The 72089-nt window shown below is 40.5% G+C and overlaps 1 protein-coding gene and 1 long non-coding RNA gene across 2 annotated transcripts; both read left to right on the forward strand.

Moving 5' to 3' along the window:
- Positions 1 to 6911: 6911 nt before the first annotated feature.
- LOC127657335 (uncharacterized) lies at positions 6912 to 8931 on the forward strand. The gene is made up of 2 exons (XM_052146075.1): positions 6912 to 8197; positions 8365 to 8931. The coding sequence occupies exons 1-2, from the start codon at positions 7012 to 7014 to the stop codon at positions 8796 to 8798; spliced, it is 1620 nt and encodes a 539-aa protein (XP_052002035.1). The 5' UTR covers positions 6912 to 7011; the 3' UTR covers positions 8799 to 8931.
- A 4556-nt stretch (positions 8932 to 13487) lies between these two features.
- On the forward strand, positions 13488 to 15052 carry LOC127656541 (uncharacterized). The gene is made up of 3 exons (XR_007972176.1): positions 13488 to 13976; positions 14236 to 14422; positions 14585 to 15052. It is a non-coding gene; the product is annotated as an uncharacterized LOC127656541 (long non-coding RNA).
- Positions 15053 to 72089: the final 57037 nt, after the last annotated feature.

Raw genomic sequence — 72089 nt, forward strand, 5'->3', positions numbered from 1 at the left:
CTAATCGAAAACAATAGGGTCCTACGCACTTTGTGCTTGGGCCCTAATAATAATAATAATCCTAACTGAAAACAATAGGGTCCTACGCACTTTGTGCTTGGGCCCTAATAATCCTAACTGAAAACAATAGGGTCCTACGCACTTTGTGCTTGGGCCCTAATAATAATAATAATAATCCTAACTGAAAACAATAGGGTCCTACGCACTTTGTGCTTGGGCCCTAATAATAATAATAATAATAATAATAATAATCCTAATCTGAAAACAATAGGGTCCTACGCACTTTGTGCTTGGGCCCTAATAATAATAATAATAATAATCCTAACGAAAACAATAGGGTCCTACGCACTTTGTGCTTGGGCCCTAATAATCCTAACGAAAACAATAGGGCCTTGCCTTTTCAAGGCTTGGGCCCTAATAATTCTAACGAAAACAATAGGGCCTTGCCTTTTCAAGGCTTGGGCCCTAATAATTCTAACGAAAACAATAGGGCCTTGCCTTTTCAAGGCTTGGGCCCTAATAATAATAATAATAATAATAATAATAATAATAATAATAATCCTAACGAAAACAATAGGGTCCTACGCACTTTGTGCTTGGGCCCTAATTAGCTATGCAGCTAACGTTAAAGGGGTCATGACATGAGAAACCAAATTTGCCTTGATCTTTTGGTATATAAGAGGTCTTTGTATCATTAAAACGTCCTGCAAGTTTAATATTTTAAGACGTCCTCCCCATTCTAAACAAATCATTTATTTAATCAAGCTCAAAATACAGCTCGTTCTGGATTCATGGTTAGAAGTGACGTGACGGTTAGAAGTGACGTACCAGCGTTTGCATATGACCGCCTCCAGCACATGATAACTACGCTTTAAGCGCAAGACAACTACGCTCATTTCAGTATCGCCGTGCGCCTCACAAGTGTTCAGTCGATGGACAGCGAGCTCTGACAGAGACTACTTGTGCACAGGAAAATTACGATGCCACACAGATGTGCTGTTCCTGGCTGTGGTCAAACAAAACCTCTGAATAAGCTGCCGAAAGATCCAGACGCCAGGGAAAAATGGATGCAGTTTATTTTTTGCGGACGTCCCAGTCACGGCAGTGTTAACTTAAGCGTTTGTTCTGTACATTTTAAGGATGACTGTTTTGAGAACAAATCTCAATATGATGCTGGCTTTGCCAGAAAACCGTTAGCTCAAAGATAAGTCCGTGCCGACTATTCTGGGAACAACGACGACGCAAACTGTAAGTAATCTATTTTAAACTTTAAACTACTTTTTAAAGCGCAATTTCATTCATTATGAATAATCACAGTGTTTTTACTTAGTTTACTTGCATATTGTTCTGGCTGGGTGCATCAATAATTGATAAATAGGCACTGACGTTAGCCAATCATAACAGTGGGCGTTAACACTGAAGTCTTAAATGGAAAACGCCCCCAAAACAGACTGTTTGAATCAGAGGATGAGAAACAGGGTGGGAAAAGGTCATAAATCACTAGATTTTAAAAGTTTTTCTTAAAAAAAAATATATATTAATACTATAATTGCACCTAAGGGAACATAATAATACAATAAAAAAACCCATGTCATGACCCCTTTAACTTAGGAAAATAACCACAATGAATAACAGTATAACTCACTAAGTTAGCTTTTTTGGTCAAGTTGAATATCTAATTGCAGATCAACACCGGTTACATATGATGACTATAATGTGGGCTTGCATTAATTCTCTGTGTGTGATTTGTATTTTTGCAGTGCAGGCCTGAATACGGTCCAGCTCTCGAGCATAATTTCTAAAGTGATCATTTGGAATAGACGAGGAGCAGGGCATTGTAATCAGGCATACCGGGCATTTTTACGGTGGACCGATGCACTTTGAGGCCGATCAGGGTGGACTGGCCATCGGGAGAACCGAGCGGGCCGCTGTGTCGGCACGTTAAGCTAAAATGAGCCGCCGCGTTAGCGAACACTCTAACCCCCAAGCAACTTTTGGGCAAGTTGCTATGTAAAACCCTGGGCCGATTTCTATTCCCAGTCCAGCCCTGACAATGAGCACATGGATATTGTTGAAGTTAAACGAGGTAAGTTTGCAGTTTGGATTTCACTAAACATCCCACTGAATGTTAGATAAAACTGGAATTGGTTTGCAACAGGAGGAAAAGCTCTATGAGGAGACATTGTCAGCCTGGCTTCACTGAAAAGCTGTTTTAACAGAGTAAAAAATATTATACTATCTGTTTTTAATTGCAATGAAGATACTTTTGCAACATGCAGTATAACAATAGTCTTGTAAAATGACTGTGTTTCAGATAGTTATAACATTTAATATTAATAGAAAAGTTGACCCAAAAATGTAAATTCTGTCATCATATAATCAACCTCATGTCCTTCCAAATCCATGTGACTTTCTTTTGCAGAACCCCCAAAAATGTATTTTGTATTCCATATAAGGAAAGTAAATGGTGAGCAAAATAGCTTGTTTTGGTCACCAACGACTTTCATTATATGGACATTTTTTTTTTTTTTAAATGTCATCTTTTGTGTTCCACAGAAAAAGTCATACAGGTTAGCTGTGCGTGAGGTCTTAAGTTGGGGTAGAAAGTTCAAGGCTTCGTAACTACTAGTTAGTTTGCAACGAAGTCGGTGCTTAATTTGGTTGCACCACCTGTTCTTAAGGCAAGTCTTAACTAGTAAGTAAAGTGATGCATAGTCGTATAATATGACATTTACCTGCATTGATCCAATAAGCAGCCTTCATATTTGTACAGAGAAGTACTAAAAAGCCGTGAACTTCAACTTGATGTACAAACCTTTGCTCACGTAACTGTCACTGCAGACGTCACAAGAGCAGATCTCTTGAGACATATTTTGATAATTAAAATATTATTTTAATTATTTAACATTTTATACTTTTATGCTTTTATATTCTACTGTCATTCAAGTTTTTGAAGCCTGAAAAGGAAATCATACCCTTATTTTATTATACGATTGAAGCTAAATTTGTATAAATGAATTAGTGAGTTTGTATGGTAATTAATCTTCATGAAACACCTAAAACAGGCAATTAATTGCCATAATCTCAATTATTTGTTTGACAATTAATTGTCAGCCAAATCTCACAATCGTGACCCCTAATTTTCATTATTACCTTGTTTTGTTAAAAATGTGTATGAAATTTCAAAAAGTGACAGCAGCTTGTATCATTATTAAAAATGCGAATTCATGACATCATATAAATTGATAAAATGTGAAATTTGTACATTTTTAAAAAGCTAAAATGATATTAAAATCATAAAATATAAAATAAAATTGCAATATACTATATTGCGTGAATATACATATACAGTGGGTACGGAAAGTATTAACCTTGGCCAGATCTGTGACTTGCCACAACTCTGTCTCTGAGCTCTTCAGGCAGTTCCTTTGACCTCATGATTCTCATTTGCTCTGACATGCACTGTGAGCTGTAAGGTCTTATACAGACAGGTGTGTGGCTTTCCTAATCAAGTCCAATCAGTATAATCAAACACAGTTGGACTCAATTGAAGGTGTAGAACCATCTCAAGGATGATCAGAAGAAATGGACAGCACCTGAGTTAAATATATGAGTGTCACAGCAAAGGGTCTGAATACTTAGGACCATGTGATATTTCAGTTTTTCTTTTTTAATAAATGTGCAAAAATGTCAACAATTCTGTGTTTTTCTGTCAATATGGGGTGCTGTGTGTACAACAATGAGGAAAAAAAATGAACTTAAATGATTTTAGCAAATGGCTGCAATATAACAAAGAGTGAAAAATTTAAGGGGGTCTGAATACTTTCCGTACCCACTGTATATGAAGTGTCCACCCTCGGTTTGCTTAATATATAATTTTTTGTTATATTATGCTTGCATGTTGTCAAAACTCTGGTGAGTAAAAACAAAAATGTATTAACCAATGCAGCTTCTTTCTCCAACATGATCGTAGAGGGTTGAAAGGGTCTACTTAAATGTACTAAAACTGCAAAATGCTGCATTTTAAAAACTATTATTACATGCGGATTAATGCTGACAGCACAAAATTTACTGATAAAACTAGAATTGCCAATCAAAATTGAGTAATTACAATGATTCATATTTTGTGTGGCCAAATGAGAAATGGTTAGCTGGGATTGCAGCCTTCTTTTTTTGTCCTTTGCTGATCACATGCCTGTGTGTTGAAACTTGACAGCGGGCCACGCATCCTAAAAAAACTGCACTGTTTGAATGGTTTCATGTTGAGGAGATGCTTAAAAGTAAGTTTTTTTTCTCTCTTGTAAATGTCAACATCATTATGTATGTTGATATGATTTATGCCTGTCATGCAAAACATGAGCTTATTGATGTCATAAAAATATGCTTTTTTATTCCATCTGTTACTCCTTGTCAGAGTCTTCCGTAAATATTTAGTTTATACGTAGGGTTACGTTCTACCGAAGTTTAATGGTGCAATGCTCAAATATTTAGTAGTGCGTAAATTGTGACTTAGTGCCCATTTACGCCACAACTAGGCTGTTTAAATTTCCGTATAGCTGGTGATCCGGCCCCTGATCTTTATATCAAACTTTTATTTTTTCTTCTTTTTTGCAGTACAAGCTTGCCCAGAGTTTTCCTAAGCCATTTGGGTGTGATGCAGCACATGTTTCCTTTGCAATGAAGTGGAGCCTGATGTTTGTGCAGCTTTCTGCAATGCACTTTGAGTATGAAGATGTGATTGTTGTATGGTTCTAGGTTGAACATGTTTGCCTCAAGTTCCTTGAATGCAGAACCACCATGGAGATCCAGAACCTTTGTGGGGACAGAGATGAGCCTTGTGAGTGTGTGCTGTTGAAGAAATCTCTCAGCTGCCTTGCAGACATTCAAGACAATATCTGACGGTCTTATAAATCCACCTCAGGACTTCATGTCAATCAATGTCAATCAATGTGTTCATCTTGGGAAGAGCTCTTGACACTGAGTGCTGATAAACAGGTAGTGCATCATCTTCATAGTTGTTTTAACTGCAAAGCCTGCTATGTACCCCACCACAGCCTCTTTGAACCCATGTTCAAGCTGGGAAGACATACAGTGATGTTTTTCTCTGTGTCTTCTGTTTCAGGCTGAACATCACTGCCTGAAATTCCAGCATATCAGCAGATGTTGCCTACAGTGTCACTGTGCTATCCGGTGGAGAACTGTTGCCACTAGCTCTGTTGGCATGTCTTATATATATATATATTAGGGCTGTCGAGTTAACGTGTTAATAGTAGAGTTGGGGTACTCGAACTTGGACTCGGACTCGAGTCCGGACTCGAGTCCAATTTTTTATGAACTCGGACTTGTCACGCACTCGGATGAATTTGGACTCGGACTTGACATGGACTTGAACATTTTGGACTCGGAAAATATTCCGAGTACGCGTCGAGTCCGCGTCATGTGTAACAATAAAACCAGCATAAAATTTGTAATTGTCTTAAAATTATTATATGTCTCCACGCCTGTCATTTTACTGCACCACACCGGCAGGCAGCAGTAGCATCATCTTATGCTTGCAGACAAAACACACACACATCACACAGTGTGGATATCAATGCGTAGGACGATGTCTTCAAAGTCAGCAATAATTTGTTTTGCTTACGAAAATCATAGAGAATTTATTTGCAAGACATCCGGTAAAAAGAAGCACTCTGCGGATTGCAAATTTTGCAAAACAACTCTTTCTGATGTTTCTGGCACAACTTCAAATTTCTACCGACATGTTCAAAGAAAACATAAAGAAAGGTAAGTTGCTTATTATAACTTTATACCAACTTAAATCCAAATAACATTGTTAGGGCTGGGCGATATGACGATAAATATATATCAGCTGTGTGTGTGTGTGTGTGTGTGTGTGTGTGTGTGTGTGTGTGTGTGTGTGTGTGTGTGCGTGTGCGCGCCAACTTAAATCGTGCAAACAGAAATGAGGCCGCCTCAATGTGCATCATCAGTAATGGATTTAATGGTTTTACGCATGTACGGTCAAATAAATTCACACACATCATGTCAAAATGTAAGTCTGGCCAAGTATTCATGTAAACAGTCGGTTATGTACATTTTATGTACACAGCCGGTTATGTACATTGGTAAGACAGACGTCTTAAGTGAATGTAAACAGTTGGGAAAAATCAATTCAATCAATATCAATATCAGTCCAATATTAATCTGTTGCCGTAATTTTAATCAAACAAAATCACTCACTTACTCTACTGATGACTAACTTTATTAAATTTAATGAGAATCATTGTGCGTGTCATACAGTGAAGTCTGTTTTACATTTAATTGCTTTAGCCTATTTAATTTCTGTAGTATTTGTTCTTACTTGAATGCAGACCTACTTATAAAACATCATTTTCGTGAAATAAGATTTAGTATCGCCCACGCCTAAACATTAGCATGTGGAGATTCCGGTCTTTAATTTTACAAAATGTTAAATGTAATTTAATTCTTAATGTGGGAAATAACATAAACCCTGCTGATTGAGACGTGTTTTTTTGTACATTTTAGTAAAGAATAAGGAAATTAACATATCACCACAGAAATGCAGGGACTGTAAATATAGTCCTTTTAAATGTAAAATAATTTGCTCTTAATGCAATGTTATTTTCATTCAATTACTTAATGTGATCTGAATTGCAATAACTAGTTAAGTAGCTTAAACAAAACTTTGAATTTTGTGGTTGAAATTTGAATCAAAACTGTTTTTGAATTACCAAGAATTGCTCAAATTTTCTCTTTTTTTGTCCCAGAATAAGAGAGTACCAAAGACAGCAGCAACCAGCAGATGCAGCACAGCCCAGCATAGCAGGATTTGCAAGACCAGAATTGACCAAACAAGCAGTGCAACTTTATGATGCAAGTTCTCCAAGACAACAAGAAATTCATAATGCCATCATTAAGGATCTGCTCATTGGCTGCACTTTACCTCTGTCAATTGTTGAAAATCAGCATTTCAGGCATTTCTTGAAAGTAATGGACAACAGATACACTCCCATTGCAAGAAAAACAATCACTGAAAAACACATTCCTTTGTTGGTTGACCAGGTGAAGGATTCAATTAAAAGGAAGCTCCAGACCCAATCATCTGTGTCCATAACTGCTGACATATGGTCTGATCGAACCATGCGGTCCTTCTTCGGTGTTACAGCCCATGGATTAAACCAAGATGGAAATCAGCTGGAGTCCTTTCTTTTAGACTGTAGGAGGTTTTGTGGCAGACACAGTGGAGACAACATAGCCATGGCATTTGACGAGATCATTGATGAATATAACATTGAAAGTAAAGTCAGGTACATTATAACTGATAATGCAGCCAATATGAAGTGTGCATTCAAAGTCAAGCTACCACAAGAAGAGCAGCACAGTGATGACAGTGATGCAGAAGAGGAAAACTTAGATGATGAGAGTCTTTGGGAGGATGTGACCTGGGAAGACGAGACTGTCATGGTGAGAACAAGACAAAGGCTGTCATGTTTTGCACATTCTCTGCAATTAATTGTGCATGATGGAATGAAAGAAGCCAAGGCCTTTTCTTCAGCACTTGCCAAAATGTCAAAATTAACCTCATTACTTCATACAAGTACTACGTTTAAAGAGCGATTTGAGGCTACATTTGGGACAGATAGATCAATTCCTGCAGCTACATCCACACGCTGGAACAGTACATTCAAGCAGCTACAGGCCCTTACAGCACTTGACCATAGGGATCTCACTCAAATTTGCAGTTCAGACTTCCAACATGTTCTTTTTTCAATTCGTGAATGGAATCAACTGAAGGATTTAGGTTCTGTTCTCTATCCTTTTGCAGAAGCAACAGACCTTACAGAGGGTGAGAAAATGGTCACTATTAGTATGGTGGTCCCCACTGTACTTGATTTAAACACTCATCTGCTCCAAATATCAGAGTCAAGAAGTCATTGCCGGCCACTAGCCACAGCCCTTCGGCAATCACTTTTAAAGAGATTCTCTGGGATCTTTGTGAGAACCAAAATGGTTGAGCAAAATGGGAAAGAGGACCAGTTCAACAATAATGTATATTTCTTGGCTACAATGCTTGATCCTCAGTTTGGTCTTAACTGGGTTGATCTAGATGTAACCAACAGTGAGAGTCCAGATTCAGTGAAGAAATTCAGAGAGGATCTGAAAAGAACACTTATAGGTAATGCAGTTTATTTGCTTTAATAACCTAAAAATATATACTCTGTATACTGCAGACTGTGCAGAGCATAGAAATATGCAGTAGGCATACAATAATGGTCCTTAGGTCCCTAAATCCAAATAATGCATTTTAACGTGTGTTATTTGTGCATGTTTCATATTTTTCAGAAACTTTGACTGCAGAAGTTGAGGGCGAGGCCACAGCAGATGGAGACATGCTGCATTCTGGAGTTGATGCTGATGAAACCACAGATTCTCCTCCTGGCAAATGCCCACGACTTCTAGCTCGCTATCGAGCCCACAAGCACCTGAGCCACTCAGCTAAGGATACATGCAGCATTTCAGCTCAGATACACAAGTACTTTGATGCCATTCAAGACACAGACACAAATACAGCACTTGAATTTTGGTTGACAAACAGGGAGAGATTCCCACAGCTCTACTCTCTGGTTGTAAAAGTGCTGTCTATACCAGCATCCTCTGCACCAGTAGAGCGTGTCTTTAGCAAAGGTGGCCTCATCGTGAGACCACATCGTGCACGCTTAACACATAAAATGGTCACAGCGCTTGTATTTCTGAAAAGCAATATGGCCCTGGTTTAGTGCTTGACTGTGTGCACTATAGTACATTGCATGTTCATTGTTCATTACAACTCATTTTACAAGACCAGAGAGCGGTGTTCAGAAAGGAGTTTGTTGTTGATTAAGCACAGTAATAAAGCTTTTTTATTTGTTATTACAAGCTGATATATTTAAATTCTACTCTGAGTATTGCCTCAGCCTATTTAAATGTGGGGAGAGGCATTAAATGATTGAAATGTCAGCTTTAACTGGAGGACAATATAGTGTGATACAATAATAAAACAGGTTCATTTGTATTTTCATGCACTTGTAATATAATAAAAGTTCTACATATAGGCTACCTCTACTGTATATCTCTTCTTTTCTTTGAAAACATTTTTGATAGGAAACTAGCTCTGTTGACATAAAATAAAAATGTTTAATGGCAATAACAAGATGTAATAGTGGTATTTATTATTTCATTTTATATTGCCATTGGTTTAATGGGTTGAAAGGTTAAAATATTAATAGAATGTAAAAATTGACAATAACAATTTCTAATCTTTTTTCAATTTAATTTCTTTCTGGACTCGGGCGGACTCGACTCGGACTCGGCCTTTAAGAACTCGGACTTGAGTCCAACTCGGACACTTTTGGACTCTGACTCGGACTCGGACTTGATGTTTAAGGACTTGGTCTTGACTCGTACTCGACAAAGGTGGACTCGGACCCAACTCTAGTTAATAGCGCGATTAATTATACAAAAAATAACGTGTTAAATAAATTTACGCATTTAAATCGCAGGCTTGTGTAACCCAGGTTACTAGTCGTCCAAGTCGAAGCTAAAAAAGGAAGTTATAAAAAGAAAGTGTTATAGTATGCATAAATATGTAAATTGAATTTTATTTTATTAATATCTGTTGAGTTTGAGAATGTTGTTCTGAAGAGAGTTTAAGAAAATGTAATAAGTTAAGAAATAAATTTAATTTAGATGAATGATAATTTAGCTCCGCCCTGTATCTGCTGCATCGTTGCAGACAGCGGGAGATTTTGAGGAAGTTCCTCAGGTGAGAGCACGGTTGATGAAGCTGCTTCTGTTGAGCCGCCTAAAAAGCCCTAAAACAGAAAAAAAGATTAGAAATGACATAATAACTAAAAGTTGGATTTCAGAAATAATAGAGATTTGAAAATAGAAGTGTGGATGTAACGTCATTGAGCAGCAGCAATGAGTGAGTGCTCACTCGGATTCAACAACAGAAAAAAAAACTTCTTAAAACCGGAATTTTTGCTCTTCAAGAAACGTTCTTTCAATTAAATCAAGTTCTCTTGGTAAGTGAAACTAAAACTATCATCTATTGACATCGTGGTTAAATACTTGTTAATTGTTGCTATATGCAGTTATATGTAAAAGGTGTATAAAAGTCAATTTTGGGTTCAAAGAAAGAGAAGATATTATGTGAATGTTTCATAATGAAAGGAAAGAAGTCATATTTAAAAGTTGAAAGTTACTTTGAAGAGTTTTATAAGTGTTATTACAAGTATTTGCACGTGTATTTGAGTTATGAGCTATTCATGCTAAACATGCAGTGCACGTGCTGCCGGTGATGAGGCCCAATATATGTATGTGTATGTATATATATATATATATACACATACATATATATGTCATTTTATATGAACGGGATCTTGGCATGGTAATGTTAGATGAAAAAAATATGTGTGATGTTACTATATTAGCAAGTTGATTGTTGTAATGTATATAATGCATTAAGTATCTAATTGTGTTTTTGGCCTTGTCTTTTGCAAGGTTGTGTTTTTTTTTTTTTGTTTGTTTGTTTTTTTCCCCTTTCTTTCCTGTCTCTTTTCCAATCTATCTTCACCGGAGTTGGATGCTGATCACATTTTACGCAGTATTTGATGATTTCTAAAGAGGATTCTGAACTCAAATTGTTCCTGCCTCAGGCTAAAAGGTGTCAATGCGGTGCAGGAACTGGCGAGCCATAACCATATAAGGACTGAACCTTGGGTCAGGATTTGAAAATCATCGGAGTGGTAGGATTGTGCATTTTCGCATGAACTGTTTTGTTCAAGAACTTAAGTAGGTGAAAAGGAATTCCGGGGAAAGCAGTGTCATTACACTAACACTGAACTGATCTAATCTCAATTTATATTGAGACTGGTATTGAATGCCAATTTGATTTAATGTGATTCATCATTTTCAGAAATTTTATTGTATTTTGTTTTTGTTGTTGTTTATTTTTCTCCTTTGTTTTGAAAAGAGGACAAAGAATATTTGAAAAGTGTTATTTCAAAGGGTCAATCATTGAACAATTATAGTGAATAATTATCAAAAAGGGAAGAAATAAACTAATTAGGACCAAGATAATTTCTAAATTATCTAAATTAGAAAATAAAAGATAAATGTATTAGTATTTATTAATAAATAGGTGAAAAGAAATGTAAAAATAGCCAATAGTAATTAAAATAGGGAACCTCGTGGGTAAGAATACATTTCAGAGTCTAAATTGGGAGAAGTAATTTTTTTGTTTTGTGTATTGTGATGTTTTAACTGACTTGTTTTTTTAATACATCTTACCTTTTTTTTACTACAGCCAGTGTTGTTGTCGTTTCCTTCCCCCCTTGTTGTTGAGCCTGTCTCTTGAGCGAATTTAGTCTTCTGATGTCTGGTCCATATATGAAATTAGTGCATCCTCCTTGTGCTCATTTCCATTGGTCGTAGGGTGCGAGAGAGGATTGCACTCGCGTCACGGCGGGTTACACTTGTAGTACCACCTGTATACTCCGGAGGGCAGTAAGTGAAATTTCTGCTGTGTGAGTAACACAGTTTATAGAGTGAAGAAAACAACACATATGCGTTACTAAGGGTTCTCAATATGTGTTTAAAGATTGAGTATTAAACTATATTTAACTTGACACAGTGACCTAAACATTTTATTTTATGACTCCGGTGTGTTGCGTCATAAAAGCATGACTGACACAGGTCATATGGTAGGGTGACCACCTGTCCCGCATTTTTCGGGACAGTCCCAAAATTGGAAGTTTGTCCCGCATCCTGCAAGTCAATTTTGTCTGTATAATTTTGTATCTTTATTATTATTTCAGCATAATTTTTTTTCATCGTCCTTTAATTACAAAATCACTATAAAAAAAGTTAATAAGAAAACACTGAAAAGCACAGCGCAGACTCTTTTTTTCTTGCCAGAGCGGGAAAACACTGGAAAAAAAACTGCAACAGAAAAATGGGTCTATCCAGAACTCCTGAGAAGAAAAAGTGTCTTTGTTCCTATAATAAATAATTGGAAAAAATATATACATGGTTAAAACCAGTTACAGGTGACCCTAAAAAGGAGAGTGCAGGGTATGCCAACGAAGTTTCACGGACAGCTCTGCTGAAGCATTTCCGTGCCCCAAACATGATAGCTATGATATCTTTGGCTTTGAGCATTCCTGTCACCAACGCATTCGTGGAGATGGTGTTTTCACTGATGACCGCTGCGTGGACAGAGACAAGGAACTGAGCATCTGTGGACCTCATCAAAAAAGTGAACTCCCGGTGAAAGTGCACACCTACACCTGCCAGGAGTTCTACAGTCATAATGAATGAGAAGGCCCTACTCAGGGCAGCCAGATCAGACAAAAAAAATTAAATTCAAGATGCACTAATCCGGTAAGAACGCATTTAATCTTTCTAGTCTTTAATAATGGAATTGATGTGCTTATTTGGAAATGTGCTTTTTAACGATTAGATTATTATTTTTACTTCATTATATTTACATATATATTTACAAGCTATGATGACTTTCACTTGATATTTTAGTGCGGATGTATACCTAGCCGAATTGCACTGTAGGGGTCGAGAACGAGTCTTCGAATCTGTGTGTGTGTGTATGCCTACTGTGAAATTACCACATCAAACGTGCTAACATGGATGCAGCCAGGAAGCCGCCGGGTTTGCTTCAGGGAAAATTTATTTTTAAGAAGCTTCCCAATGGAAACCTCGACAAAACTAAGGTTGTTTGCACCTTCTGCGATGCGGAATTAGTTTACTGTAGGAGTTCTTCCAGTCTCAAGTACCACCTAAACGCAAAGCATCCCTTAGCTAATGCGGTTGATGCCGGGCCAAGCACTGATGTAGCGCCGGAGAAGAGTCGTCGTCAAACTACTTTGTTTGAGTGCAACCGAGGCAAGTCCGTCAGCACAGCTCTATCAGCCAAGCTAACTAATCTCCTCGCTCAGTGGATTGCCACCAGCTGCCGGCCCATCAGCGTGGTTGAAGATGATGGGCTCGAGCTTGTTCTCCAGGCGGCCACAGGTGACCCATCTTACAAACTACCTGCGAGGCGAACTATCATGAGGAGAATGCATGACCAGCACGCCACAGAGAAAGCCGCAAAAGATGAGAAGATGATAGAGGCGAGGTCTGTAGCACTGACTGGGGACCATTGGACATCTGTCAACAATGATAACTACCTCGGCGTTACGTACACATCATCGATGCCAGCTGGGAACTTCATTCCTTCACTTTAGGTAGGCTACGTTATGTAATTTTAAATTACATCATTTAATTTAATTACTTAGCCTATTAATTACCACGACATCACGAATTACCACCACATTATGTTTGCTTCTTGATGATTGCTAGTTGTTTACTAGTAGTGAACTTATTCTGATCTACTTTGTCTGTCCGTTAGGTGTGATCAAAACAGAGACGCGTCACTTTGCAGAAGCGTGTGCCAGGCAGATTCTCGACGTCGCTAATCAGTGGGGGATAGCTGATAAAATCAGCACTATTGGAACAGACAGCGCTCCTAATATGGTGGCAGCAGGGAGGGTACTGCCATTCGAGCATTTGCCCTGTGTTGCGCATGTTGTACAGAGAGCTATTGTAATGTCACTTCGGGAAGGTGGTTTTGATGGTGCACTGGCCAAGTGCCGTAAAGTGGTCTTACGTTTCAAACATAGTCCGGCCAACTCAGACGAGCTGAATGTCCAGCAAGCCTCCCTTGGACAAGTTCAGGAGCAACTCGTGCAAGATGTTCCAACACGGTGGAATTCCACCCTTGAGATGATCAAGCGCGTGATGCGCAACAAAGACGCACTGCACACAACGCTGTCTCAGCAGAAGCACAATCTGGCCCTCCCAACAAATGCTGAAAATGAGAAGTTGGCAAAGCTAGAGAAACTGCTGGAGCCATGCAGGTATGGTCTACAAAGATAGCGGGTTCATAAATTGGCATACAAGTTATTTTAAATGTCACTTTGTATTTAAGAAACACGTGGCCTTAAATGTAATGTGATTAAGAACTTAAAACGTGTAATCTGAGTTAAATTAATCAGTCATTAATTATTTATTGCTCTGTTTCTGTGTGTGTGTGTGTGTCTGTCTGTCTGTCTGTTTGTCTCTCTGTGTGTGTGTGTGTGTGTGTCTGTCTGTCTGTCTGTCTGTCTGTGTGTGTAGGTAAATCACTGAGCTCCTTGGTGGGGATAAATATGTATCCTGCTCTGTGGTTCTACCTGCCCTGTGCCACCTCCAGCACGCGATGAAGATCTCAGATGATGATCCTGCCTATATTGTGCGATTCAAGGCTGCCTTCACCAAGGACCTCAACCAGCGGAGTGAGAAAATAAACCTGGAATGGCTTAAGGTATGTCAGACTGACCAGAAGATAACTGCATTGTTTGACCATTATAGACTGTTAAGCCAGTAGATCGGTCAATGAATAGATGAGTCATGAAGAAATATGGAGGTTGGATTTGGAAAGTGAAATATTCATCAATCAATAATTATAATTTTTTATTCATCAAAGGTGGCGACTGCTCTAGATCCACGATTTAAGGAACTCAAGTGCTTGCCCAGAGCAGAGAGGTGTGTGGGCAAAGCTAAGTGAGTTGGTGAAGGGAGAAGAACCTGCTCTGCAGCCACTCGGGGAGGAGAACCCTGAGCCACCCAAGAAGAAAACAGCCCTGCTACTGATGGGATCAGACTCAGAATCAGATGAGGAGACACCAGAAAACAATACTGTGGAGAGGTACAAGGTAGAGCCCAGTGCCAGTCTAGATCAGTGCCCACTGAAGTGGTGGTCGGAGCACACTGCTGTCTATGGTAAGATGGCCCACATTGCTCGTAAATACTTGGGGACTCCTGCCACAACTGTCCCATGCGAGAGACTTTTTTCTTTAGCAGGCCATATTGTGCAGAAGAGGAGATCTCCTTTGTCATCAGAAAATGTGAACTGCCTGAGTGACTGGTGGAAGAAGGAGAAATAGAGCTTGGACTGATTGACACAAAGCTACTGACTGTAAAACAGTTCATCACGACCTCTTATATAGGCCTACAGTTCAAAATTCATGTTTAACTGAATAAACAGTTAGTAAACAAGTACATCTGATTGAGCATGATTTATTTTCATCACCAATTATCATAGTAGAACAGCTTTCTCAAGCAGTTTGTGATGCATTTTGGAAAGAGGAGACGAGCCCCTGGTCTAATGCACCACCTGGCTTGAGAAACCCGTTCTCAAGGACTTTTAGTGGGTAGCACACATATTCTGCTTGCCTCCGGCAAAATTCAAATGAGCCATTTTAATCTAGATTAATCTATGCCCACCTCTATAATTATATTATGTATATAATTTATATACACACACATTGTGCATCATACTGCATATGAACTTGTGTGTGTGTGTGTGTTGTGTGTATACTACATTTTTATATTTGATTCTTCTGGATTTATTCTTAACTCTTTCCCCGCCAGCGTTTTTAAAAAAAAGTTGCCAGCCAGCGCCAGGGTTTTTGACTATTTTCACTAAAATTTAATGGCCCGCAGAATATTTTCTTCCATGAATATATGAAGATGCTATATATCACAATAAAGATCTGAGCCTCTGCTTTTAGGCAAAAAAAAAAGGATTTTATTTTATCTTCATTTGTTCTTTTTTTATTGCGACTTGAACAGAGGTCGGTTTTGTCAAAAAACAACATTTCAGACAAAAAGCTGACGTAACGCGCCAGACGTTCAATTCGCGCGAACTTGACGCGCGAATGAGGCGTATTCGCGTCTACCGCGCCGCGTTCTACGCCTCATTCGCGCCGCAGGAATTTGTTACGCTCGTAACGCGTCTTTGCATTGACTTAACATTGAAATCACTCGCGCCTGACACGCTATTCGCGTCCGGTGTGAACGCAGCATAAGAGGTACTGTCTAGTTACAATATCAACACAAAGCTAGTCATTTTTATTAACAACTTTAAAACTTGTTCATGTGCATGCAGATTATATAGTAAATGTGAACTAATTTGGGGGGGGGGGGGGCTAAATTAGTTCACATTTACTATATAATTTAGTAAAAATGATGCAGATGTATAATTTGTCAACATTATGAACAATGAGCATCTACAGGTTTAAACTATGAAGGCAGAGAAACATTGCATCCTGTAACAATTGTAGTAGTTTCTGCCAATTTTGTGAAAAATCACTCAACATCTTTAGGATTTTGATTTCAGAAGAATAGACTTTATCATCACACAATAAAGCAGAGTTGCCTGCAGTACAACCACAACAACAACTAAAGCATCTCTGAGTTTTGGTTCATTAAATTTGTTATATGTATATATTATGCAGCCTTGAGTCCATTTGTTGTATGTATGTTGTGTATTAATGCAGCTTTGAGTCCAAGACAAATTTCCTGAAAAAGGACAATAAAGTATACAAACAAACAAATACAGTTCTCTAACAAGGTGGGGCTATTCCTGTGCTTTAACCCTGGTCAGCTTATTTTGAGAAGTAAAAAGCCTCACCATACATTTTCTCAGCAGTCATGAAAGCACATACAGTATATGAGGCTATTCCTGTTCCTGCACATACCTTCGAATAGTCACATTCCATCATGACCACAAGCCTTTACATATACACACACACACACAGTAAACTGCATGTTTGCCCGTCAGACATAACTGGGGTACAAATCAACAATGTTTACATTGATTACACCTGGTTAATGTATACTTAACTTGATAAAAATACACCACATATCCCTCCTCTGCGACTTTTTCCGAGTCACACATTAACATATTTAAGCATGTGTGTGCTCCTGGTTCAGCTTTGTTTTTGGTTGTCACAGTTATGTAGAGTGTATTAAACAAAATAGTCATTCTAATTTTAAGAGTTCTTGCTTGTAGTGTAGATGTCTTCAACCCAGATACTTTGCGCATCGTAGAGGGTCACCCTTTGGGGAGAGGTTAGCCAGCACTTACACCCAGGGCGTGGTTCTTCATATCTTCTTATATATTCATTGACGGAATCAATTTCCTCCCAAGTTGGTCTTTCTTTTCATCCAGGGTAGTTGCCATTGCATTGGGCCATTCACATCGATCAATGTCATCTGGTTCACTGTTGCTTGAATAAATAATGATTTTACCAATGGTAACACACAACAGAATATTATTCCTTCCACAATGTTGTTATTCCAAACATATACATTTTAGCTAATTGTGCACCCCATTTCTTTAAGCAATCTATTTAAATTGCTATAAACAAGCCAGGCCATGTTCATTTTCAGTCACCGCCATGTTTTATTTTTTATTTTTTTCCCTTCTTCATTATTCTTAAAATGTACATAAGTTCAATAATAGCATAAACAAAAATACATTATGAATCTTAATTCTTTATCATGCAAACAGTCCCAGGTTTGCTTAATACTTCTTTAATAATTTAGGCACTTTGTATGCAACGGTTCTCAAAGCTTTACCTCCAAAATCAATCTATAATTGATCTTCTACACAGGGTGTGATCCCCTGATAACACAGTGATAGAATGCTTGTTATTCATCGCTGTGATAAAATATTTTAATAAAGCGGTTATTAAGACACAGTCGGGTTGAGTGGAACTTACAACTTCTGGCAGGTTTCTTCTAGACCTCCCTTTTGATGCTTCTTTCCTAAAAGCATCCATCCACTTCCTTAAACCCAGTTCACCCTTCTTGGGCGGTGGAACCCTGTCTTAGGCAGCTCTCATTTTGCAATTGGAGAGTCTTTACCTGTCATTGGGTCGTCACCTCTTGACACTGGAGAATTTTACCCATCATTGGGTCATCATCTTTTGTCTCTGGTCTCGATACCGCTCAGTCCTATTATCTAATCTTCAATAATTTGGTATCCGTAAACAGATATTTTCCCTTGTTTCAGGGAGCATCACCTGAGAACCGTCACAGCCAATGGAACCATCTACAACTGCTCAAACATTGAGACAGTCCAAAACATGGTTAAATTCACAAAGCATTATTTAAAGTTCAACAATCTATTGAAATTGTCCAAATTAACAGTAAAATGTTACAATTGAACTCATCTACAGTTCACTAATTTCCATTCAAATTATGTTTTCTCATTTAGTAAAGGTCACAAAAGACCTTGTCTCTTGGTGAAGACTAACCATCAGAACAAATCAAAATACAGGGTCGCCTCTGTCAAGCTACTAAGATGCTTAATTTAAAACTTCACTTTAATTTAATAATTTCTAGGTAGTTTTAGAACCTACATTTATTCTTCCAGATGTACATTCAACCAAACCTCTTATCTTTAGTATGAACACTTCACTTCAAATTGCCCTCTGAATATATAACATTTTTAATCATGATGAGGAAAGCTGTTTGAACCTTCCCCTCATATCACTGTATCTAACATTTGTCAAATCACATCATTTTCCATATAAAAGAAAGTCAAGTCAAAAGAAAATAAAACAATTTAGAGATATGCTTTTAGCCCACTTAAAGAGCGAGAGGGAAAGAATTTGGAGAGAGAGACAGGTCCTTCACACTGTTGTTACAGTTATTCCTTTTTTTTTTCTTAGGAAATTACAATAACACATTTGTAAATCTACAACAGTGAGAATAGTGATAAATGTAATTTAAGAAATAATATAATCAAATATATTTTATTATATTATCTGCTTTCAACCTTTCCCATTTTAAACCATCTTCAAGAAAACTTCTAGAATTTCTACTTCTCTTATCCCTTCCCCCTTCGCGCAAAGAAAATAATGCGCATTTGTATTCAGACCATTGAGAAATTTACGTTTTTGTTTTTAAATCAATAAACTTTCTTATGATTACATTCTCCCTTTTCTTGTGCTTTCTCAGGAGCAGGAACTTTCATTATGTCAAATAAACCAACATAAATCACCTTTTTAAATTAACAGAAAAGAAATTAAAGATTTTAAACAAAATAAAATAGTAAAGTGGCACAATGGAAGTTCAGACAAATGTCTTGTGTTTTGCAATAATTGATCAGTAAAATACATTAAATCCTTTGAATTTCATACAAGTCTCATTTTTTATATCCTAATGTTATCATAATTTAATCATATGACTTTTCAGTTATTATCCTCTTATACTTATCAGCATTTTATGATAAATTATTCAGTTAAATAGCAGAGACAGATGTCACTGTGCATAAACTGTATACCTCTAAAATTGTATTTTCATGGATTTAACTCAAAATAGAAATAGCTTACTAGAAATAGACAACTCCTTGTAGCACTCAGTCTTTTTCTTTAAAGTGAGGGTAGTCTTTGGAAAATTTAGGGGAGTAAACAATCCAATATGTAACTTACTTTGCTATTAAGTTTTAATATTTAACCTTCACATCAACAAATTAGCAATTAGATGCTGGATTTAAATTTAGACCCTCAGAACAATTTAGACATGGATATTGAACCCATGGATGGCAGTTGGAGAATCAAACATCCAATTAGTCATATATGACTGAAATCAACGTATCAAGAGAAATTTGAATCCACAATTGAAATGTCAATTCAGTAATGATTACCAGCATTCATGATATTAGGAGGGCCAATCATATAACAGCCCACATACTGTATTTCTCAGTTTTTTTTTTTTCTTTTCTTTGGACTTTCTCCTTCAATATATGCTTCTTCAATAAATAATCTGGCCCAGCAATCTGCAATGGTGATAGACTGGTTCCAGAATGAGTTATTGAAATGACTTACACAACGCTGACAACAGAAAGGGTAAAACATAGTTAGCATCAATTTCACACAGAATAGACACATGAACATGAAGTTATTTATGATATTCAATTTAATCTTAATGTTTCTCAATGGGTTTCACCTAGTACCAATTACCAGTTTTTCCTTAACATTATCAATATTTTTACAATCAAATACACCACATATTGGGACTTATTTCAATTTTATCTGGCATGACTGGTCACAGAATAAACCCAAGAAAAAACTTTCTCTAAGCAAATTTGAAAAGTAGAGAACATGAAATGATCTAAATCATTCTTAAATTTATTTTCTTTAATTCTAGTCTCAGTGACAGCTTTCAGTATACCCATCATCAACCAATGCCTACACTGTATATATAAAACAAGAAATAAAAGAAAAATGTCTAATCTTAAAAGAATCTGCTATCTATCTTTTCTAAATTCGGGGCGCCCCTTTGTTTGAGTGGACATATAGAGGTATCTTTAAAAGGACCTTTCCATTTTACCCTCCTCTCCATCCCTCAGTTTTTTCTGGCCTGTCTCATATTTCTCAGTGAATTTTAAACTTCCTGGACATAGCTCTTACTTTATTATTTTTACTTTTCCTGTTTTTAGCTTTTACTCTTATCTTTTTATTTATTTATTTATTAATCAAAACTTTATTTCTAAAATAATTTCCTTATCTTTTTCTATAACATGCTTTTTAAATATATGAATTATTATACCCCATACATGAATACATTTCCTATATGTTTGTCAATTTACTTTTAGGATCAGTCTTCATCTAGATCTTAGTTTTTATTTCTTCACTGTTTATTTCTTCATTTTTACTTGGCATATAAAATGAAAAATTATTATAGCACAATTAAATTTGATAAATCAATACATTTAGAGAATAAATTAATCTCTCATTTTTTAAATGTATTTCCTTCAACACTTATCTTCAACAGCAATATTTTGAATCAATTTTTCCAATTTCTTTCACCTTTACTTTTTAATACACGCCGTTCATTCAAGTCACATTATTATTTATTTCGCTTTCTCATTTCTTTGAGATTTTCCACAGTGGACTTCTAGATTTTAGTATTTCCACTGGAGTTTTACCTTATGTAATATAACAACACTTATCTTAAATACAACCTTTGTTTAAATTCCAATTACTTAGTTGACTTCAGTTTAATGCAATACACTGGACTCAAAGCTTTATTATTTGTCCAGATAATGTGATTTCCCAAATGGAATTAAGTCACTTTACAGTTCTTTATAATTTAAATATTCTTTCTCCTCACTTTAATATAAACTTTATCTCTAAGCACAGTTATACCTCTTGAATGTATAGATTCTCTGTATGAAGTCCATTACTTTTATGTTACAGACTAGTTCAGAGGTCTGGCATATTTTTACAGACAACTGCCAGTCTAAAAAAACCTTACAAGCTAAGAATTAACTGTCTATTTACGTAGCAAAGGCTGAGTCTCTCTATCTTGGTCACACACCCTACTCTATCTCAGATTTTAGTTTTCTGTGTGTTACCTAAGGAAATTTCTTTCCACAGTTTTATGAGACAGCTTTCATTTCCAACATTCATTCAACATATAAACGACAAACTTTCTTTATTGGACAACTTTACTCCACTCATCTTGTCCCTTATTAATTTTTAGGGCTTATATTCATACAGCTCCCCTTATTTATAGGGCTCATATAACATACACTCTGAGTTCTTTGTATGGTTTAGGACTCTTTACACATTCCAATTCCTGTACTGGGCTTATATCTGTACTTGGTCATACTTTTCCATTTTCAAACACAGACTCAAATACACTCACAACCACAGAAATGTCACACTTATTACAAACACAAGGCCTTTATAAACACAGAGCTCTCAAAAAATACAATACAATTTTAAAACGCAATTATTATTATTCCTATCCTAAGTAACTTGCAGGATTTATTTTTTATTTATTTATTCAGAGCGGTATCTATAGTACTTTTCTTTTTTTTTTCCTACCCATGCAGACCTCTTATTACTATTCAGTAGAGCGGTATTCGTAGAACTACCCATGCAGACCTCTTAAGGTGTGTACACACTGCCAGCGACTTTGTCGCTGCAGGTCGCCAGTGGCTGGCGGTGAAGTCGCTAGTGGGTGTTCCCACTACTGGTTGCCTAGTAACGTTTATAAATGACATTCACGGATGTCATTACATTGCTGTTGACAGCGAATCTCTTTTCTTGCCACTAAAAACAAACATTTTGGAGGGAAAAGATTAAATATAAATGGAATCAGTACATAAAATGCTTTATATCAAAGATGAATGCGAAACAAGGCGTGCTGTTTGTCATAGCAGCTGTTCATCTGCGGCGAAAATGCAAATGCCGGTCTGTCTGGGTTCATAAAATCCCTGTGATCTCAGATACACCTTTCCACGCAGTATTTTTCTTAAAAATGTCCTTGTACGTGGGAAGAGACATATCATAGAGCAATGGAAAATTTCTAACAGCAAGAATTAGCCTTTCATCCATCTTTCCGTTACTGCAGGAGCTGAGAGAGAGAGAAGGATCACGTGAGCTCTCCCATCGTCTCTCCTATAGACCATTTACGCAAAAACCGGAAATACGTCAAGGAAGCGTAAACCCAGTTCCGGTGTAAGCTTTGTTGATGGAGAAATGGCAGCTACCGTTAGAGTGTTTTCGACTAGCCTGGCTTGTCTTCCGAAGTTCACCAGCGCCGATGTGGTGAAGAGTGTGGAGATACATTTGTCCACTAAAGAGAACAAACTGGACAAGGGATATAAATTCTTCCACGAAGAGTTTATCCACAATTACCAAGGTAATAAATCAAGAAATTGCTATAACCATATCACCGGTTACTCTGTTAACATTAACTGTAAATTAAGTAACTTAATGGTAAATATTAGGTGTTGTGAATTTGTAATATAAGGTATAACACATCGCAGTGAATATGTCGTGTGTATGTTTAAGTGAGAGGGTATGAGATAACATAACAATCAGTAATTTGGTGAAGCTGTACTAGGTAAATGTTACTGACATTGTGTTGTGACTTAACGTTAACGTTACGAAGTAAAGTTGTGTATTTCTATGTGAGATAACACGTAATATTTTCTTTTTGCATGCAGTTATAGTATCATATATACTCCAGGGACAGGTTGTAGTGAGAGGTAGATGCTTCAGGTCAATGAGGAAGAGTGAGGAGCCTCACAAACTGGAGGTTTGACTATAGACAGAATGCCGGTTGGCAAAAGTTCAAAAAGTTGCCCGTTCTGGCGTGTTCACTCTTCTTGCTGCGGTTGCGGCACTTTCTTCACTTACTATTTCTTTACTGAAAGTTATAGTATCATGTTATTATGAACATTGATGTAACAGCTTAAGTATGACTTCAGTGTAACCTATTTAATTTGTTATTGTGTCTAGATATCACTGGATGCTGAACTGATGCGAGTTAATGTGCTACCAGCAGGATTCGTCATTCACCCTGACGCACCACATCTCGGGGCCAGTCCAGACGGTCGGGTGTATGACCCTTCAGAGTCGCCGCCTTTTGGCATGGTTGAGGTGAAGAGCAGAACAAAAAATGATCCATTTCAGGTTGCTCACCTCAAGGTGCAGGAAGGCCACGCCAGTCTGAAGCGTTCACATAAATACTACTGGCAGGTTCAGGGCCAACTGGCAATCACAGGACTGACATGGTGTGACTTTGTTACAGATACCTTATCAAATTTAACTGTGGAAATAATTTGGCGTGATGACTCATTCATAGCGGAAATGAAAGAGAAATTAGATGTATATTGTTATGGCACATACATGAATGCATACCTTGAATTCCAGTAATCTTGTCTTTACCAATCAGTTTTGCCTTCTGTCTTACTGTTGATGAACTGTAATGTTTTTTTTAAATTGTAAATGTTTGTGTTATTTATTGAATAAGTTGTTATTAATCAGTTGATGTTACACATACATACCAAAAAATTAAAGGATGCATCATTTTGACCAAAATTGTTTTAATCGTTCATCTAATGTTTTAGTGAATTCAGTCACATTTCAACAGAACAATATTAATATAACAATTATATTTAATTTAAAGTTTAAGAATATGTGGGAACACTAAATTATTTACATACTATTTACACATTATACATTATTTACATACAAAACATTAATTCATTCAATCTTCAAAACAAAAAGGTCCTTGATAATTTGCTAAAACACAACAGTTAAGCCAGATCTGATTCACACTGCCAATCAGTGTGAGCGGCACAGGAGAGTCCCAGATGTGAAAGGACTTTACCCTACCGATCACTCTCTCCACTATAATTCTGAGGCAGGCAATGGCTTGGGTTTGTTCCGTTTCCTCTTTGCTGAATTGAGCTGAATGCTTAAAAGGTGGAATGATGAGCTTAGCTCCAACGTCAGCAAGGAGATCTTGAATGAGGAACCCTTTGTCCACCATGATGTCGTCTCCTGGCTCCAGCAAGAGAAGGACTCCACTGATCCTGGTGATCTCCTTATCTTAGATACACCCAGTGTACAGGGGTGAGACGAATGTCACCAAACCATTGGGAGCAACTCCAATCAGGCCTTTCAATGTAGCCTGTTTTTGTAGCTAGAAAATGTTTCTGACTGTAAGGTCAGGGATGAGGTTGTCTCCAGGGCAATTTCTGTGCAGTCCAGTATCACTCTGACGTTAGGACAGTACCTCTGGAATTTAAGGGGCATAGTGGACTTAACCTTTTCCCTGCTTATCCAGATGGGAAGTGAGCTCAGCATCATAAAAAGATAATTGGCCCAGGTGATTGTAACCCTGCTGACCCTGGCAATGCTCACATTGAACATGTCAGCAATGTGCTGCTCCTTCATGCCAACAGCAACCTGCATGGAGTACATCAAGAACTCATCTATTAATGGCATGATGCGTGGTGGGCTGGGATCTTGGCAGCCTTCCTCACCTGCCCTCTTTGCTTTGGTCCAGTACAACAGTCTAAGGGCAGATGGTGCAATCGACTCCCAAAAAAATAGTAAAAACCCTCTCGGATGGAAATTTGTTGTAGAAACGAATTTGGTCATCCGATGAACAGTATCGGCTGAAGAGAGTAGGGGGTGGTAGGTCAGTGTTATGCAACATGGCTTCTAAGTCATGGATGTAATCCAAAGCCTCATCCAGAGCACCTGTAAAGATAAAGAAATTAAAAACCAGTCTTAACATATTTATGCTACCTTTCAACACAACACAAAACAGTAATCATGTCAACTCTTAAATGACATCACTGCAAAAAGAATGTCATTCAGAGCCCCCTACAGCTAGACAGCATGAGACTATGTTACAGATGTAGGCTAACGTTAGTTAAATAAAAATATGTGTGTGTGTGCATGTGTGTGTTTGTAATGTTGAGAGAGAAACTCAACAGCAAATAACAAATCCAATCACTGTGTGCACCAGTGGAGTTTTGCTGGCATCCAATGGGGAAAATCTGTTACTGCGCCCAAACAAAATAATTACCGCTATCAAAGATAACCTCAAATTTGGAACACAACTTATTTAGATTTATGGCTTTGATTTTCTATACGTTTTAGAGTTCAACTTGGTTTTATAAAATATATATTTTATATAAAATAATGTTCATAAACTTAAACCTATAAAACTTTTTTTGGATTTACTTATTCATTTTAAGCAATAATCTGCCAAGGGTCTTCTTTAAAATAAGACCAAACTTAAGTCTGTGCTCCCAATTAAAACAATTTTTATGACAGTTTTTTGATAGACATTTTTGTCCTCTATGTACCTGTGTAACTTTTTTTAATTGATGCACAAGGGTTAAGTTATTCAGTTAGAAATGCATTTATCCATTAACGGTACACATAGTTGACTAGTGTTAACTTACTAAACACGTTATGAGCAATCTTACCTGCAAGTGGGTGTGTCACGTAGTCGTGATCCATCCTTACTGCCTTAGTCACCATGGTGCTATCTTCACAGCATAGCTGGATACTAGACTGACGTATCTGTGGTTCTGTCATATACTGACTCCCTTCTCAAAGGAGCAGTAAAATTGTTCCAAGGGAATAGGCTCGGAACAACACCACTCTTCAGGCGACGAACGACACAGCCACCAACGTAATCCTCCGGAGCGAAGTGCCGGCTGCAGACATAGGTGCTACCTCTTTTTATGTCAAAACTGTTCCCTTCCTCTCTTCGGATCGCCTGTATCCATTTGTGTTTCAGGTTTGTATCGACAGGAAAAGAATGAAACGAAAGGTAGGGCTGTTTTTGGGTGGAAGACGAACAGCCTGGAACACAACAGACACTGCAACTCTTCGACTGCCATTTTTCGTATCTGCCGCTACGATAACAGGAAGTTCTAATACACTTCATTGACGTATTTCCGGTTGAAAAATGCGGAAGTGCGTAAAAGGTCTATTGGCTGTCGCTTCCATTAGTCGCTCTTCATTTGAATAAAGTTGAACTTGTCTCAACTTTGTCGCGTCGCTGGACACGCCCACATCTAGCGCCAACGGTCGCGACAGCTCGTGTCGCTGGAAGTCGCTGTGCTCGCATTGAAAATGAATGGTATGGAGTTGCTGTCGCGCGATGTCGCTGGCAGTGTGTACGCACCTTTATTATTATTTAATAGAGCGGTATCCGTAGAACTACCCATGCAGACCTCTTATTACTATTTAATAGAGCGGTATCCGTAGAACTACCCATGCAGACCTCTTATTCCTATTTAATAGAGTGGTAGACCTCTTATTACTATTTAATAGAGCGGTATCCGTAGAACTACCCATGCAGACCTCTTATTCCTATTTAAAAGAGCGGTATCCGTAGAACTACTTCTTAAACTTTATCTGCCTTCATTTACTGCTATTTCATCTAGACCCTTAACAGTAAATAAAAACAGATCATTGCATGTAATTGTTTCTTCTGGAATCAAAACCCTTTATTTATTCTTATTTTACTTTCCTTATTGGTTTAGAAGAGCTTTTTGAGCGTTCTTACCACCACAGGCAAATTGGCAAGCAACACAAACTTTTAAATAATCAAATGGTTGCTTATCTTTTAATGGTGGCCATCTGTTTGTGTTGCCTTCACAGCCAGCCAGCGATGCAATCACTCCTTTGCTCTCTTCTGTCTCTGTTTGGGCGCCATTTGTAGTAGTTTCTGCCAATTTTGTGAAAAATCACTCAACATCTTTTGGATTTTGATTTCAGAAGAATAGACTTTATTATCACACAATAAAGTTAGAGTTGCCTGCAGTACAACCACAACAACAACTAAAGCATCTCTGAGTTTTGGTTCATTAAATACAGTCCTCTAACAAGGTGGGGCTATTCCTGTGCTTTAACCCTGGTCAGCTTATTTTGAGAAATAAAAAGCCTCACCATATATTTTCTCAGCAGTCATGAGAGCACATATATGAGGCTATTCCTGTTCCTGCACATACCTTCAAATGGTCACACATATGTTGAGCACACATTCCATCATGACCACAGGCCTTTACACACACACACACACAGTAAACTGCATGTTTGCCCGTCAGACATAACTGTGGTACAAATCAACAATGTTTACATTGATTACACCTGATTAATGTATACTTAACTTGATAAAAATACACCACACAATCTGCAGATGTCACTAGTGGATACTTTTGCTTTAAAAAGGGGTATTAATACACTTGGTGTTGTATTTTTACTGTTGATTATTAAAGATTATGACCATTATGCCCACTCTACATGGTCATAACGACTAATGTGCGCTTAGAGGTACATAGTCATAAATTACAACATGTGCCACATCCTTAAGTGAGTGTTGTTTCGCACATGCTGCGATGCCCTCTGTCGGTAGGGAATAGTAAGATGGCCGCCAGAGCACTTCCGGTAGCTTCACCTACTGCTGGCAGTTTAGAATTCTATGAGCAATCCAGTTATATATATAGATCAGTGGATGCTCTGCACAATGTTCTACACTCTCACGAATGCTCTCATTCAAAACAAAGCTGTCTAATCAGCACAATAAATCAATTATTTACACAGTGTCTGTGCCTTGCTTAGAAAGGGAGCATTTAGTTGTCGTGTTGCTCATTTGCAGTGTATTCAACATCTACGTTCAAAGCGAGCGGTGCAATATGCAATGAATCCGAAATCATTATAAAGTGCTTTTTGCTCTTGTTCTACAGCTTATTTTCGAATGTCAGGTGATGCTTCTTCAGTATTAATGTTCCTGTGCCACCACGAACAGAGGTGGATCATAAAGCATTACCGTGCGTTCAGACCAGAGGCAGTGAGAGCATCAAACTGACCGGAAGTCATTCATTTTCTATGAGAGCCTACTGTCTCTCGGCGGCGAGAAGTGGCGTGGCGAGACTTGGGCGGTGTGGGCGTCAGAGGAAAGTTCAAATGCAGCTAACATTATGGTAATGAGCTTTGACATGGTTTGGCGGCAACCTATTGGAAAACGACGAGTGGGCAAAGGTGTCTGAAATTGTTAGTGTGCCAGGTGAGCTGATGAAGTGGATATTATGGTTTATATAATATTATATAATAATATTCAAATATTTCATGAGGATATACGCTACTTGTGATATGTCGTCAAAAAGATACTGGTCGGCATGTCTGGATGTTTTGTGGCCCCTTTAAATATAGTTCACAAAACCAAGCATTCTCAACGAATGTTGCCGCCTATTTCAAATACGGCAGAGCGTCCACGAATTTTCGATAGCGTCGTTGGGCAGCCAGAGCGAATTTTGACGCTCTCGCCGCCTCTTGTCTGAACGCATGGTTAGTATCAGTTGTCATTATAGATAGGACAAGGACTAATCTATGCGGCTCTGATTGGCCATTGACGTTTAATTGCTCAACGGACATGTTAGCAATTGGTTACCGTGCGTTCAGACCAGAGGCGGCGAGAGTTTCAAATGGACCGGAAGTCATTCATTTTCTATGACAGCCAGCGTCTCTCAGCGGCGAGTCTTGGGCGGTGTGGGCGTCAGAGGAAAGTTCAAGTGCAGCTAACATTATAGTAATGAGCTTTGATGCGGTTCAGCGTCAACCTATTGGAGTATAGAAGTGCTCCGCTATAGCAAAGTCTATAGAAGTTCCCACCAAACATTAGTTCCGAGGACAAAATGGAAGCCCCAGATAGCAAAAATATTGTGAATTTGATTTATTATTGTTTTTAAATAGCAACGTAAACGAGGATTTGTTCAGCAACCATGTCTACGCCGGACGCATCCGCAACACAAATCCATTTCTTGTGTCAAAGGTTGCACGAGCGCATGGACAATTAATAGTAAATTAAAAAAATTCATTCCTCGTCAAGTTTAGAGAGAATCGCTAATTATAGTAGATTCTTAATTGGTAGACAGCATCACTGATTATAATTAGCTGTTGTCGCAATCGCATCACGCCGATCACGTATGGTGTAGACATACAACACACTCCTATTAAATGTCGTTAAATATTATTAATGTATGATATAATTAGTAAATTCCTAGCGCTGGCTGTTTAGACCGCTTTGTAAACCGTATATTTACGTAGATATATGCTTAATATTTTTTACAAAGGCTATGGTTATTCTGTCATATTAAAGTTAAGTAATAAATTATACAGTTATTTATAATATTGTAAACTCTGTATGGAAAGTAGCACATTTTCCAATAGGCTTGGCTGCCAGAATTCATTCATTCATTCATTCATTCATTCATTCTCTCATTCATTCATCTCTCTCTCTCTCACCCAGAAACACAAAGATATGTAATCTGTAATTTTTTTAATAATAATTAATATGAAAATATTCAAGTTAATCATTATGTAAGAACTCACATTTTAAGCATCAAGTATGTTCTTATTATTATAAAAACAATTATTAAAGGGTCAGTTCACCCAAAAAATTCTAATTATGTCATTCCTAACCTATTAGATTTTTTTTCATCTTTGGAAAACATGAGACAGAGATTCTAAAATAAATCTATATTAAAAGAGCAGTTTAACTCTTAAGTCTTCTGTAGAGACACAATCACTTTATATAATGAACCGATTTAATTTAGACTTTTATGAATATTGATCAGTGAACAATGTGAATGAATTTTGAGTATTTGAAAACACGGGACATGCGAGTTACAGAGTAGATATGCATGCGACAGCAGACAATTAAAATATCAATTTGATACCAGTTAGATATTAGGTGATATTATCATGGTGATAATTGGCTCGTTTTCCCATTAATGTAGGCTATTAAATTATTATTATAAGGCTTGTATTATTATTAAATTAATATTAAGACCTACAATTAATTTGCCTTCCCTAATTTCATAATGACATCACCACATAACCACACTTGCTACATCACCGACATGTGCGTATGAGGATTGAGGACTTGAGAAAATGTTTTATAGCGGTAGCTATTGGGAGGAGGAAATATACCACAAAATTGTCCAGAGAGGAGGTGGAGACTATGAATTGTGAGTATTTGAAACACAGATATGTAATGATTTTTAACTTAAAGATTGTGTTAATATCTTAAAATATGTTAGCCAATTACAGGGGTGACAATAAATGTTTGGCTTGTTTTGATGCTATCAGGGGACCAAAAACAAATTACCTAAAGCTGCAGTATGTAACTATATATTATCCTCTACAGCTATGAACAGAGCAAGTAGCAACCAAAGGAGGACATCAACACCTGTGAAACAGACATCAGTGACCTGTGAATGTGAGTTTACAATAAAACTGTTTTCTTCCAATTTTACCCATACCTATATTTTACCCATATATCATGTGCTAAAAGGTACTGCTAAACTTTGGCCTCTCCCACCAATTATTCTTTACAGCAAGGGATCGCACCCCACAGTTTAGATGTGGAGAGGCAGAAGTCTTAAGCTGTAAGTATACTGTATACTGTGTCAGTTCACTAACACAACATTCAAATCTTACAGGTTTCATTAATTGTTTATACCAATGTAGAGAATCAACCATTTTCCTGATTCAATTTTCAGACCTGCCAACCTGTACGCATTTTGCATAGCAAGTACGCATTTTGACAGCAAAGTACGCTGGTATGATCTGTCACTCTAAACTACTCAAAAAGCTGGTGACGCCTTTTTGTTCAATTGTGCATGTGCAGTACTCAAGTCTAACAGCAAGAGGCAGCAGCATCTGGCCTGCCAAAAAGCAAAAGAAGAAGAAGAAGAGTTCGACCAATCACAGCGCTGGGTTCATTCCACCAACTATCAAGCAGGGATGATTGACAAATGCATAATGTCGATAATTTCAAGAGATTGCAATTTTATAGCAACACAAAATAGGTTTTATCCCCTCTCGTTCTTCCTCCACCTAGCGGTTCCTCAAGTGAGGACAGTGCTTTTAACTCCTTTGTAAAGGTAAATGGGCTGGGGTGGATGTGGAAAGTTGAAGAGTTAACTTAACGCAGACCTGCCAAACTTGGGAAAATATTTAACGTTAATAACGTTTGTCTTACGTTACCTAATTTGCAAGCTAGCTTGCTTGTTCACCAGGCATTTAAGCTGGCAATGTAACGTTAAGTTATATGGTCCGTGTCACAGATTGTTAAACCTGATTTTCCATAGTACCGTATTCATAATTATTATAGGAGCCAAACCCATCACCGTAATGAGAGGAGCAGATCATGCCAGGATGAAAAAAGCGAGCGCATGTGCCGCATAAATTGCGTTATCTAGAAAGTTACTGGGAGGTGTGTGTGTGCCTTGCAGTTAAAATAATTATGACGTCAGATGAGGAGGATACTGACAGGGAGAGAGAGCGCAACAGACCTAAAAAGAAGCGAAAGATCCTCAGAAGTTCCTCACAAAGTATCAGGAGCAATGGTTGTTTCTCTGCACCTCAAAACGGCCAAATCATTTTTGACACCCAAGGAACTTCAGGTAATAATGTGGCTAAACCTCTAGTTACAAAGTCCTACATTCCTAGATATTTTTTTAATTGAATAGGCTACATATTTTTCCATTAGGCTGTAACAGAATGAAATATCTGTAACAGTTATTTTTGTAATGTAAGAATGGAATGGTGTAGAAACACTACATGCCATTAGAGGGCGCTATATATGCTCACCTGTTTGGCATATAAGGGGAAAGCTGACATGAAGAAGTAAGTCAGTTTGGGTAGGGGAGCTTATGTTTCTTTGTGCTACCTCAAGAAAGTGACTCATTGAGAAACCTTGGGGTTTTAAGCTCAATGTGAGAACTGATCATTTACTCACGCCTTAGGGTGAATTGGGAAGAAAGTAAGTTAGGATGGGTTAAAAAGGATGCTGGCCTGGAGTGGATTTGTTTTTGTTTATTGTCTCCAGCCGAAATGGACAATGCTAAACAAGAGAGTATTTCAACGCACTCAATGTTTTCCTCATAGCAACAAATTTCAGCGCCCTCAAGGTTTTCATCAAGTTGCATAATTATTTATTTTTTTCTTCACGGGACAGAACTTCATCTCAGATAAGAACCTTAAGATTATTTTTTTTTGTTGTTGTGTGAAATGAAAGACAATGTTTTTCTAGTCTTTCATTTGAATAATTATTACTCCCGGTCAGGGAACCACGGTGGAATGTTGGCTTAAGTTCATTAAACAGTTTTTTTTTATCTGTGTGATAAACCCTCATTAGTAGCTAAATAATAAAAACAGAGAGTTACAAAATGGCGCCCGAACAGGGACTCTGACTAAGAGCTTGGTAATCCATACGATTTCACTGCAATTCCACCTCCACCACCGGTTGTATTTGAGGAGGAGCAGGTGTATTCAAATGGAATGGAAACAAAGCAACGTCTAACTGACATTGAAGAACACCTTACTGATATCGAACATAGGGTGAGTGATTGTGTAATTCAAAACACAGTGGTAGATATGATAAAAAATCTTGAAGATAGAATTAACTATCGTATCCAAAGAGACACTGATCGAATCACTAATGGACAATAGGATAGCTGATTTAGGTCAGAGCATGGTTGATTTTCTAAAAAGGAGAGATAAACAACTAGATCAGAGGAGTCAAGCTATAAACCCACTTTCGTCTACTCCCATTCCTGCAACTACGGTCAGTCATCATAAAGCTACAAAGATAGAAAGTATGCAAAAACAAGCTCATTCGAGTCAACAGTATATGTCTTTGCATACGATACCAGCACTATACAATTCGCCGGTTAAATTAGAGTTTCCCAGTTTCACCAGTGCAAGTGTTGATGATCCAGTTGTATTTATTGAGAGAGTTGAGGAGTATGTTAATCTCCGCCCGTTGCCTGATAAAGAAATACTGGCAGCACTGGCTGTGGTGTTAAAAGGGACAGCAAAAGACTGGTGGAGTGCTGAAAAAAAGAACGTAGGTACATGGAAAAGCTTTAAGGATAAGTTTTTGTTCGCATTTTTAAATGAGGATTTTAAAGAAGTGGCTGCACAGAGACTCATAAATAGAAGACAACAAAATAAAGAGAGTATTCGGGATTTTGCCACTATGGAGCCCTTTGTATGAGAAACAATCCAAAAATGACTGAAACAGAGATCGTGAATGCAATTCTAAGAAACTGCAACCCAAGATTAGCCAGTTTGCTGAGAAGCTCTGCAAACACAGTCGATGAATTAGTTCGTTTGGGGACACAGATTGAGAAAGATTGGATGTGAGCTAAAAACCTCTGGAGTTTAGTTAATAGTGAGGAGCAAAACAGGAAATCACCAGCAGCAATGTCAAAAATAGAAAATCAAATGATGCTGGTCGATCAATATAATGCTAGCAAAGGGTACAGAGCTCTTCAACTACTTGTGACCATCAATCATACTAACATTGATGCTATAATTGATACCGGAAGCACTTTTCTGCACTCGAGTGTCCAGAAAAAGATCTGGAATGAACTGAGCAAGAAAGGAAGTGATCAGTTTTATACAAGCAATCAGAACTTTATTTTAGCAAATGGACAATGTCAAAAAGCTATCGGAAAGGTGAGATGGATATGTGAGATTAAAAAAGTTTGAAGTGGATTTTTTTGTGATGGAAGATAAAGATTTAGCAGTATCAGTAATCCTGGGTCTTGACTTTTTGAAAAAATCTAAAATGGTTTTGGATTTTAACACCTTGAACTTTCATTTGCCTGAGGTAACACAAAAGAAATGTACATTGCCTTTTTCTTTCCATGATGAACCATTCACCAACCATTTTTACATGGCTATCCTGGATACAGAGGAAGATCATGCCATAAGTGAAGAGGAACATCATCTCATTCTGAAACAACTCCTGAGATACAAGCACAGCTAAAAGACCACAGCTAGGCCGAACCAGCATTAATCGACATCAGATCATCACAACTGACCAGCAAAAACTCGGCCGCGTCTTTTCAGAGGCTTATGGAACAGGTGCTAAGAGAGCACAAAAACAAATTCTGCCTGGTCTACATTGATGATATTGTGGTTTACTCTCCTTCTATTTCAACCCAAATTCAACATCTCCAGAAAGTGTTTACTTGTCTTCAAAAGGCTGGTTTGTCTCTTAACTTGAAGAAATGCAATTTCATCAAGCCATCACTGACATTTCTAGGTCATGTCATCTCGGCAGGAGTTAAGACGGATTTGGAGAAAATATCAGCTGTCCAATCATTCCCAGTGCCTTCATCAGTCAAAGAGGTCCAAAGATTTCTGGGTCTGTCAAGTTGGTACCATAGGTTTAATGAGAATTTTTCTAAGAAAGCTGCTCCACTTCATGCTCTAAAGAAATAAGGGGCAAAATGGATATGGTCTGAAGATTGCCAACGAGCCTTTGAGACGATCAAACAAGATCTCATCAGTGCTCCGGTTCTAATCTCACCTGATGTAAACCGTGCTTTTAAAGTTCAGACAGACGCCAGTGAGAATGGGTTGGGGGCAGTTTTAACTCAAGAAGTACAAGAAAGAGTGGTGGCATATGCATCTCGGCTTTTGAAGGGAGCGGAGAGAGCATACTCTACATCAGAAAAAGAGTGCCTAGCAGTCGTGTGGGCTGTAGAAAAATGGAGACATTACCTGGAGGGCAAACCTTTTGAGGTGATAACGGATCATGCTGCATTGGTCTGGGCATTCCAACATCCAACGCCATCCTCCAGGTTAATAAGGTGGACAATACGGCTCCAGGGGTTTCATTTCTTTGTCAGTTACCGTAAGGGACAATGCAGTGTGGTTCCTGATGCCCTGTCGAGAAAGCACCACAAAGAAAATGAGTCTCTTTTTTTAAATACAGCGCAAAAAAAGAATTCACCTGACTACACTCTACCTGTTGATCTTGAGCAAGTCAGCAAAGCTCAGAAAGATGACAAGGAGATCCAAAATTTGATGTCCCAAAATCTGCAGAGAAAAAGTGATGATGCAATGCGAGTTCACTATGTATGCAAAAATGGAGTAATTTTTAGGAGTGTTCCTGAAGGAAAGAAAGGACAAAAACTGCAAATAGTGATTCCAGCTGTTTTCAGAAAGACGTTTTTATCCTATGCTCATGACAATCCATTGAGTGGCCATTTTGGAAGTTTCAAGACCCTAATGCGACTGCTTGATTTTGTGTATTGGCCCAGCATAAGAAGTGACGTTTGGCAGTATTGCAAAGTATGTATGACAACAATACAAACCACCAACAACTAAGACTGCAGGTATGATGCAGAGTGTACCAGTAATCGAGCCGGGACATATGATGGGGATTGACATAATGGGTCCTTTTCCAAGGAGTTCAAAGCGACATGAGTACCTGTTAGTAGTTGTGGACTATATACTTAAGTTCATTAAACAGTTTTTTTTATCTGTGTGATAAACCCTCATTAGTAGCTAAATAATAAAAACAGAGTTACAAGGCCTATAATATTTGTGCCTATATAAGCTGATTCAATTATTTATTAAATAAAATTGAAATCCTGAACAGAAACTTGTGTTTTTTTTTTTTTTTACATTATAACACAAGTTCCCCGTCTGTCGTTCACTTCGACGTTGTGTCGAAGAAGTGACACTAGGGGTCTCTCTTGAGCGCTGTTTACATCTCTGATCTATTCGAAAAGGCCAATGAGAAAATGGCATACAGAATTGACATGTCCCGCCCCCGGACATACGGGTATAAAGGTGAGGAAATTCATCTGTTTCATTCAGAAATTTTCTTCGGAGCCGACGGTCGTGTATGCAGCGAGATGCGAGTCACACACCTATTCCTCTCATCTCTGAGCGTTGGCTGTTGGATCTACGGCTCACTTCAGCGGCTTTCTCCTTATCTGTACAGCAGTGCAGTTTGCCCCTGGGCGCTTCGACAGCACAGTTGAAAGAGTGTTTTCATTAAAAGAGTGATTTTCTTATAAAGAGTATTTTCCTCTAAAAGAGCAATACACAGCTGCCGTTGAACATACTTTTCAGGATGCGTCTTTTTAAAGATGCCCTTCCACCCCTGTGTAGTTCCTGGATGCGGTAGAGTGCTTCAGACGGCCTCATGCGCTGTCTCGTGTGTCTGGGCTGCGATCACACCGAGGCAGCGTTTGTGGACGACTCAAGTCGCTGCGTGCCACTCACATCCCGGGAAACCTCAATGTGGTGGCGGACGCGCAATCACGACAACGCTTGCCCAGTGGAGAGCGGAGACTTCACCCCCAGTCGGTCCAGCTGATTTGGGAACGGTTCGGCAAGGCTCAGGTAGACCTGTTCACCTCCCGAGAGATCTCCCACTGCCCACTCTGGTATGCCCGAACAGAGGCTCCCCTCGGGGCAGACGCACTGGCACACAGCTGGCCCACGGGGGCACTGCACAAGTACGCATTTCCCCCAGTGAGCCTTCTTGCACAGGTGCTGTGCAAGTTCAGGGAGGATGAGGAACAAGTCACTCTAGTGGCCCCCTATTGGCCCACTCGGACTTGGCTCTCGGATCTCTTATTCCTCGTGACAGCCCCTCCCTGGCGAAATCCCCTGAATTCCCCCTCTGTTATTAGCCCCACAGTGGAAAACAAAACCATATCCGTACTGGCTGGGCCGGTTCGACATGGAATGGTTAAGCAGCAAGAAAGGTTTGGCCCTATGGTGGAAAAGTGTCAATTATATTCGTTCACTCACTCTAACGGAGGGTTTTGAAATCAAAATGTGGATGTGATAGTGAGCGCTAGCCAATGAAATTGCTGATTGCGAATTAGTTTCTCCCACTGCTGAAGGAACGGAAATGGTTTTTGCTTGTTCTTAAAGGCTAAATAATTACAAACAAACTCAGTTATTTTGACAGGAAAAAGCCCATAGAGTTTTTCTATGTTCTACTCAAGATTTGACGCTTGTTTCTTCATTTGTGCATAAATTCATTTCTACAGATAAACACATTAGCCTTGAGGGGAGGCACAACAGTAAAAGAAAGCGTTTGGCTTCCTTCTTACAAACGACATGGCCCATCAGACTAACTGGAGGGGAATCAATGGCAAGGCTGCATTTAAAGACAACTCTTTAAAAACTGTAAATAATGGTAAGGCTTTCTGAAAATAACTACTGTGATTTTATTTATGCAGTTTGGTCTCAGCTAAAAATTGTACACTATAAATGTTAGATTTATAATAAATAATTATTATTATTTGCCACCTTAATGTTGGTCATATATGTGTGTCATTGTAGCTTCTGTCAGAAGAAACCACTTAACTGCTACTGCAACAGACCAAGAAATAGCACACTGGGTCAAAAGATGGCTGCAGCTTGCCGCAGACAGGGATGGAGGCCGTTGTGCAAGAGAAATTTTTTTTGATCTTGTCTTCTCCTGGTTCTGACACTTGCTCGCCATTGACCTTGTTCCTAATGAAGACCTTGTGGACCTTGGACTAATGTTTTCTTTGAACTACCTTTAGATCTTGTCTTCACCTGGTTCTGATGCTAGCTTGCCCTTGATCCTAATGTTTAGACCTTGGACTAATGTTTTCTTTGGACTTCCTTCTGGTTTGACCCCTGCCTGTTCAAAGGACTCCCATTTGCCCTGCTAGTTATCAAACTGTTGATCTGAATTCTCCACTTAAAGACTCTATTGCAGGTTCAACAATGTATTCAATTCAGTGAGAATATTTGAATATATATTGGAATTCTCTATGTATCGGATGTATTTATATTTATATAATTTTTATATAATATCTGTTTTGTTTCTTGTTTTTGTTTTATATTTATATGTATTTATAACATTTTTATACATTAGATGTCAGACACCCCTCTGGCCCAGATGTCTGTCACTGCCTCAGACATCTGACCCAGATGTGGCCCATGCCATTTCTGAGATGTGGCCCACATCTGGTCTGGTTGTGGCTGACTTATCGCCGTCATTCCATGCGGTATGTGGGCCAGAAGAATGTGGAAGATGTGGGCCACAACTGGGCCAGATTTCATTTGCTATCTGGGGAGAAACTGATTATTGCTGTGGCGGGTTTTCCCGTAATATTTGATCTGTCCCTCTTTGCTTACAGGGATATAAATAAAATAAAAAAAACTATGCATGGACAAAGGTGTCTGAAATTGTTGTGTGCCAGGTGAGTTGATGAAGTGGATATTATGGTTTATATAATATTATATAATAATATATTAAAATATTTCATGAGGATATACGCTACTTGTGATATGTTGTCAAAAAGATATGTCGGTTGATATGTCTGGATGTTTTGTGGCCCCTTTAAATATAGTTCACAAAACCAAGCATTCTCAACGAATGTTGCCGCCTATTTCAAATATGTCAGAGCGTCCACGAATTTTCTATAGCGTTGTTGGCAGGGCAGCCAGAGCGAATTCTGACACTCTCGCCGCCTCTGGTCTGAACGCACGGTTAACGCACGGTCAATCGCTGCAAATAAACGTTGTAAATAGACCCTTTTACAGCCCACGTGATCAAATAGTTGCGCGCGCATTTTGGCAACAGAAGTGGTGTTGTTTCCCACTGGCTCTAATGTGTTAGCAACTCCGAAAGTGTATCAAAACGGTTTCCCAGCATCAGAATGTCTGGTTGTTGCGTTTATGGTTGCACTAATCGATATTCCACCAAGGGGCTTAAGTTTTATAGGATTCCGACAGGATCACGGCCATTTCAGAAGAACCGGCGGCGCCTGTGGCTGCAGGCGATTAAACGTGTTGATTGGAGCAAGGACATAATAAAAAATGCTTGCGTCTGCAGCTCTTGAGTTTAATGGAAAGCATGGTTTACATTATTGATTGTCTGTAACCTACAGTGTAGTTTATCAATGCAGCTGAATTTGATGACCACATGCAGCTAGTTTCATAAGCTGGTGTTGGAATTGGCTAGTAAACAAACTGTGTGTGTGTTATTTGCAGATGAAACATTATTGGACTCTAGTAATCCTCGTTTACATTAGTGATTGTCTGTACGATGTAGAATAATATTCAAATGCAGGTAAAGTTTGATAAACTGGCGGTAGATTTGGCTAGTAAACGAACGTGTGTGTGTTGAAGGTGAGGCGTCATTGGACTCTAGTATTCCTGATTTTGTGCCTTCTGTGTTTGTGTACACAAAACCGAGCCAGAACCCCGAAGCAAAGTTGGAGAGGTAAGAATATTTAATTTCCCCCTGTTCTGTTTAGTTTGTTTTTCTCTCTTGCATAACTGTACATTTCTGCTGTTTTTATTGTAGGTACCATAGGAAAAGGAGGAGAGATGATAGACCTATAACAGCAGCAAATCTATGTGTTTCTTCTAAAACTCTGAAACAAGAATGCAGCATGGATCATTGTCCAGGTATGAATATATTTCTTCTTAACTGATTGATTGTCAGGGTGTGTGTGTGCTCCTGCCAGGCATACTGCTCTAATTGAATATCTGTATATGAGTACACAGGCCCCTGGATGAGTCAAATGCAGACGAAAAATCTCGCCCTCTGATCAATAAAATATCTTCTCTTTTATCATGGAAAAGTTTTGAAAAATCATTGCTAAAATGTGTGAGAACCCCCAATTGTGAAATTGTCTGCATTGGTTGCAGCACATGCTAATTTTTCACTTTTCTTTATTAAAGCTGAAGACGACGTCCCAGTTACAATGAGGGAATATGATGACCTGAACCGGAAACACTGTCAGCTTCAGGAGGAATATGTACACCTGTGTCAGAAGTTTGAGGCACTACAAGCAGAAAATGTAAAGCTGAAAGAGGAGCTGCAGAAATCTACATTTTCCTACACAACTGTTAAGTGCAACATTGGACAATTGTTTTTTCTCACCGGACTGACCTCCGTGCTCTTTGAGTGGCTAGTTACAAAAATAACAGGCAGCTTAGAAAGAATTATCCAAAAACTTACACTAGAAGACCACCTGTTGGTTATATTGATGAAATTAAGGTTGGGTCTATGTAATACTGACTTGGCATATAGATTTAAAGTATCAAAAACCACGATTTCAAATATTTTGCGGAGCTGGGTCCCTGGTATGGCCTTGGTCCTTAAGCCACTCATTAAATGGCCAAATAAGGGCGCAATACTTAAAAATATGCCAAAAACATTCAAGCGGAACTTTAAAAACTGCCGGTGCATAATAGACTGCACAGAAATTTTCATAGCTAGACCCAGTAATCTGACTGCTAGGGCCCAGACATGGTCAAATTATAAACACAACAACACAATTAAATATTTAATCGGCATCACTCCAGCTGGTGCAATTTCATTTCTATCTCCTGGGTGGAGTGGACGGGTTTCAGACAAGCAGATCACAAGAGTCAGGTTTCTTGGAACTTTTGGAGCCTAGGGATGGGGTTTTAGCCGACAGGGGATTTCTCATCAGAGACGAGCTTGCAGCTTATGGTGCAACCCTTCGTATCCCTCATTTCACAAAAGGAAAAAAGCAGCTTTCTGCACAGGAAGTTGACACATCTAGACAACTTTCTCCTGTGAGAATCCATGTGGAGCGAGTTATTGGTCGGTGGAAAAACTTTAAGATTTTGCAAACAGTTATTCCAGTGTCGCAGGTTAACATGCTAGACGATGACTGTATGTGGTGCCCTCACAAACCTCTGTAAGAGTGTTGTTTCCAAATGAGTAACACATTACCATGTATTAGTTTTAACGTGATTTACATTTGTAAAACCTATTTACTGTACATGAAACATAATGCATTATAATAAACCTCCCAACATTGGCTGCCACTGGTGTGTATAATGTACTTCCCCCAAGATTATCTCAGCAATTCACAGTGCTTTTCAATTTCATTTCTAATTGTTATTAGTAGTTTAATTGCAATGTATGCAAGCAACAGAGTTACTATTAAAGTACTATAGCATTACAAAATAAAACTTTAAACAGAAGTGCGTCAACACACAGCAATCAATAACAACAACATAAAATGTAAGGAAAAGGATAAATTTAGGTCTGGGTGAAGAATAAGAATAAATGTAGGAAAGAATGATGGAAAAGAATGAATGTAGGGAAAAAATTAAGGAAAACAATAAATGTAGGTCTGGGAAATATGGACCAGATTCAGAACACAATACAGAACATTTCCCAGTCCTAAATTTAATCATTCAAAAATCAACTCTCAGACATTCCCTACATAACCATGTTGCTGGCTTCCTTTTTATGTGTGCACAGGTGTAGTGAACGTGGTTGCTGCATTTGAAACAGATGATCATTTTTCCAAAATCTGGCCTTTCACAGTATTTGCAGGCTCTCTGTGATACCAAGACAGGGTCATGTCTTCTTGTCAGTAGTTCAGGCAACACACTCGAGATAAAGAAGTCTTGTGCTTTTGGCAAAGCCTCCTTCAATAACTCTTCATTTCTTAGGATACGTTGCACAATGAACTCCTTCTTGGACCACAGCACAAAGTCACAATATTTAACATCACACACAAACATGTGAAGTTGACATTGATAGTAGTATGTGTGTGAATGCTTCAATGCGAATGACTTGTCCAGACAAAACTGCTCATCTTTTGTACATCCTTGAAGGCTATCGCTGTATTTGTAGGGACACTTGATCTCTACCACCCCTTTGCCACAGCAGGTACATCTTGCTATCCCATCTGGTGATGATCCAAGGTGTGGCTCAGAAGGTTTCACTACTAAGCCACATGAGCTGACGCTGAAATCTGGATGGCTTTGGGACATATATGCAGTGTAGGCTTGTCTTGCCGTTTCCTCCATGTTCTTACCCCAGAGCACAGATGGGACATTTAATTCTGTTCTTTTATACTGCATTATATCGTTTAGGTATGTTTTGCTGATCTTGTCAGTTGTGGTCGATTGGTGTAATTTAGTGCTTGTGATTCAACCAGCCCTATAGGTGTACCAGTCCTTTAACTTTGACTGTTGCTGTGTCACAAATTCCAGTTTCTCACATTGATGAGGTTGTAGTGTAGTTTTAAGTCTGTGAAATGTATCCTCAAATTTCACCTGCATTTCCTGTGGTGAGAGTTCCCTGAGTGTTACATCAAATAAAGCAGTCAATGGCTCAGGTAAGTCAGGATGCTCCTCTGAATCAGTGTCAGATGATGCAGTGTCTGTGTCACTATTTTCCAGGCTTGTCAGCACAGCAGCACAGGGGTCCACAACCTGCAGTTCCCGGATGTCATCATCTGTCAACACTGATAATAGAGCAACAAAAAGACACAGTTACTGTGCTGCATAATGTTCACATCAGAGCTTTAAACACACAGGTGTACAATTTACAACAAACAAATGTAATTTCTAAAAAATAAGTAACCTGAAGACAAACGCAGACCTATTCAAACCAACATAAATTATAGTGATAAAAATTAAACTGTGTCTGTAGGCATTTTCATCTCTGGATCACCAAGTTACACCTTTCTCATGCTACATTATGGTGTCAAAACACTATGGCAATAGGAAGCTTATCTAGGCTGTCAGCTATTACATGCCTCTGGGTGTGATACTATTTTTCCTAGCAGATGTTAAAGGTGCTTGAAGCTGCCTGTCTAGCCTCTTTGGTTTGTGGAAGCTGATTTCCCTCAATGGAGCTGGTCTGACTTCTTTCCTTCTGATGTCTTTCCACATGCACACTCCAGATGTAACTGCTGCTTTCTCAGTCCTTCCCATCCTAACATAGAGCTCAACTTTGAATAATATTGCAGCTGCATGACTGCAGCATGACCCAAGCCTGAAATTTCACAAAAACATAAACTTACTGGCTGATCAATAAATTTATGAACAGGGCTTGAAAGTAACATTTGCTTTCAGCCAAATTTCGTCTCGAACTATGAAGTAAACATCTGCTTACTACGCGTGTGTACGACCTAAGCCTAAACAGGTTTTGAATGTAACTAAATGATATTGGCTGGCTGCTGACATTTTGAACACTGTTGGCACTGTGTATTTCGTGAAAATTGTAGTTTCAAACCCTTGTTATGAGAACATATGAGAATATGTAAAGGAGAGTAGGTTAAGCCTAAGTTAAACCTGAAAGGACAGTAACAATGAAGCATAATTCATCTTTGTATGTCAACTACAAGCCCACAACACCAAATAATAGCCTACTTACCCCGCCATGCAGGTGCAGTTCGCCGTGAGGACGTAGTTCTCTCGTTGGTTGATAATAACCAAAGCCTCATACATCATTGTCATGTGTCCTTGTCTTTGTCTAGGAAGAATTTCTGATTTCAACACACAAAACTCTGTAGTCTATGTCATGGTATTTGACGTTCTGTACATGACCACAGACAACGTATTCATAAACATCCAGTGATTTATATGCTCGTAATTTCTCTCGGGTGTACACACTCGGTTTCTCAACTAAATACGTATATATATTTGGCCAACTGCTAACGTCTTCTATCCACTCCACTATAGTACACGGATCTATCATACGTTGCTACGTCATCATTGTGTACAAACAGTAAATGCTAATGTGACGTCATTGTGATGTATTACCAGTGGTGAACGCAAAGCATTTTGGGAATCCGCGGCACAAACAGAAGGCGCCAGACATGATTGCATGGAGGGAAGAACGCAGTGTTCAAGATGCCGTCTACCTGCTGTGTTATATACTGCAATAGTCGTTCTCACGATAGAATTGTCATAAAGCTTAAGAACGGAAAATCCTTTTATCGTTTTCCAGCGTGGAAAAATGATAGTACAAGCCATGTTTCAGAGGTGACAAAAAGGCGACGAACGGCATGGATAGCAGCAGTATGAAAAACAATGCGATATGATTAATGTCCAAAAGATGGAACCCACAGACTGTTTTGAAATGGGGTTGGATAAATATGTTTTGCTTTTAAAACTGTGTGTGTGTTTGGTTGGGTGACAGTTGTAGGTTACAGTTTGACAAGAGTTTAGAGTGTGACAAAAGCACAATGTTGTGTTTTATTGCGAGTGTACACAAATATAAGTAAACACTTTGCAGTTTGAATGATGTCCTCTATGAACAAAATGACGGAGTATGTTTCCACTGTTGGATCGCGCCCCTCTCTCTCTCACACACACACACACACACAGTTCGATCGCGCCCACGCCTCTCTCTCTCTCGCGGGCGCACACACACCCTCCAGCATTGCAATCTTGACTTGAATTCTGACTGCATGCAGATAGATGAGAGAGAGCGAGGAGTGTGGTGCTTAAAACATTAGCATACCGTTGAACGGACGACAGTTTTCTGCCCCACTTTTACAATCTCCAGGTCCTGGACCCATCCATCTGTAAAAAAGACCTGGGCCTGCTGCAGCGACTTGAAGTTACTGAAAACTTCGTGTGTGTATGCACTAACACTTAATATCATGTAGTTGTGTATATATATATATGGGTGCTGGAAGTTGGGCAACAGGTTGACGTCCCCTGACCAGTCACTATGCTCATAAGGATCCAGTCCTTTGATTCCCTTTATTTTCTCGTCATATCTCGTCTTTGCATTAGGATTTAGTTTTAGGCGGTATGGTCCGACAATGTTTTCTTTAGCCCGCTGCATTTTGTAGGATTATATTCTGTTTTTCACGCTAATTTTTTATTATTTTCATGCCAGCACAGCCTGCTATGCGATGCCAGCCCATGTAAACGGGCCAAACATACCCATAATTCTTTGCATTCTGATGACGTTGCAGCCCAGTTGGTCACATGTCTTAGCGATCTCTATAGTCAAATCGTCCCGCAAGGACAAACATTTGGCTCAATTTTGATGTTTTTAATTTTCTGTTATTCAATTTTTATTTTTTTACGTTACTTTGTCGCTTCGCCATGGCAACACCGTTCAATATATCAGAAAACCCTCCACAACTTAACATCGTCAATGTCTTGGCATGATGTCACCCACATTTGATACCTGTAACATTAAATCCCTGGGAGGAGTATTTCAAATTCCTCAGCATGCCTTTTTCAAACAATCCAAAATAATTACAACAGTATTTAAGATATCAAGAAACCCTTCAGAATTTAAAATGTGCAATGCCTTTTTTTCTTTTCTTTTTTTTGTTGTTGAAGCAATTCAGGCGAACATAATAGGGATTTGGCAACGTCTGTTAAAAGTGACACTTCCTTCCGCCAGTTGGTGGCGCTAGTACATGACCCACAATAGTCACATCAAAGTGACTATTGTGCCTGCAAGGACAAACATTTGGCTCAATTTTGATATTTTCAATTTTCTGCATGCAGAAGATATGAGACTTTTCCTTATTCCATTTTTTACGTAATTTTTTCGATTCGCCATGGCAACACCGTTCGATATATCAGAAAACCCTCTGCAATTTAGCATCATCAATAATGTCTTGGCATGATGTAGTATTTCTTTTAAGCAATGCAGGCGAAAATAATAGGGATTTTTCGACGTCTGTTTAAAGTGACACACTTCCTTCCGCCAGTTGGTGGCACTACGACCGTGACCCACATTAGTCACATCAACGTGATCAGCCCGTAAGGACAAACATTTGGCTCAATTTTGATGTTTTTAATTTTCAGTATTAATTTTCCTGTGCCACCACGAACAGAGTTGGATCATAAAGCAAGCATCCGGGCATTCAGACAGTTTAAAATACAGCTTAAAATAAGGTCTGAACAGCGTCTGCTCTTTACCTCACATTACTTCAGGTGGATTTTTCACAAGCGGTAACATTGGCAAAAAAAAGTGCAAGCTAATGTTTATATAAAATGTAATAAATATGTTTACTAACATTAAACTTTAAAATTAAATTATGCTAAATACAACAAAGCATGTGAATATGCACAAAAATAAATTATTACATTTAATGCGTTGCCATGCCAACAGTATTTAAGATATCAAGAATACCTCCGGAATTTAAAATGTGCAATGTGGCAAATATAATAGGGATTTTTCAACGTCTTTTAAAAATTACACACTTCCGGACTTCCGGTTTAGCGTCTGACATGTGAGGTCGTAGGATCGGAAGCTCTGCAAACTAATTGTTATATTTACTTTCTATATAAGTTATAACCCTCTTAACTTACTCATCACAGCTGTTAAATTGTTTTGTGCTTTGCGCCTCAATGTCAAAAGCTCCGCGACAGAAAAAGACCGATTCGGTGAGCTCCAACGGAGCTGCAGAGTTAGCAAAAGATGAAACTAGCATAACGGAGGGTGCTACAATAATGTCAGCGATTAAGTCTTTGGAAGCTGGAATTTACCAAAAGTTTGACAAAAAAAGTTTTGGAATTTCGGAAAGATATATCATCTCTGAGAGAAGAAGTACATAATTCACTAAAGGCGGTAACTTCAGAAGTGAAAGCACACGAGGATAGACTAACTAGTCTGGAAAATGCTACGTCAGAGTGGACGACTAGTCTGCAGGCACTTGAGCCCACCGTGACCTCCTTGCAGAGCGAGATTACCGCTCTTCAGGCTAGGTGCACAGATTTGGAATGCCGCTCCCGTCGAAGCAATTTGCGTCTTGTGGGTGTTCCCGAGGGTATGGAAACAGCTATCCAAACAGCTCAAATTCAAAGACAGATCTTTCCATATTTTCCCTGATTCCCCCCTGAGATCGCCAAAAAGAGGACAGCGTATTACGACGTGAAACGAGTGCTGAAGTCCAGATCCAATGTGGAATATGGACTGAGAAGTCTAACTGGCTTTCGAATCACGTATGAAGTTACTGAGCACAAGTTTGATACCCCAGCTGAAGCGATGAACTATGTGAAAAGGCACATTGTGACCCCATAAGAGGACACGATCTGTTTGGCTGAGGTAATAGAAGGGTCAGCTGGTTGAAGTAGCTGCCTGACTTTCAAAGCTTATGGACTAATGTTTGCTGAAAAAATACCAGGTTATTCTTTCTACCTGCTCTATATCTGTTAATGTTATATTACCAACTGTGTCATTTTGAGTTAAAGTTAATTATTCTTCTCAAGAGTTATCGCATAGTTAAAAATAAAACAGGTGCTGAGGCTATTTTTCGCTCATTAGCCTATTATAACAATATTTAAAATTTCAGTTTCTTGTTTCTGTCATAACCATAAATGTGGTTGTAACATGATTTAGTGGTTTGCAGAATCATGTTCGAGTTTCGTGTTAAAGTGACTCGGGCGTATTGTTGGGTGTTAACCCAGGGAGGCGTACACTCCGTTAAGGGTAGTGTTAGCTTTGTTCATAGGGTGGGAGGGGGAAAGGGTAGTAGGGGTGGGGATGGAGGGATGGGTGGTGTTGAGGTTTCAAAGCTGAGCTCATCTTTAAGTTCATTTACTCTTCATGGTGTTCATTTTTGGGTGTCTTTTATACATGGATGTGTTACTGTCTATTTTAAGTCTCTGTTTTGTTTGTTTTGTTTTTTTTCGTATTTTGTTAGTTGGATTTCGTTTGTTTTCATTTTCTCCCGGAATATTTTAATTTCATTAAAGACTTTAGCATGGCAAATTCTTTGAGATATGTTAGCTGGAATTGTAAGGCTGTCAATAATCCTGTTAAACGCAGCCGAGTCTTAAACCATCTGAAGAGCTTAAAGGCAGACTTTGTTTTTTTGCAAGAAACGCATCTTCGTTCTGCTGACCACTTTAGGTTAAAAACGGATTGGGTAGGGCAGGTTTTCCATTCAATATTCCATTCTAAATCTAGAGGCTGTGCAATTTTAGTGCATAAATCTGTCCCATTTATAGTCTCTGACACTATTGTAGATCAGAAAGGGAGATATATTATTGTATCAGGAACACTTTTCTCGACCCCCCTGACTCTTGCAAATGTTTATGCACCCAATTATGATGATCCTACGTTTATTTCTTCTTTTCTGTCTTGTATTCCTAATATTCACTCACACCCACTTATTTTGGCTGGGGACTTTAATTGCGTTATGTCTCCAGGTCTTGACAGATCTTCCAAAAAAACCATAGCTCTATCAAAATGTGCATCAGTTATCCTCACTTTTATGCAAAAGTACGGTATGTGATGCATTCCGTCACTTGCATCCCTCTGATAGGAAGTATTCATTTTTTTCTCATGTTCACCAGACGTATTCTCTTATTGATTATTTCTTTCTGGACCATAAACTTCTTCCATATTTACAGGACTGTTCTTACCAAAGTATCGTAATTTCTGATCATGCACCTATTATATTAGAGCTTAAGATTCCACACCAGCCCCCTAAATACTGTCAATGGCGTCTTAATCCGGGTCTCCTATCTGACAAGGATTTTATTGAACTTGTTTCTTCCAATATATCGAGTTTTATGGATGTCAATACCACACCAGGCATGCCATACTCGACCATTTGGGAAAGCCTGAAATGTTATTTGCGTGGTCTAATAATTTCTTTTTCATCCCATAAAAATAAAGAAAGGAAAAAAAAACTAATAGAAATATCCCACTCTATAGCGTGTATTGATAGCCAGTATTCTTCTGATCCCTCCCCTGGGCTTTTTGAAGAGCGTCAGTTATTACAGGCAGAATATGATATATTATCAACCGAAGAGGCTGAAAAACTGATTCTGCGTGCTCAACATAGGATTTATGAGCAAAGTGATAGAACAGGGAGGTTGCTTGCTCGGCAGATTCATGAGGCTGAAGCATCCCGTATGATTCCCCAACTTAAATTACAATCAGGAGCCATCACAGCAAACTATAAATAAATAAATTCTGAATTCAAAAAGTTTTATGTTGACTTAGGGGCTTTCACACTTGGTTCGATTGCCTGTTCCGAACCCGAGTTCGATTGCTCCCCCCTCCCCCTGCCCCCGATGGACTGTGTTCACATTATATATTTGTATCCGAACCGCGGTACGCTTGTCAAGCTGCAGCTGGTGCGTAATCGTGTTGCTTGATAACCGCGAAATGAAAAGGCGTCAAAATTCAATGAATAGACTTGCTCGGTTCACATTTGTTCTTCTTTTTTTTAACCTTTGGTTTTGTTTTCAACATCAAGATACAGAAACACACTTGCGTCTGTCTGCCGCAAAAATACTGAAATCGTTCAAAAGACAGCAGGCTGTCCGCCGAAGACAATTTTTGCGAAGGCAAGCAGAAATCATCTCTCTGCTTGCAGTGCGTGTGCGTGTGCGTCAATCCCGCTTTTCGTCAAGGTAAGTGTATACACACACGCACGCAGGAAAGTAAACCCTTTCCGCTCATTTTGAAAGCGATGCGTGTGAGACTGACGACCACATTATACGTCATCAATATCGGTTCACTTCTGCGGTTTGGTTCGATTGCGTTCATATCAGCAGCGAACCGTACTGGAGTTCACATGAACCGCACCCCAGACCACCTTTTTAAGCGGACCCAACTAAGGTTCGCGGGTGCGCACCCGAGTTCGGAAGACAGCGTTCACATCATCCAAACGAACCGAACTCTGACGTCATTCGAACCGGGGTGCGCACCAAAAGTGCTAGTGTGAAAGCCCCCTTATACTCCTCAGAATCCCCACCAGATGCTTTCACAATGAACACTTTCCTTAATGGAATTGAATTCACCGCTATTAATAAATTGTCCCATGAGTCCTTAGAGAAGGACATTCAGGTGGAGGAAATTGAAGAATCTATAGCATCCATGAAATCTGGTAAGGCCCCAGGGCCTGACGGATTTCCGTCCAAATTTTATAAAGTATTCTCTAAATTGTTAAGCCCAATTTTACTTTCGGTTTTTTCAGAAAGTCTTCAGAATGGTTATTTGCCTGCGGGTCTCTACCAAGCGACTATTTGTCTGCTTCTAAAGAAAGACAAGAATCCACTTGAATGTGGTTCATATCGTCCCATCTCTTTGTTAAATTGTGACTATAAGATCTTAGCAAAACTCTTATCTATCCGTCTGGAAAACTCTATGGGTCAAATAATTTCACATGACCAAACTGGATTTATTCGGAATAGACATTCTTTTTCTAATATTAGGCGCCTTTTTAATATATTGTATTCTTCCCAATCAAACAATCCAGAGGTGGTTCTGTCACTCGATGCTGAAAAGGTGTTTGACCGTGTTGAATGGAATTATCTTTTTCAGATTTTAGGAAAATTCGGATTTGGCCCTATATTTGTCTCTTGGATCAAAATGTTATATGCGGCCCCTAAAGCTTCTGTACGTACTAATAATGTTCTTTCAGAATATTTCAAATTACAACGGGGCACAAGACAGGGTTGTCCTCTCTCCCCATTGCTATTTGCCATAGCCATTGAACCCCTTGCAATTGCCCTGCGGTCCAGTGCACAGGTCTGTGGTATTACCCGTGCAGTTATAGTACACAAGGTCTCTTTATATGCAGACGACCTTCTTCTTTTTCTGTCTAACCCTCTTATTTCAATTCCTCGAGTCTTTTCCATTCTGAATGTCTTTAGTAGTTTCTCTGGATACAAACTAAATTTCTGTAAAGGTGAACTGTTCCCATTGAACTCATCTTCCCTTAAGATTTCATATTAAGATTTTCAATTTAAGGTTGTCAGAAATCGTTTTAAATACCTGGGGTTCAGGTGACTCGTAAATACTCTGACCTATTCAAAGCCAATATTAGTCCTCTTTATAATCATGTGAAGTCTCTCTTCATGTCCTGGAAATGTCTCCCTCTTTCTTTGATAGGAAGGGTGAATATCATCAAAATGAATGTACTTCCTAAATTTTTATATCTTTTTCAATGCCTCCCTATTTTTATTCCAAAATCGTTTTTCACAGTTCTGCAACGGAATATTTCTTCTTTCATATGGAATAAGTCAAAACGAATTAATCAAAGTCATCTTATGAAACCAAGGTGTTTGGGTGGCCTGGCTCTGCCAAATTTTCAAACATATTATTGGGCAGCAAACATTAGGAATTTGTTATGTTGGGTGCAGCAGGATTTGCAATTAAAGACGTCTCAGTGGGTACTATTGGAATCTGCCTCTTGTACTCCAGCAACTTTGACATCTTTATTATGTGTACCAATTCCCTATAAGCATACTACTTTAGTAAAAAAAAAACCCTGTTGTTAAACATTCATTAAGGATTTGGTCTCAATTACGTTTGGCCTTGGACCTTAAGGACCCTTGTACTACAGCGCCTGTTTTTTGTAATATATTATTTCCACCCTCTACAATTGAATGGCCTATCTACAATTGATCAACTATACATAGATAACAATTTTGCTTCCTTTATGCAACTCCAAGAAAGATTTGACCTACCCAATTCACATCTATTTAGATACTTTCAGATACGGAACTTTATTCGTAAGCAGTTTTCAAACTTTCCCTCTCTGCCATCTAAAAATATACTTGATAACATATTAGATCTCCATACTTCTTTGAAGGGGGTTATATCTAAAATATTTACTATAATCAATACAAAACAGTCCCCCTCAATGTGTCCGCTGAAGGCGCTCTGGGAGGAGGAACTGAATTTGACGTTGGAGGAAAATGTTTGGGATCTGATTGTTGCCCGAATACATTCATCATCTATAAATGCTAGGCACACCCTCATTCAATTTAAGGTAGTGCACAGGGTCCATTGTTCTAGAGTTAAACTAAGCAGAATATTCCCAGATCTTGACCCAACCTGCCTCCGCTGTTTAACTGAACCAGCTACGTTATCACATTCTTTCTGGTCTTGTCCGAAATTGTCTAATTTTTGGGGGAAAATCTTTGGATGCTTTTCTGTTATTTTTTCTTTAACAATAGACCCAAACCCGTTAACAGTACTATTTGGTATCTTGCCGGAGCCTGTTCATCTAAACACATTGCAGGCTGACAGTGTAGCCTTTGGAACTCTACTGGCCAGGCGACTTATTCTTATGAATTGGAAGGCAACAGCTCCCCCTTCTTATCGCCAATGGGTTTTTGACCTTTTGTATGCTCTTAGGATGGAAAAGATTTGGTTCGCAATGAAACAAAAGCCAAAATTATTTCTGAAAGTCTGGGGCCCCTTTCTGGAGTACTTTAAGGAGTCAACAACAACATAATTTGTGGTGATTTGTTTCCCTCCGCCTTTTTTTTTAATTTATTTATTTTAATTTTTTATTACAAAACATAAAATTTTAATTCCTATTTGATTTTATTTGTTTATTTTTTTTTTGTGTGTGTATATGTGTGCATATAATTATGTTTGTCCTTTTATTTTCCTAATCTGAATTAATGTATGTTACATCACGAGTGTATATGTATCTATATTACTTACACTATATTACATGTTATTGTTACTCTCTGTCAGACCCAAGATGAAGCTAATAATAAAAAGTGAACAAAAAATAAATAAAATAAAATAAAAAAAAGTTACACGCTTCCTTACGCCAGTTGGTGGCGCTACGACCGTGAACCTACAATAGTTGTACAGAAGGCCCTCAATGAGTCAAACATGTATATAATAAATTTGGAGACATTACCCATTATGCCCAGTAGGTAGAAGCCTGCCCTTACTCAAGTTCATTGCAAGTATTTAATCATCCATAACATAGGTCGTGTTAGGAGAAAATTGTCCGAATCTCCGGTCAAGTGTGGACTGTTGGCGCCTGGTTTTTGAGAATTTACCCCGTTCTGATAATTCCCGAGTGGTTTTAGTTTGTGTGCGTCAATGAAGATATGTAAGTGCATTGTTTATTATTCATGTTTTTTGATAGTGTTTATAGCAAACTATTTAATACCGTAATGTATGCTGATTCATTCTAATGCTAAGCCAATCATAACTGTTTGTGGAAGACATCATTCGTATAATGTTTGTCTAGCGTTAAGTGACTATTCACACTGTAATCATTTATTGGCTACCGTTGATTACTTTATTATGAGAATAATGTTCTAATGTCCTAGCTTATGAGCTTACTGCTGTACTTATTCCTGATGATATTATTGCAGTTAATTATTATTCCTTCCCTCTGTTTATTTTAGAACCACACACACACACACACACACACACACACACACAAACACACATATAAATGCATATTGTGTAGACTGGAACCAAAGAAAGAAATACCTGTATGCCTTACTGTGCTGATTACTGTTTCCTTATTCCTAAGTATTGAAGTAAACCCATATCAACCTTCTGTCTTCCTGAGTAATGACTGACATCCTGTAGCGAATGCAACATATTACCACCTGACAGAGTCATACCTAACCCTACCTAACAATATGGTCCTTCGAGCCGGATGTGATTTGCTATAGTGACAGTATGGTCAACAGAGGAACTGTTCCAGAGTTTGAACGGCCAAAACGGCAGACACCTCATCCTGCCTACTTTGACGAAGTGGACTATGGAAGTTATCAGCCAAGTGGCGAACATCCTCCGTACTTATGCACAGCACGGTGTGAGCGCAGACGAGAACAGGAATCCAGTGAGAGCAAAGGAGGCACACAACAGATGGCACATCGTACTTCGCCTGGGGAATCAAACATGTCATCAGGATCTACCTGAGGCCTCTACTGCCTTCCATGAGCAATCAGATATTATGCCTGCCCCGTACAGCACGCTTAAAAGTCGACTATGTACCAAATGCTCCACCTACCTTGGATGAAAGAACTGCCACACTTGACTTGCATGTTTCACCTTCATATGTGGTTTCTCCCAATCCTTATTCATCGCCAGCTGGGACTTCATGCTATTCCTTCAGTGGTGTGAGTTGTGGTGTTAAAGACCCAAGTTATTCCCCTCAGCAGCAGAGAGCTCCTATGGCTGACCCACACAGTGCTACAGAAATTATGGTTCTGATTGACAAAATGATGGGTCAGTTACAGCTCATGAGAAACATCAAAGCATGACTCCCCAAGAGAACCAATACCCAGTTATCTGCAGCTTTATAAAGAGACACCTCCTGTGCATTATGAATACCCTGACTCACAGTGGTATGCCCATCAACCTCAGTATGATGTTGACCGAGCTTAATCTGACAGATTCAAGAGAAGCTACGAGCTTGTACCTAGATCAAAGAGTGATATGTACCACCACCCAAGGCCACTGCCTGTTCAAAGACCAAAGCCTTACTGGTCAGAGCATCCTTCCATTCAGTTAAAAGAGTCAACTGCAGAATACAGAGGTCCTAAGCCCAGTATATCTTACTTTGTGCATAAAGATCCAAGTGAGTTTGCACGTCTGAAGCTTGCTCTGCACAATCTGCTACCTGAGGATGGGTCAGAGTTTTTTAAGTACCAAATCTTGGTGGATCATTTGAAGCTGATTGCAGACTGATTGCAGATTCTTTCCTCAACTCTCCATATCCTTATACTGAGACAATGAACTCCTTGACAAAGAAATTCAGTAAGCCTCATCAACTTGCATTGAGTAAGATTGGGAGAGAAATGGATGCACCAGATGTCCATCCAGGAGACCCTGAAGCCTTTGAAAGGTTTGCATTACAAATTCAAGCCCTTTTAGGACTCCTCAAAACCTTGGGACCAGATGGGGATGCTGAATTGAGGTGCGGCTCCCACGTAGTTTGCCTGCTGACCAAGTTGCCACCTGATTTAAGAGCTGCCTTTAGGAAACAAATGTTGCCTAATCATGACTCAATCTTTACACTTTCTGAGTTCCCCAAATGGTTGCAGTCTTAATCGTGGTGTCAGAACAGTGATCTGGTGGGAAACATTCAGCCAAAGGGATGGCCAAACAAAGGATTGAGAAACGCTACTGCACGGAGCAGGCGGTCTCGCCCCAAATACTATTTACTCTCCAGTCAAACCAGCCACTTCAACAGAGAACCAGGTGAAAGGAAAAATCTATTGTCCCTACTGTGAGAATAGGGACCATTTTCTTAGTCAGTGCCTTAACTTTCAGCAGCTCACGGCAGAACAAGTGAAACAATGGATTCAAACAAACAAGTGCTGTTGGAAGGGTGGAGGACACATTTAGCTGCATAGTGCAATCTGAGGAAACCCTGCAACAAATGTAAAGGTAAACATTTGCTTATACTCCATGACATCAATTACAAGCCAGTTAAAGATACCGCGCCAGCATCAAGTTCCACCACTGAAACTTTATATCTGGTCAGACCTGGAACAGATAACCGGGTCCTGCTAAAAGTAGTCAAAGTTCTGCTGAGATATAAGAACCGCACCTTGGACACTTATGCTATCCTTGACCATCTGAACGCACCATATTTTTATTTGCTGCAGCCCAGAAACTGAATATGAAAGGTGACGAGGAGGAGTTATCCATTAGACCCATCCATCAGAAAGTGTCAAGACTACAAGGCTCAACAGTTTCATTCAGCATATCTCAAGTGGCGCAACCACATAAGACATACCATATCAAGCAAGCCTTTACAGCTGATCAGCTGGGATTATCTCACCAATCTTACCCTATGGAGGAACACATTAGTAAGTACAAATAACTTCCTTTACAAAAGTAAGTAAAGGAAGGGTCTTCCTATACAGTCCTTTGAGAAGATTTACCCACTCCTTTTGATTGGTGCCGATCAGCCTCATCTAATCACCCCAATAGAGCCAGTTCATCTTGGACCCCCTGGCGGGCCAGCCACAAGCAAAACAAGACTGGGTTGGACACTACAGGGCCCAGCTAAGCTCCTTCTGAATCCTCTTCATCCTCAGCAGGTCCTTTTCACATTAGTGTCATCCAAGCAAACGGAGCTGATGAGAAATGTTGTGAAGTTATGGGAACTGGACATTCTTCCTAACTGTCCTGAGAAACTGGTCACTCGCTCCAGAGAGGATCAGGTGGCATGCTACCCCCAGTTACGTAAATAAAACATGGCTTGTCTTAACACACCCCAAGAAGCAGTAATGCCACAACTTCGGAGAACTGAACTTGAACTCATCTCTTGAAAGACCCTGAAAGCGCAGCGATAGATTCTGCGGAAATCAAGAAACTGGTGGTAGAAGGGTATGTGGCCAAACTGGTTCCAGACAAATCACCACAGAGTCATGAAAGGTGGTTCATACCACATCATATGGTCACCCACAATGACAAAAATCGACTGGTCTTCAACTGCTTGTTCCAGTACAAGGGAATGAACTTAAACAAATCCCTAATTCCTTGCCCAGTACTTGGTCCATCGCTCCTTGGAGTCCTGATAAGATTCAGAGAGCATTCCGTAGCTGTGAGTGGGGATGTGAAGGGAATGTTCCATCAAGTCTGACTTCTGGAACAGGACAGAGCTATCCTGAGATTCCTTTGGAGAATAGTGGATGTCTACGAGTGGCAGGTGCTCCCATTCAGAGCCTGAACACAGTTGATGAGGCCAGAGGGCTGATTGACCGTCTCCGAGAACTACTGGCAAGTGGAGGATTCGACATCAGACAGTGGGCCTCAAACCAACCTAGGGTAGTAAGTCATTTACCCAAGGATGCTCAGTCTACCAGTACCGAACTGTGGTTGTCACAAAGGAAAACAGAAGTTCCTGAATCCACTCTAGGTCTGCACTGGCACTGCCCCACCGACACTATTAGGTACAAGCACCGAGTATGGACCGCCTACCATGCGCAATTTATATTGGATCCTTGCCAGTCAATATGACCCATTAGGCTTCATAGTACCTTATACAACCAGAGCAAAAACCTAATTCAAAAACTGTGGGCTAAGCCAAGAGAATAGGATGATCCTTTATTCCCTGATGAAATTTTGCAGAATTGTATGCAGTGGGAAGATGAACTCCAATATCTTTCCACCATTACCTTCCCTAGGTGCTATGTGACCCAAGAAATGGATAATGCCTCTGTTGTAAGAGAGATACATGTGATCTGCAATGCATCAGAAAGAGCCTATGGTGCAGTCTCGTACCTGAGAACTGAGAATAGTCAAGGCAATGTACAGTTAACATTCCTAATTGCACACTCAAGAGTTGCACCCAAGAAACAGTTGTCAGTTCCCAGACTTGAACTCTGCGCCACACTCTGTGGAGCTTTGTTAGCAGAGTTGCTAAAGAAAGAACTTGCACTTGAGTATTGCAGAATTACCTTGAGGTTTGATTCTACCACAGTGCTGAACTGGTTGCATTCAGATTCATGCTGGTTCAAAGTCTTTGTTGGCACCAGGGTCGCAGAGATACAAGAAACAACAGATCCACGGGATTGGGGGTACGTGTACTCTGCTCAGAATCCTGCTGATGACCTAACAAAGGGAAAGTCTCTTGAGGATCTAGCCACACCAAACAGTTTGAGTAATGGACCCCCTTACTCTTAAAGCACTCTGACCAATGGCCCAAAAGTCCTGCTAATAGCTCCCTGGAAGGTGACTCAGAGTTGTGTAAGTCAATATTCTGTGCCCTAAATGTAGTGACCTCCAGTTTACAACCTATAGAGAATTTCTGGACGCTACTGCACGATTTGAGTATTTTTTGGAAGAAACGCTGGTTTCAAGACTCTTTGCTCTTGGGTTCAACAATCGGGGAGTTAGCTCAGTGGTAGAACACCAAACACTAGAGCACCACAGACCCGGGTTTGATCCCCACCTACGGCAGCCCCGCCACAGCAAGACTAGCAAGACAACCATGGAAGCGAGCCCAGCGGAAGAGCCTTCATCTAACCTTGAATAGATTCTGTCAGCCCTCTCAAGCCAGCCCACGACCATTCAAAGGCATGACCAGGTTCTGTCAGAGATCCTCCACCTTCTGAGTCACCAGTCACAAGCCTCTTCTTCCCGAGACCCTCCTCCGGATGTTTCACCAAGACCTATGCCTGCCTTGCCATCTGAGCCCAGACTACCAGCCCCTGAGTGATTCGATGGCACCCCTGAGGGTTGTAGAGGGTTCATCACTCAGTGTATCCTGGCCTTCCAGCTTCAGCCCAGAAGCTTTCCCACAGAGAGTATAGAGTGGCCTACATCATAACCCTTCTCACCGGCAAGGCTTTGGACTGGGCCTCAGCCTTATGGGACCAAAGATCTCCACTTACAACTAATTGTCAAGACTTCATCTCTGAGATGAGGAGAGTTTTCCTCCATCCTGCCAGTAAGGGAGATGTGGACCGTCGCCTGCTTCACCTCTCTCAGGGTACCCGAAGCCGAGTTTGCCATTGAGTTTCGCACCCTTGCCACGGAGAGTGGATGGGATCAACGAGCCCTGAGAGCCACCTTTCACCATGCCTTGTCTCCAGAGCTCAAGGACGAGCTGGCTTTCCGAGATCCTGCACCTGATCTTGAAACCCTCATTGACGTGGCCATCCGGGTAGACCATCGCATAAGAGAACCCCTACAGGAGCGACGGCAGGAGGTCAGATTGCTGCAGTCTACAAGCCCAGTTAATCCTTGTGATCCCGAGGAACCCATGCAGCTGGGTGGAACCAGGATTTCTCAAAGTGAGCGCAACCGATGGATGAGGGAGAGATGCTGTCTCTATTGTGGCAGGTTAGGCCATTTCCGCTCCACATGCCCTGAGTTGTCGGGAAAAGCCAACTCTCATCCAGGAGGAGGGGAGCCAGGATGAGAGTAGGAACCGTCCCCTGCTCAGCGAGCTCTGGTCTGTCCTTCCACGCCACCCTTACCCACGGCACTCAGTTTTGTGCCTTTGTAGACTCTGGGGCCGCCGGGAGCTTTATAGATTTTGAGCTGTCTAGGAGCCTCTCTATTCAGTCTGTTACCCTACCTACACCTCTTAATATTACAGCAGTGGATGGCAGCCCTCTGGGTTCTGGACAGGTTACTCTATGCACCCCGCCTCTCCAGCTAAAGGTGGGGCAACACCAGGAACAGATTCAGTTCCTTTTGATACATTCTCCGAAGCTTCCTCTGATTCCTGGCTTCCCATGGCTGACTGCTCACAACCCTCACATAGACTGGTCTCTAGGGGTTGTTAGGACATGGGGAACCAACTGCCGCGTCTCTGACTCCGCCTTCTGCTGTGTCCCAGATCCACTAGATGCATTCCCTAGACCCTCGCCAGATTTCTCCAGGCAGAATTGTACCTTTGCTCCCGAGTCCCTGTCCACGGAGTACTTGGCTCCTCTCAAGATGGAGCCGGATAGACCCAGGTCTGTAACCTCCCTTCCCGAGTTATCCCGAGTACCCCCGGAGTATGCAGACCTCCACAAAGTTTTTAGTAAAGACAGAGCTGCCTCACTGCCCCCTCATAGACCTTATGATTGCGCCATCGAGCTGCTTCCCAGAACCTGCCCACCCGTGGAAGACTCTATTCCCTCTCTGGTCCTGAGAGGTTGGCCATGGAGAAGTACCTCAAGGAATCTCTGGACAGTGGGTTCATCCGTCCTTCCAGCTCACCTGCTGGGGCTGCTCTTCGTTGAGAAGAAGGATGGCAGTCTCTGGCCCTGCATTGACTACCGAGGCCTTAACCATATTACCATCATGAACCGGTAACCTCTCCCCCTCATGTCCACGGCTTTCGAGATCCTGCAGGGTGCACCATCTTCACCAAACTGGACCTCCGAAATGCATACCACCTGGTTAGAATCCGTGAGGGAGATGAGTGGAAGACAGCTTTCAACACCTCGACAGGCCACTATGAATATCAGGTGATGCCGTTCGGACTGGTGAATGCCCCAGCCGTCTTCCAGGTCTTCATTAATGATGTGCTCAGGAGGAGTTCCGGTGTAGGAAATGACGGAGTTGCGTTTCTGCCCTGCTCCCAACCTCTACGTTTAAAACTTTTCTTACAGTCCAACAAAAGTTTTAAAAACGACCCCCAACATTTAAGTATATTTGACAGTGCATCGCTGCTTGAGAGAATGACCAGTAGATCGAAAAAAGGGGACCAGAAAGGAGAAAACGACCCTCCGAACACCGTGCTACCCGCGCTAGCAGATATGCTAGCCAAACACGAGGTCTCTCTTATGACTAAGTTCCAGCCAGAATTCAACACCGCGTTCTCCAAACTCGAGGAGCGGGTTGATCAATTCCAGAATACCTTACTCGACCACCAACAGCGTCTCTCGTCCTTGGAGACATTTGCAGATTCCTCGAGTGAAGACATGAAGGCCATTAAGCGAACGCCAAGCTACAGGCTAAGCTCGTTGACCTGGAAGGCCGTTCTAGAAGAAACAACAAGGATAGTGGGCCTTCCAGAGAACATTGAAGGCGCTCATCCTACGGCTTTTTTCTCTCATTTCTTGGTGGAGGTTTTCGGCGATCAAATATTGAACTTTACCCCTGAACTTGACCGAGCCCACCGCACCCTAGCTCCAAAGCCGGGGCCTGGCGGCAAAGCCCGGCCCGTTATCATTTGCTTCCTTAAGTTTCAAGAGCGGGAGTCGGTTGTACGTGAAGCTCGATGTCTACAGGACAAACTAAGCTACAGGGGCTCTCAGATCCACATCTTCGAGGATTACTCGCCGGAAGTGGCAGAACAACGCTCTGAATACCGGACCGTGATGAAGCAACTATACGACCTGAGCCTTAAACCGACTCTCCTTTTCCCTGCCAGGTTGTTCATCAGGCCCGAAACCGGGCCGCGACGCCACCTCCCATCCCTGAAAGCTGCTCAGGACTTCATCGCTTCTCAATGTCAAAGCAGCTCGGGACCCACGGAGGAGGGATGACGTAACTTGCTTAGCTTTGTGACGGCGCAGCCAGACCTGCATGACTGGTGGTTTGCTGCCAGCTCTACTCCCTTTCCAAGGGCTACTGTAAATTGAGGCCCCCCGGCTGTGGTTCACTGTTAACTACTGGATGGCTAGGACACGATAACCCCCTTGCTTTATTGTTTGCTGAGCTGGTAAGACTGCTCCTGGACTTATAGCTATAAATAGCTAATGCTGCCACATACTTTCTGTGCCAAGGATACCCCTAAGTAAGTTTAGCTTCCCTTCTGATTATCTGTGCACTGTGTTTCGCACTTTAATGACTCCACTAGCCCGGTCGGTAGATCTTGCATTCAGCGAGTACACTTGATTTGAATATTTAGCTGGGGTCTGCCTGCTGTGGACCAGTGCATAGTGTTGCGATGTACCTCAGCTATGCTTATGCGACTATAGGGATGTGTGTATGCCGTATATGGATATATAACTCTATATGTGCGCACGCGCGACCGTATGTGTATGGTGATGTATACACGTGCGACATCCTTTTGCAGCCTATTATTATTATGTATATATATATATACCCATTTATTTATTTTAGTTTACCGTCATTGTTTGTGTTCGATTTTATGGTCGATGTTAGCATTTTTGTTCAGCTGCATTGATATGTAACTTTATATGTGCGCACGCGTGACCGTGTGTGTATGGTGATATGAGTATGCACGCGCTACATCCTTTTGCAGCTTATTACTATATATATATATTAATCTAGAGCTCCTTTATTCACTTTTATTTACCTGTTTATTTATTTTCTTTCACTGTCAATGTTCGTGTTTGACTTTATGGTTGATGTTAGCATTTTTGTTCGGCTGCGTTGGCAGACACTGGAGAAAGGTACTGTCCGAATGACGGGTTGTTTCGGTTTGTTTTGTTACTGTTCTGACACTGGACTATTTTGCTGTTTGCGGGAATTAAGGGCACTAGGAATTCCCGCGGAAGTGTATGAGACACACCGCTGTGCAATGGACACTGAAAATATTGTTTGTTATTGGGGTTTTTCAGGCGAGAGGTTTGTGTGTGTGTGTGGTTGTCATCTGTTGTGTGGTGTGTTTTTTTTTTTCGTTTTTTTTTTTTTTCTCTTTCTCTCCTTCTCCACCCCCAATCCCTGCTTCGCCTACTCAAGGAATATCAATAAGGTATGTCAAGCATGAACAATATAATTAGATTCATCTCATGGAATGTGCGGGGGGTGGGTGGCCCCACTAAGTGTGATAAGATAATGACCCACTTGCAACAGCTCAAAGGTGATGTGTTTTTTATTCAGGAGACCCACCTGCGCAACAGGGAGGTAACACGACTAAAAAGGGGTTGGGTGGATCATGTTTTTCATTCCAGATTTAACAAAAGGGCCAGAGGCGCCGCCATTATGATTCGTAAAAACATCATGTTTGAACCAGGTAAAGTGGTATCAGATCTCAATGGTCGCTTTGTTATCGTCTCTGGCAAATTACAAAATACACCCGTCATCTTGGCCAGTGTCTACGGTCCTAACTGGGATTACTGCTCATTCATATCCAAACTATTCACGTCGCTACCAAACATTGATAATCATCATATAATTATAGGCGGGGATTTTAACCTGGTTCAAGACCCCATACTAGACAGATCGTCAAACAAACCGCACTCTTTAAGCAAATCAGCCAAAACTCTACATGATTTCGCCAAACGACTGGGCCTCTCTGACCCATGGAGGCACACTTCTCCCACGACCAAGACATTCTCTTTCTTTTCTCATGTGCACCACACCTATACACGCATAGATTTCTTCCTTCTAGACAATAGACTGCTCTCCAGGATTAAATCCAGCGTTTACCACAGTATCGCAATATCGAACCATGCACCTACTTCCCTCGACTTACACTTACGTGCTCACTTCAGCAACTTCAGACAGTGGAGGTTTAACTCTTCTTTACTAGCGGAAGATCCCTACAAGCAATTTATACACTCCCAGATCACTTTTTTTTTTAGCTGAATGTCTTGCCAGACTCAAACAGAGGTTTACTTTGGGAGGCTTCGAAGGCTTATATTCGAGGACAGCTTATCTCCTTTGTGTCTAATTCAGAACGAGTCAAAGCGTCACAAATGTTAAACCTGTTACAGAAAATTAAGAACATTGATGACGAATATGCGGTTAACCCGGACCCTACCCTTTACAGAGAGCATCTTAGACTCCAGACAGACATTGATCTTTTATCTAATAACAAAGCCAGGCTGAGTTTGCTCAAATCTAGACAGCATTTTTTTTTAGTCGGGGGATAAAGCGGGGAAACCTCTGGCCCATCAGGCCAGAGCTGAGGCAACCTCATGGCTTATTCCTGCCATTAGAGCAACTCAGGCGAGTTGCACACTGATCCGGTCACCATTAATAAAATATTTGCTGAATTTTACGCTGACCTATATACCTCTGGCTGCCCCCCCATTGCGGACGAGACACCTAATGATATGATTTTCCCCCAAATAGACGCAGAATCAGTGAACGACCTAGGTGCCCTTATAACCACCGCTGAGATTCAGAGAGTCATTAATTCCCTACAGAGCGGTAAATCCCCGGGACAGGATGGCTTCACTGTAGAGTACTATAAAACTTTTTCCACTCTTCTCGCGCCAGCCCTAAAAGATATGTACAACGAGGCTTTTCGTCAGCGTCGCCTTCCGGATACCCTATCTAAAGCCACCATCTCCCTAATTCCTAAGAAAGGGAAAGACCCCCTGCTCTGCGGCAGCTACCGGCCAATCTCACTTCTCAACGTAGACCTCAAAAGGTTCTGGCACTCCGTCTTCAATGGTTATTGCCCTCCATTATTTCGCTAGATCAGACCCTTTATGCTGGGCTGACAGTCTTTCCATAACACTAGACGGCTACTCGACATCATTCACTCATCAAATAATGGTATCCCGGAAATCGTGTCCCTCGATGCCGAAAAGGCATTCGACAGGGTTGAGTGGGGATATCTGTATGAGGCGATGGATAGGTTTGGTCTGGGTGGGAATTTTATTCTATGGGTCAGATTATTATACTCATCCCCGACGGCATCGGTTCAAACTAATGCCATGTTATCACCCCCTTTTTCACTTCGGAGAGGCACTAGACAGGGCTGTCCCCTGTCTCCACTCCTATTCGCCATAGCGATAGAACCTCTGGCCATTTGGCTCGTGCGGAGGAAGGCTTCAAGGGCATCACACGATTTGGCGTAACTCATAAAGTTTCACTATACGCGGATGACCTTCTCCTGTATATCTCTAACCCTGTCACCTCACTCCCTGTCATTTTGAATGTTTTGGAACGGTTCGGTACATACTCCGGATATAAGCTCAACTACCAGAATAGTGAGCTCTTGGCGATAAATTCTCTGGCTAAGCAGCTCCCACGCTCGTTATCGGCATTTAAGTGGAGTAACGACAGATTTAGCTACTTGGGGGTTCATATTACAATGGCCGTGTCTGACTTGTTCCGCAAAAATTTCTTACCTCTGGTTGCAAAAACTGTAAGTGACTTCGACCGATGGGCAGTCCTACCACTCTCCCTCGTAGGCCGGGCAAATTTGATTAAGATGGTTATCCTCCCCAAATTCCTTTATCTGTTCCAGCACATCCCAGTGTTCATTTCCAAATCTTTTTTCGACAAGATGGATACAGTGATATCTAGATTTCTGTGGGGCGGCAAACCTGCCAGGATCCGCAAAACGATCTTACAGTCCCCTAAGTCCGAGGGGGGCCTGGCCCTCCCCAACTTTAGACGATACTATTGGGCAGCTAACATGCAAAAACTTTTATACTGGATGGGTGGGGATGCCTCACCTCCTGCCTGGGTACATTTGGAGCGATCAAGTGCACGCCTCCCATTGCGGTCGGTCCTATGCTCCCAACTCCCTTTGCCCTCATGATCTGCAGGCTCGTGCCCGACCGTATCCCTCTCGCTTAAGATCTGGAGTCAGATTAGGAAGTGCTCAGGTTTACAGGGTCCCTCCATCTTGACACCACTGCTCCAAAATCATGTCTTTACCCCCTCAAGGTCAGATTTGGCATTCAGGGCCTGGCATAGTAATGGTATCATTTGTGTTAAGGACCTTTACAAGGATGGCATATTTGCATCCTTCACAGAGCTCTCTTCTCTTCACAACTTGCCAAAATCGCACCTTTTCCGCTTTTTTCAGATTAGAGATTTTGTTAAGAAAACATTTCCCCACTTTCCAAAATCAACCTCTGCAGACCCTGGTCTCAAAAGCCGCAAGGGAGGGCGAATTGAACATGGCTTTCAGTGGGGCCGTGCTCAGGCTATGGTTCATTCTTCTATATGCGCCCGTCATGGTCTAATCCAGTGTAAGATCCTTCATAGAGTTCATTACACAAATGCAAAATTGTCTAAAATATACCCTATTGTCCGAGATACCTGTAGCAGGTGTAACCAGTCCCCTGCCAATCATATGCATATGTTCTGGTCCTGCCCTAAGCTGACAACTTTTTGGATGAACTTTTTTGACACCTTGAGTAGAGCCTATGGACACAATATTCCTCCCAGCCCTTCGTCAGCCATTTTTGGCATTTCCCCAGACACTGACCTCCCTGTTGCGTTGGAGCGGGCCCTGGCATTTACATCATTGCTAGCTCAAAGGCTGATTCTGCTCAACTGGAAGCTTCCCCGCCCCCCCACACATGATCGTTGCATTAAAGAAGTGCTTGACAATCTGAGGTTGGAGAAGCTCAGATCCTCTTTGAAAGGTGCTACCTCAGCATTTATGGACATGTGGAACCCTTTCCTGGGGCTGGTTGACTCCCTCAACCTGTCCCCTGATTTGGAGGTTTGAGTCCCTATATTTTATTTTTAACTTTTCACTGACCAATTATCTAAGTATTATTATTATTTATTTATTTATTTATTATTATTATTATTATTTCTTCATTTTTTTTTAATGTGTTTCTACTGGTTGTAACACTCTCTAACATATTAAAGAGGAGTTTACACTAATATTGGGATCTACCGTACTGTTTCTATTGATAAGTGTAAAAGAATGGAACAAATAAATATATCAACACAGATGTAAATACCAATAAACCCAAGTGTATTATAAAATCAAGAATAATATTTACAACAATAACAACACAAGGTGTATGTACATGTAATAGTGAAGTCCAGAGTGCGCAGAGTTATTTACAGTGATCGGATCAGTCTCACCGGGTGTTTGTAGGGTCCTTGGGATCGATCTAGTGATGGAGTGATGAATTTGATGACAAACCAATGTCCTCTGATAAAAAGGTAATCCTGGCAAGGAGCCAAACGAAATACCTCCGGGAGGAACGGCGTCCCAGCGCTTCCAGGTAGGTCACCAAAGTAATCCAATGTGAATGAGTTTTGTACGTGTGTGTGTACTGCATAAATGAGCCCCGTTGATCGGCATAGCGGTTCTTTAAATAGAAACCGAAAGTAACTTCCTGAATACGTGGCAGGAAAACATGTAAGACGAATGCACGCGAAGATCTCGCGTGAACAGAGATCGGGAACAACACACAACAGCTGAGGGAATGACAGAAAACAGGGGAAAGCAATATAACTAATAAATATAAATGACACACATTTAAAGTTATAAACTTTATATAAAATGCCCCTTATGTGGCCACGCTACATAGATCCCCCCCCCCAGCCATCGGCATAGGAGGAGATCGTCCGTACCAGCGTTTCAGATTAACCACATTTTTATTGTCTGTTTTACATGGGTCTCCCCAGCGAATGGTGTAATTTATTGGCCACATTTTTTTTTATTATTTCAGCTGGTCCCTCCCATTTGGGCGCTAGCTTAGCAGAGTATTTATTGGAGGCCGACGAGAGAGGGTGAGTTCTAAACAAGACTAGATCTCCCGGCTGGAACTGCGCATCTTTCCGTCGGGCATTGTAGTATCTAGCTTGTCTAGATTGTTGCACTCCTACTTGAAGCTTTACCTCCTCTGCCATGGTGTTCTGTCTATCAATTAGGTTATACGAGGTCTGGTCAGGAGTGGGGTTTTTGAGGATCAACCTCTCCAGTGGACCATGTAGCTGTCTGCCCATCATTAATTCAGCAGGTGCTCTACCTGTAGTTTCCTGATGTGCGGTGTTGATGGCAAACCTTAATTCAGGCAACCACTGGTCCCATCTCTCATGATGTTGTCCCACATATGACGCAATCATTGTTTTTAACGTCCTGTTAATTCTCTCCGTCAGGTTTGTCTGAGGGTGATAACTGGTTGTGAGTTTCTGAATACTTCCCAGGATTTGCAGAGCTCAGCAAGCACATTGGAGGTGAATTGGGCCCCCCTGTCCGAGATGAGATATTTTGGGACCCCCCATCGGGTAAAGATCTCTTCCCTGAGAATTTTGACAATCTTAGGGGTCTTACTGTCTCGAAGGGGAAACAACTCTACCCATTTGGTGTAATAATCCACAAACACCAGTAAGTAAGCGTTTCGTTTCTTACTGGTCGGGAAAGGTCCCATGAAATCCATCCCCCAAGTGTGACCTGGTTCTGTCACTTGTGTATGCTGTAAGAAACTGCTGGGTTTTGTATTGTCATGTTTGTATTTTTGACATGTTTCACATCCTTTTACGTACTCCCAGACATCCTTATGGACAGTTGGCCACCACGCCACCTCCAAGAGCCTCAACAGTGTTTTTAGTCATCCCAGATGTCCTCCCAGTGGGTTATCATGTACGTAGTGCAAGAAACCAGGAATTAATGCCTGAGGAACAACCAGTTGGAATTTATTTCCATTGTTCTTGACAGAAACTCGGCGATATAGCACCCCCTGGTGGACCTCAAAGGTTATTTGGTTTTCTTGAACCTTTCTGGTTTTTTGGGCCAGTTGGAGGAGAGACACCGTATTATCATGACTTTGTGCTTGTGAGATTTCTTGTAACGTATGGGGTATGTCAGAAGCACATTTTGTTTTTATTATGGCTAGACAGGGCACACTTTCACTTTCAGGAGCTTCACAGACTCGTGACAAGGCATCTGGTCCCAGGTTCAGACATCCTCTTCTGTGATGTACTTGGAAGATGAATTGCTGCAACCTAAGAGTCCACCGGGTCAGCCGAGAGGAGGTTTTAGGACTGTTGAAGGCCCAAGTTAAGGCAGCATGGTCACTATAGATGTCGAAGTGTCTTCCTTCCAGGTAATGTTTCCACTTTTCCACTGCCCAGACCACCGCCAGACACACTTTTTCAGCCGTAGAATAATTCAGTTCAGGTCCACGCAATGTTCGTGATGCGTAAGCTATTACCCGTTCCCCCTCTGGAGTGTGCTGGGTAATGATGGCTCCGAAGCCCACATCACTGGCGTCTGTATGAACCTGGAACGGTTGATTGAGGTCAGGCTGCATCAATACAGGTGGGTCTTGTAACAGCTGTTGGATGTTTTCAAGGCTGGTTTGGCACTCAGGAGTCCAATCCCACTTAACTCCTTTCTTTTTTAGATTGTTTAAGGGAGCTGTGATGTGGGCAAAATGGGGAATGAACTTGTGGTACCACCCGGCTAATCCCAAGAAGCGTTGGAGGGCTTTAATGTCTTTGGGAGGAGGATATTCAGCTACCGCTCTGGTCTTTTCAGGGTCGACCTCCACCCCTTTCTCTGAGACTATATGTCCAAGAAACTTCAGCTGCTTCTTAAAGAAGTGACACTTCTTCATATTTAGTGTAAGTGAAGCTTGGTTTAGTCTCTGTAGAATGGTGTTCAGGTGTTGGACATGTTCTGATAAAGACCTTGAATAGATTATGATGTCATCAATATAGACAAAGCAAAACTTCCCTCTTAACTCTGCTAGGACCTTCTCCATCAGCCTCTGGAAGGTGGCAGCGGCATTCCGTAATCCATATGGCATGGAGCAGAATTGGAATAGTCCTTGGGAGGTGATGAAGGCTGTTTTGGCTTTGCTACTTTCCTCCATCTCAACCTGCCAGTACCCTGGTTGCAAATCCAATGTGCTGAACCAGGAGGCGCCTTCCATGGACTCCAAGATGTCGTGGATGATTGGCATTGGATAAGCGTCAGGGATGGTTTTACTATTCAGCCTCCTATAGTCCACACAGAACCTGTAGGACCCATCAGGTTTGGGGACCAGGACTACAGGTGATGACCAAGGAGAGAAAGAAGGCTCGATGATATGGTCTCGTAGCATTTGTTCTACTTGTGCATCAATAATCTTCCTCTTGAATGGAGAGACCCTATAAGCTCTGGATCTCAAGGGCATTTCGGTCAGAAAGTATAATTTTGTGTTGTTCCACAGACGTTTTTCCCAGGACTTGAGAGGTGGTATGAGGCCAATTTTCCATCAGCCTTTTTAATTCATCCTGATTGTCGGAGTCCCAGCTGGGAACAACTTGTGTGGGTAAGACATGTGTGGGTGGATTCCAGGTTGGCGGTAAGGCATAATATAGACTCACAGCAGCAGCAGTCGTGCCTAAACTTTCACCCATCAGATATGAAGACAGCATTGGATTTATAAGTGCAGTTAGGAATGGATGATAATCATATCCTTTGCCCATTTTCAGACCATATCTCCAGTGTCCCACGTCCACTATGGCATCAGCGGCTCTCAGGAAGTCCAGACCAGCTATAAGGGGAAAGGCCAGGTGAGCATCCTTCATAACATAGGTGTCCAACCTGCATACCTTGTCATGCCACTCATAACAGACTGAGCTCTTGTTAATCGCCTGGTGCATTTTTCCATCAGCCATAATGAACTGTTGAAGAAGGCCGGAGTGTCAGGTTTTGTTTCCCCTCTAATTGTCTCCACAGGCTTTCCTGAATAAGGGTGTATGTGCTCCCAGTATCCAGTACCGCCTTCACCTCTCGTCCTTTTATAGTTACTGGCACTAGTAGAAGGGAGGTCATTGGGTGGTGTTGAGCAATGGATACCCCTGCTAGATTTTTTGAGGTATGGCGTTCAGGTGGTCTTTTATTTGTTGTTTCTTTGCTGTGCAATTTGCTCACTTTCTGCCAGTAATCTTTCGCTCCCATCCAGTCCTTCTCTACCATCGAACCCACCTTCACCAGCTGTTCCACTGATTTAACCGTCCCTCTCAGACAACCCGCAACCCTTGGGTTGATGTTGTTAAGAATGCGGCTCACCATCTCCTCTTCAGTGATAGCTGGCTTCCATTTGAGGCAGAGGGCTCGGTAATCATAGGCGAAATCTCTCAAACGCTGATTGGGTTGCTGCACCAGAGATCTTAACTTGTCCTCTACCTCAGTGAGGTAATCATCTGGGAGAAAAGCAGACATTAAAGCATCTTTGAAAGATTGCCAATCTGTTACCTTGTTTTTTTCTGCCTTCCACCAGCTTAAAGCGGGTCCTTTGAGCACTGTACTCAGGGTGCCAACCAGCTCCACACTAGGTAGGGGTCTAATGGCCAGATAATTTTCGACCTGTTCGACGAAATGGAGTACGTCGGATGTCTCGCTAGCCTCACCGAAGGAAGGAAATTCCAAACGGATAGGGGGTTTCCCACAGAAAGACGACATACTGGGCATACATGAAGGGTGAGCCAGGTTAGATACTTGTGCTCCAGCAGTGACGTCATAGGTAACATTGTCTCTGTTAACCGGGGGGACTTTACGTCTGGTAGCTGGTACGGGAGTATTTAAGACATTAGCTGTAGATGGGGAAGAGGCAGGGTAAAAAGTCTGTACTTGAGATCGAGATGGGGTACTGGTGAATCTTATTTTTTTCATTTGATTTTCCCATCTTGCATCTCTCCGCAGGAAACAATCAACCACCGCTCTCTCCAACTTCTCTACAGACCTCTGAAAATGATCTTCTAAGTCTGCTATGGTAGGGTCCACTGACTCCCGGAAACTAGTTTCCCTATTAAGGGAACTCTCTACAGACTGTTGTAATTCCTGTTCATTATGTTGTATTTTTGCATTAAGAGCCAATAAATCCACCTTAAGTTTATCAATCTCCAGTTGCATTGTCTGTACAACATTTATATCCACCATTTCTTTTTCATCATCATCATCATCATCATCATCATCATCAGAATTATATAAAGAACTCAAAACAGATGCTATTTCATCTGTAGGGTTCCGTCTGGTAACAAACGGGCCCGCAGTGAAATCAGCATCCTCAGTCTCAACCGAGCTACACCTTAACTCATTCACATCAGTCTCAAATTCATCAGTATTTACATTCATTCTTCCTCCATTTGCTTGTGTCATGTCTTCCATATTAATGAACACAAAAAACACTATCAATAAATAGAAACAGCACGTCCCTGTACGGGCCACCACTATGTAACACTCTCCAATATATTAAAGAGGAGTTTACACTAATATTGGGATCTACCGTACTGTTTCTATTGATAAGTGTAAAAGAATGGAACAAATAAATATATCAACACAGATGTAAATACCAATAAACCCAAGTGTATTATAAAATCAAGAATAATATTTACAACAATAACAACACAAGGTGTATGTACATGTAATAGTGAAGTCCAGAGTGCGCAGAGTTATTTACAGTGATCGGATCAGTCTCACCGGGTGTTTGTAGGGTCCTTGTGATCGATCTAGTGATGGAGTGATGAATTTGATGACAAACCAATGTCCTCTGATAAAAAGGTAATCCTGGCAACGAGCCAAACGAAATACCTCCGGGAGGAACGGCGTCCCAGCGCTTCCAGGTAGGTCACCAAAGTAATCCAATGTGAATGAGTTTTGTACGTGTGTGTGTACTCGCAAATGAGCCCGTTTATCGGCATAGCGGTTCTTTAAATAGAAACCGAAAGTAACTTCCTGAATACGTGGCAGGAAAACACGTAAGACGAATGCACGCGAAGATCTCGCGTGAACAGAGATCGGGGAACAACACACAACAGCTGAGGGGAATGACAGAAAACAGGGGAAAGCAATATAACTAATAAATATAAATGACACACATTTAAAGTTATAAACCTTATATAAAATGCCCCTTATGTGGCCACGCTACATGGTAAATGTTTGTTGGTATGCATGGGTCTGTGTGTCTGTCCTCGTTTATGGGCCTGTGTTGGGTTAGTTCACGGTGGGGTGGGGGGGTTGGAACGGGTACAGGTGTCATTTAGGTCCCACTTTGTAATGTTTACTGTTAACTATATACATTTGTCACCTGGTGTTAAAAGAAAATGAAAATGTACTCAATAAAAAAAGTTAAAAAAAAATAAATAAAATGATGTGCTCAGAGAGAGATGCCTTATAAATTCATGTTTGTCTACCTGGACGACATTCTCATCTTCTCCCACAACACCCAAGAGCAGTTCAGCATGTTCGGCAGGTCTTAGAGCAGCTACTCAAACATAGGCTCTTCGTGAAATTGGAGAAGAGTGAATTTCACGTCCCGTCAGTCTCCTTCCTCGGCTTCTGCGTTTCCAAAGGCTGCCTCCAGATGGATCCTGGCAAGATTCGGGCAGTCTTGGATTGGCCCTGTCCAACCTCTGTCAAGCAGGTACAGCGATTTCTTGGCTTCTCCAACTTTTATAGACGGTTCATCAGGAACTTCAGTTCAGTTGCAGAGCCTCTCTTCGCTCTT

Source organism: Xyrauchen texanus, chromosome 16 (genome assembly GCF_025860055.1).
Source record: "Xyrauchen texanus isolate HMW12.3.18 chromosome 16, RBS_HiC_50CHRs, whole genome shotgun sequence".
NCBI classification, from domain to species: domain Eukaryota; kingdom Metazoa; phylum Chordata; class Actinopteri; order Cypriniformes; family Catostomidae; genus Xyrauchen; species Xyrauchen texanus.

Bases quoted from the DNA above. Each gene is read 5' to 3' on its own strand.
- LOC127657335 (XM_052146075.1), top strand. From the start codon at position 7,012: ATGGACAACAGATACACTCCCATTGCAAGAAAAACAATCACTGAAAAA. The intron at 8,198-8,364 runs GTAATGCAGTTT...CATATTTTTCAG, and splicing joins TCTGAAAAGAACACTTATAG to AAACTTTGACTGCAGAAGTT.